The sequence below is a fragment of the Humulus lupulus genome, chromosome 2 (assembly GCF_963169125.1).
Source record: "Humulus lupulus chromosome 2, drHumLupu1.1, whole genome shotgun sequence".
Classification (NCBI taxonomy): domain Eukaryota; kingdom Viridiplantae; phylum Streptophyta; class Magnoliopsida; order Rosales; family Cannabaceae; genus Humulus; species Humulus lupulus.
The window spans coordinates 96,998,145-97,070,233 of NC_084794.1; the positions used below are offsets into that span (position 1 = coordinate 96,998,145).

The 72,089-nt window shown below is 37.2% G+C and overlaps 1 protein-coding gene across 1 annotated transcript; it reads right to left on the minus strand.

Moving 5' to 3' along the window:
• Nucleotides 1–22,004: 22,004 nt before the first annotated feature.
• On the minus strand, nucleotides 22,005–22,640 carry LOC133814552 (uncharacterized). Its single transcript, XM_062247499.1, has one exon. It carries the CDS (start codon nucleotides 22,638–22,640, stop codon nucleotides 22,005–22,007), a length of 636 nt encoding a protein of 211 aa, XP_062103483.1.
• Between the last annotated feature and the right edge of the window lie 49,449 nt (nucleotides 22,641–72,089).

Below are 72,089 nucleotides of genomic sequence, written 5' to 3' on the forward strand. Positions count from 1 at the left end.
CAAAACGTCAAAAACATTGTCAATTACAATAATATGACAAAATTTGAACTAATTATCCAAATCATGAGTCTCATGCATATTTTAATTAGTTAGCCAAAATATGAATAGACTTAACATGTAGTATTTAAAAACTCCATGACATATAGTGCCCATTCTTCACGTACTTCATTGATATATTCCTTTGTGTAAGAGTTCTTCCCGCCACACTGAAACAAAAATTCTTGCATTATGAGAATATTGAGATAATGTTAGAACATTAATAAGAAATATTATATTAACTTACATTACTAGTTATCCATTTCATTGGAGCCTCATTCATGACAAAGTTTTTTATCATCCTTATAACATAGAATCCACATTGAACTGATTTTACTGGTTTAAGAGGACACTTAACACTTCTCCACACAACTTCGTTAGTTTTTGCATTATTTGTGTGCAAACATTGAAAGACACTATGAAATATAGATACATAAATATTTAGATACAGTTAAGTTTTAAATGAATTCAAGAGTATAAAGTTAATAGGTTGGATTATTTCCTCGAAATGAGGGATTTAATTTCGTCTTGTAGGAAATTGCCAAGAGAATACAAATTGTAGCATAATTGATGATCATAATCAATTATTACAAGCCTCCAATACTCACTAAGACAAACACAAAAATTAAGTTATTGAAATAATATATAATCACAATAACTTAATGACAAAAGTACAAAACTTACCTCAGAAATTCTTTGGGCTTATCAACGAAACATTCATCTGCATCTTTCACCATCTCTATAGGGTCATCAAATATTTCATCAAACTAGTTTCCTTGATTGTGAACATTCTTAGTAGAATTAGCTTCTTCTCCATGCCAAATCCACTTGACATATGTTTGGTCTATTCTGTTAAAGTATAGATGATTCTTTATCTCCATTATGCCCAATTTTTTCAAATTTGAACATTTTGTATAGGGACAGTGAACACTCCTAGGATCTGTTGCATTTTCTAAGGCTAACTTAATAAAACCCTCAACTCCCTCTTCATAGTCTTTGGAAAGCCTATCCTTTTTTATCCAACTCTTGTCCATTCTATAGAAAAAAAATTCAACAGAGGTTTGTCAAAAATCAGACTAAAATTTCAGCAGAGTTTCTCCTATATTACTAACCTAACCATCTGTGGATATAATCAAACCAATTAAAGAAGCACATCACAAATTCAATAAAAGAAAATAACACATCATTCTAGATAAAATATGACAAAAATTTCCTATAATAGTAAAATAATCATCCATGAACAACAAATCAGATAATTCAAACAACACACAATAAGTTTCTTCTTTATATCTCCGCAACACAAACATATTTCCGAGAACCTACTTCACTAAAACACAAATCTTTAACCTTTTGTTTTCACCGCAAAACACAATATTAATATCATAAATTACTTCACTATGGATGAATATGTAAGATATTCAAACTCCTCTAATATTTGTATAATAATATGAAGAAGAAAAAGAAAAACATACATACCTCATGCAATTAACAATATTCAAAACAAATTAATTGACTTTGCCACGCTTCAAATACTTCGACCCACAAACCTAAAACATATAAGATAATTTAACAATTATAATTACGAAGTAAAGCGAACTAAACTCCTCTAAATCTCATTTTTTAGTTTGAATCCAAACCAGAAAAAATAATGAGATAATTAATTTAGACATTTTTTCCGTGTTAAACTCAAAGTTCCAAATATATAGTTCCACTTTTTTTGAGATTTAGAGAATTGGAATTTCGGTAGATCCCGCCAAGATAGAAGTTGTTAAGCAGTGGAAACCTCCAAAAAATGCTCATGAGGTTAGAAGTTTTCTTGGGTTAGCGGGATATTACCGGCGATTTGTGGAAGGAATTTCCAAAATAGTTGCACCAATGACTGCCCTCACCCACAAAAACATCAAATATGAATGGACTGACAAGTGTGAGAATAGTTTTCAGGAGCTGAAAATAAGATTGACGACTGCCCTAGTGCTGACAATCCCTAGTGGCACAGAGGGATATACTATTTATAGCGATGCCTCAGGCCGAGGGTTGGGAGCAATGCTGATGCAGCACGGAAAAGTAATTTCTTATGCTTCTCGACAACTAAAGAATTACGAGAAGAACTATCCCACTCATGACCTGGAACTTGCAGTAGTGGTTTTTGCACTAAAAGTATGGAGGTACTACCTGTACAGGATACACTACGACATCTACACTGATCACAAAAGCCTAAAGTATTTCTTCACTCATAAGGAATTGAATATGAGACAGCGTCGATGGTTGGAACTGTTTAATGACTATGACTACGACATTCTGTACCACCCGGGAAAAGCAAACAAGGTGGCAGATGCATTGAGTCGACAACCAAGTGCTTACGTGATGACAATGAAAGAGATTTCGCCGCAGTTACTAGCTGACCTTGCTACCTTGGATTTAGAGATAGTAGTTGGTCAATTGGCTAACCTCTCTATTGAGCCTACCATTATGGAAGCTATAAAAGGCGGGCAATTTGTCAATCATTGGGTTCAAGGATTGATGTACAAAGTGAGAAGCGAGGGGCGACCAGGATTCCATATCTCCAAAGATGGATTATTGGGGTTTAAGGGCAGAATATGTGTTCCGGACGATGACGAGATCAAGAAGCAGATCTTTTTCGAGGGACATAAAGCTCATTATGCCATGCATCCGGGTACCACAAAAATGTACCAAGACTTGAAGAAGTACTTTTGGTGGCCTGGGATGAAAAAGGAGACGACAGAATATGTGGCACACTACTTGACTTGTCAGCAGACAAAGGCCGAGCATCAACGGCCAGCCGAATTGTGACAACCCTTAGAAATTCCAGAATGGAAGTGGGAGATGGTCACTATGGACTTTGTCACATGTCTACCAACCACTCCCAAGGGGCACGATGCCATTTGGGTTATCGTAGATAGGCTGACTAAGTATGCTCATTTCTTGCCGATCAAGGTAACTTATGGGGCACATAAGTTAGCAGATATTTACATTGCAGAAATAATGAGACTGTATGGTGTACCCAACTCCATCGTATCAGATCGCGACGGACGTTTTACCTCGACATTCTGGAATAGAATCCAAACGAGGTTGGGTACTAAACTGAAGTTCAACACTTCTTTCCACCCGAAAACAGATGGTCAAAGAAAACGAACAATTCAAACCCTGGAAGATATGCTAAGAGCTTGCGTGCTCGACTTTCAAGGGTCATGGAATGAGAAGCTTCCACTAATAAAGTTCGCTTACAACAACAGCTATCATGGTTCCATCAAGATGGCTCCGTATGAGGCTTTGTACGGAAGGAAATTTTGATCACTTATTCATTGGCACGAGACTGGTGAAAGAAATTTTCTTAGATCGAATGAGGTTGATCAGATTGCCGAGGACATCCGAAAGATAAGGCAACGCTTGCAAACTTCGGTTGATCAACAACGCAAATATGCCGACCGACGCGGGAGAACCCTAGTGTTTGAGGTTGGAGATAATGTGCTGCTTAAGGTAGCTCCGCTACGAGGGGCTATGCAGTTCAGGAAGAAAGGAAAGCTTAGTCCAAGGTTCGTCGGACCTTTCGAAATCATAGAAAGGACCGAGGAAGTAGCTTATCGTTTAGCTCTTCCGCCTGGCTTGTTTAAGGTGCATGATGTGTTTCATGTATCCTTGTTGATAAAATACATGCACGATCCCTTGCATGTACTCAGCTATGAGCACCTGAGTATTGATCCTCAACTCGTCTATGAGGAAAAAACCGGTGATGATTCTAGACAGAAAGGAAAAAGTGTTGAGGAACAAGACGGTGCCGTTGGTAAAGGTGCAGTGGTGTAACCATGGCATTGAAGAGGCAACCTGGGAAACATAAGACAAGATGAGGGAGCTGTATCCTCAGTTTTTTTAAGTTTCAAGGACGAAACCTCTATAAATTGTAGGTATTGTAACGTCCTATGTTTTCGGGTACCTTTAAACGACTCAGGTCGAGATTTTTTCCCCGAGTTAAGAATATTATTTTAAATAATATTATATTTTATTTGGAATTTATTTCCATGAGTTATTGCTAGCCAAATTATGAATTTTGTGATTTAAAATAAAATATAAAACTTTCGGTCTTGGGCCGACACAAAAACCCTGATCGGGTAAAAATCTCAGAAAATAAAATGAAAAACTATGGAAAACATATTTTGGGCATAAAATACATTCATAAAAATTAAATTTTGGTCAAAAATAATAAACCTAAGGGAAAATGGAAATTTTAGGGCATTTTGTGTTAAATGCTTAATTTTACCGAAATGGGGAATTTTATTCCATGAATGGACCTTAGGTTAAATTTTATCGTGTGATTAATTAAATTAAATGTGAGAGACATTTAATTTAATTATTATGTATTAAGTTTTGCGTTTAAAACTTAATAGGATTGGAAAAGGTTATAGGAAGTCAAATTTGATTTTTCTTCTTAGGAATTATTTGTTAACCTTTATATAAAAAAAAAAATAAGATCACATATATAATATATGTGGTGGCCGGCCATGTGAAGAATTAAATGGGGATGACAAAATTTTAATTGAGTTTAATCTCATTTTAAATATCAGGGATAATGTCAAGTGGGTAGTAAAACACTTGAGTGTTTTAGGATATATTTTAGAGTTGTATAAACTCTTCTAACCTCCCCCCCAAAACCGACCACTCTCTTTCTCTCTTTCACTATCATATTTTTGAAAACTCTCTCAAGTTTTCTCTCCATCTTCAACCTCAAGAACACTAAGGAGGCTTGGAAGCGTTTAAGCTTTGGTCTAGGAAGGATTTTCCCTATGGTAAAGTTTCAATAAACTAGACTTTTGTAAAGTTTTAACCATAGATTTTCAATAGCTAACTATCTATGTTGTTGGGGGCGTTGGTTAAGGTTTTGAAAGGTTTTTGAAGGAGCCAAAGCTAATAGGAAGATCCAAACCTTAAGCAAGAACAACAAGAGGTAAAAAGTTTGCTTTTATGGTTGTTATTGTATGGTTTTTAGTTTTAAGCATTATTTTGTATAGTTGATGCTTAAAGTTTCTTATTGGTGATGTGATAAGGTTATGGTAGTTGTTTTATAATTTTTATGATGCTTGTGTGTTGATTTTTGAAAATAGGGACCAAAACCCCCAAGAGTTTTGTAGGAAACCCTAAAACAAAATACATGTTTTGAGCTGTGACTTCCAAGGGGTCAAGCTTCCACTGTATATTTATTTTGTAAAATTTAATTGTAATGTGATGTTTTTGAGATTGAGTACATAAAATTGAGCTTTTGAAACACTAAAAAATGTTTAAAAATGAGTGAGTTATGCTATTTCAAAGTGTAAAAAACTGTTTTTTCGTATTCTTAATTTCAGGACCAAGTTTGGACAGCCACTGTATAGGGCAAATGAACCCAGTTTTTTTCTAAAATTTGGTGAACATATTATTGGCATAACCTAGTATTTCACTATAAAATTTGGTAAGAAAATACTGAACGATTTGAAAGTTATTAAGTGTCAAAGTTTGGAAAAAATAAAGACTTGAAAATAATGTCATTTTTACCTCATTGTTGGAAAATAATTTCACCAATAAAAAATGCTCATTTTGACCTAAGATTTTATAAAGACCTAAATGGCATACCAAAAATGGAATTGGGAAATTTTGGTAACAATTGGGTAAGTAAATTTAAAGTTATGAACTAGCAAAGTATGTAGTTAAAAATGTGAAAAAAATAGACTTTTCACACTTACTGTAAAAAAAATGAGATTTTGGAACTTAAGGTAAAAAGTAAATTTTTTCTTATTGTAAGATATAAACTTGGTAAGTCTTGAAAACATATTTTGACTAAATTACCACTTTGAGTTTAGTGTGAGTTATTTTTATTCTTTTTAAAAATAAAATATTTAATTTATTAATAGTTAATACATTAAAAGAGGGTTTAAACCCTATATTTTGATAAAATAATTGAGTGAATTATTTTTCTAGTAAGTAAACTTGATTAATTTACTTCGGAAAGATTAACTAGTCAAGATGGGAAAATTTTAACGGTTTTCCTAATTAAGACAAATCAGGCAATTTTCTTAAAACGATTTTTAGAGATTAAAACCTTAAGAAAAATAAAAAGAAAATTAAGAGTTTATTTTCTTTAAAAATAATTAAGGAATTTAATTAGTATTTTCTTGATATAATACCGGCTAAAATCTTCCATATATTTAACCGACTTGTTGAAAGTACGGGTTAATAGCAATGCATTTAAAGAATAAGATTTTTAGCGGATTGTGGGAAAAATACTATTGTGATACCCGAGCCTAGGTATCGAGACCCTAGGATAGGTCTCCCCGAGACTTAGGGTTTAGTCTCAAATGTTTTTGTGTGAATTTCCTTAATGGGTTTAACACCAAATAAGGATCTTTAATCCTTACAAATGATTTTTATTAAAATGACCAAACTGCCCAAAATAATAATAATGAATTATGAGTGCCATAATTAATCCGAGTATACTGTATGGATAACTATAGTATTGGCTAGCGTAACTGGACTGAACATTGGAGGGTGAAATCCTGCTGAGTGCTAAGGACTCCAAGTAAGTCAACTTATATTGAGTGGCTGCAACATGAAACGACTATTGTCTTGTATGTTAGTATAGGGACACATGCACATATATACACTGTCGTAGAAAGTTGCTTAGAGATGTTAGTCTAGTGAGTGCTGATTTAGAAAATATGAACGGTAGATATCCGTCATATCCTAGACGACTGATCCCCGTCACACCGCTTGATTTTATTATGTCTGGTTCATTATCGCGACGAGTGTCCAAGAGGTGAGGATTGTTTGTTAAACCTAGGGGCGCCAAAATGAATGGGACCTAGGGTCCCTCATGCTTACTTGATCAATGAACGGTTAAAACATGAGCAAGTGCTCTGATAAGTTATTCCTGGATAGCAGCCGTGAATATTGTCCATTCAGTGAGAGTGCCTAGAGATACTAGGGGTTGCCAAGTTTGAGTGAGGTTGAATACCCTAGGGGCAACTGCTCACTAGCACCACTGATTAACATAGAAGTCTCTGTAAAACTGTGTAAATTCGATTACACTCTTGGATAAGTAGTGATGCCCTAGATAACACGATAGTTACCCTTGATGGGGATATTTATTGGCTAGATCTTAGTGTTGAGACCCAGTTCTCTCTTACAGATTAGCATTTATGCTGGTGGGCGTGTTATGCCCGAATTGTTGGAAATTGTTAAGTACTGGTCTCGAATTATATTGTGATATATTATATCTGCTTGCTCTGGGATTTTTCTGAGTGCAGAGATATATATTTTTTGATAAGATATAGTTGTGATATGATATATCTGCTTGTTCTGAGATTTTCTGAGTGCAGGAATTTATCTAGTTATAGGAAATAATTTGACATTGGTTATTAGGCATGACCATAAGTTTGTTAGGAAGCTTTACGTTCTTGAAATTGATTGTGTAGGGTCCAGATGGATCCGGAACCATAATTCTCTGCATGCTTTTGTTTTAAGGTTGAACTTACTAAGCGTTTTCGCTTACCTAGTTGTTTCCTGTTGTAGGTAAGAACAAAGGCAAGGCAGAGCAGTGAGCGCTGGAGTCTACCTTGCAAATGTACATGTGGACCGACCTTTTGGGAAGCCATTTTATTTTTGGAAATGTTGTGTAATTTTCCTAAACTAGGCTCACTCTACTCTTTATAAAATATGTTTGTAATTAAATGTTAAGTATGGCCATAAGACTTTTTTTAAAAAAAAAATTTATACGGGTTTTTGAGACATTTTGTTAAATGAAAACATTTACATTTCCGCATTATCGAGTCTTGAAATTCCGGATCGTTACAACTCAACTCATATTTATATTTTATATTATACAGCCTAAGAAGTGCTGACAATTTAGTGAACTTATTACAACCAGGGTAAATGGGTTTCTCAGCATCCTCTAAAATGGTTTGATATTTCACTAGATCAAAATTTGATTCAAATTGTGCATTACCTATCATTTTTGCAATGTAATCTCTCTCATCATCATCATTCACATAATCACAATTATTCTTCTTATATGGAGATTCTCTACTAAATGTGATATTTTCTCCATGCAGAAACCACATCTTATAACTTTTATCTATTCCATACTTAAATAAGTGACCCTTTATCTCAGTAATTTTCATCCTTTGAACATTACCACACTTTAATACAAGGGCAACAAGTTTTGTTAGGCTTTTGAGCATTTCTTGCACAAAACTCCAAGAAATGCTCAACTCCATCCAAACACAATAATACAAATAAATTTTTATTAATCACTTTAATAGAATTACAATATTTAGTCTAATTTAGGCTTACAAATAGTAAATAATCTTTATTAATTGTATGCAAAAGATGTAAATAATTATCTAAGACTATTTACAAGCCTCTTCCTTTATTACTAAAATGACACAAACTAACATAATGACATTGTGATGTAGTGCTCGATCAAGATTGTAGGTGCCCGACTTGCTAAAAAGTGAATGGATGCATACATATTTTAATTATGTAAATTATATATTATAATGAAGCAATTTAAACTTGAAATAAAACTCAGAAAAGAATTTCCAGCATTCCAATTACCAACATCTCAAAAAAAAAGATTAATTTCCATCAAGGATTGACCCAATTAAGTGCATAGGCAGATTGTTTCTTAAAACTATTTTTGTGGGAGAGAGAATCATTAACAATGAAGATTATTTCGAGTTTTGACAGCCTTAAACATACTCAAGACTAATAGCATACCTAAATATAGATAAATCATCACAATGTGGGGATACATTAGTCAATGCGTGACAGCGTGGGGATACTTTAGTCAACACACTAGGCAAACCATTTAATTTAAGGACACTAATGTAGTTCCAATAAAACCCATGAGAAGAAATAAAACTTATAGGTTTTGTTATATTGGCAGGGGTAGTACACATATCAAAATCAAAATAAAATCCATAATCTATCCATGGCCTAATAATTGTAACTGTTGCATATCACAAATGCATTCAGTCAACTATGACCATTACATGAGCTCATTGTATATGAGTATCAGTGTATATTTTTTTTAGTAAAACCCAATATAAAACTGAACAGTGATCCTACAGTGAAAATGTGTTGCACGAAAATAACAATATAATTGATAATCAACATGAAAAAATCAGCAGGTTTTTCAAAACTAGTAATCTTGGGGCAAATCCAAAAGCACAAAACACATGAAAAATATTAAAGTAACTTGTGAACATATCAAATTGATATGAGCAATAAAACCTGAAAAGATAGAACCACCTTCAATGTGAAATTATTATAGGACTACAAAAGTTCCAAACAAATGAGTAATGCGTGCAAATGACAGGAGAGGGTGCCTTTTCAATCTCAAATTAGACTGACAATATTTGTGAGAACCACATACAAATAGACAAACTAAAACAAATCTCTTCAATTGGAGCTAGTTCTTCTCTCAATTTTTTTCCTTGAAAATTGAAATTTTGCTCCATGTAAATAATGCTCCATGCTGAAACATTTGTGGGTGTTTACAATTCAGTCTCATCATTGTATTTTAAACCAATTGGAGATTCAATCATAGGAAGCATTTGTATAACGAAAATGGTAGCAAATCAAAGAAAAAAAGAGATACTTATTGATGCAAAATGGTTGACAATATATATGATAAAATATATTACTTCTTAGATGCAAGAACTAACTCTAGAAGTATATTATAACTCTCAGTAAGTAACTGAGCTTAAATAAAATGAAAAATCATTTTATTTAACCACTCTAACCCTATAAATGAGCTTAGATATATATATATATATATAGTTTTGTTTCTTATAATCCTTAGAATATAAAGGCATATCATATATTTGATCCATAAGCTATACTCAATACTATAGCACAAAAAATTCATACCACATATACATATATATATATATATATTTTTTCTCAACCTTCTAAATATATTCACAGTCCTTATAATATGAAATAATTTAAATATATACATATATAAAATAGTTCAATTTGACTACACTTTTAACAAACACCTTATGTGCACTAAGTAGATTCAATCAACAACTATATCTTGTATAATAATTTTAACAAGTTTAACCTACCATATAGGCCACTAGAATAACATAATTTGAGGGTGAAGACAAACTTTATCATTGAGGGGTGGGGTGGAGAGGCTGCTCTTACTATGAGAGGCAGAAAGAATTATAAGAGAGAGAGAGAGAGATATAGAGTTACCATCAAACAATGATGTTGTCGTTGTTGGGGTTTTATGCCCTAATTAAAACCCAAATTTCTTTGTAATCTCATTTTATTATCAATAAAAGAATAAAAAGCATTTTTTGACTTGGTTAATCACTTTGCTCACATATTTTATTTTCATGATTATTTATTTAACATAAACTTCTAATAAATCCCGAATATATAGCTAGTCGTATTTATAGTGACGTAATCACAGTGGAATATAAATATGATTATATATTCAAAATAAGTTAGTCCTAAGATTAGTTAGTGCACATGATTTACACTGACTTGCTAATCTATGATATGATCTACTTACACATTGCAGTGTTATGTTCTTTCCAGAACATTAGCAAAGTAGATAAGATCGGATGTATTTGTTACATCGGACTAGACCGATATTGACAGTTGATAAGATAAGTAAACATACAATTATTATCTATTCTAGTCATATCATATAGTTGACCATAGGTCAATTCAATCTCAATTCTGAGTGATTAGTATTCTAACTGATTGTATTATTTGAGTTCTTTGGCTTGTTCGTTACCAGCTTATCCTACAGACTAGCCCATACTTACATCTTGGGAACTCGGTAGTATAATTGAGTGGGAGTGTTAATCATAGATATGAACATCTATAGATTCTGATGAATAAGTGAAACGATGGTTTCCTTTCAGTTTGGTTCAAGGTGTTAAATGATAGAGATCTTATTTCAGTAATTAAATTAGTTTGCTGAAATATCATTTACAAGGAACTAAGTGTTTTAAGGATAAAATACAATGAGGGGTAAAATGATATTTTAGTCCCATATCATTGTAGACTGTCTATAGAGAATTGAGTGACAATTATGGTTGTAACAATGGATAATTAATAGCGTATCTATATTTTTTATAGAGCGTTCTATGAATTCAATAGTGCAATTCCGAGTCTATAGTGGAGTCACGAGGATTTAATAAGTTAGTAAATTTATTTGTTAGATTTATGATAACTTATTGGAGCTTGATTTCATAGGCCCATGGTTTCCATTGTACCTTGGATAAAATCATCTAGATATTCTCAATTAATTGATTTAATTATCTATTAGAATTATCAAAGTTGACCAGGTCAATTTTGGATAGTTTCACAGAGTTATGTACTTTTGAGAAGAAAAGAGAAATTATGGCAGATTTACTAATTAAGATAAATTGATATCTAAATTAATAAATAAGTTTAAATCAAGGTTGAAATTATAAATAATTAATTTAATAAATGATTTAAATAATTAAATCAATAGAAAATAATACATGCCTTGATTTTAAGTCCAACGAGCTTATAATCAAATAAGAAATTTCACGGGCCTAAAGCCCATGATAATTTCGATGAAGGGCTTCAAATTGGCTATTATTTTATTGATTTGTTAATTAAATTAAATGGCCTAATTGAGTCTATAAAATGAGTGCTTAGAGAGAAGTCAAGACAGGCGACAGATAAGTTTAATCACTGGTTTTCTGATAGTTTTAGATTCTCTCTAAACACAAGTAATTTTCTAAGCCTCTTATTATTATTGTCTCTTCTTCTCTCTGTATCTATCTCATGCGTTGAGAATTGCCCACACTAATCTAGGTGATTCTAAGGATACATTGGAAGGCTGTGAAGAAATTAGAATAACGGTTCAGTTTCTTAATAATACTCTGCGACCAAAAGGATACAAGAGTTAGAGAAACTGAAGAAATGACTCTTTCATTCCGCTGCGTATACTGTAAGTATTCCCATCATTGTTTCTCTTTGAATTCAATTTTAGAAACATGTTCTATGTTATCTCATATTAATTTGTTTAATATTAGATCTACATGAAAATAAATAAAGATCATGTATAAGTTTTCCTAACAACTGGCCTCAGAGCCTTTGATAATCTTTATTTTCATGCATGAACATGTTAAAAATTGGATTATTTGATGTGTTTAAATAATTGGATGGTTTTTCATGTGTTTTATAAAGCATATTGATTTTATGTGATTATTAGCAATTTTAGGTTATTTTGTTGTGTTTTCTATGCTATTAATTTTTATATATGCTTTATTTTGTGTAAAACATGTTAACAATTAATTAGAAAATAGTTTTGGTTTGAAAAATTGCTCAATTTTTTTTTTTGCATTTGCTGCCATGCGCGCACCAGCGCACGCACGCGCAGCCACACTCCCAGCCTAGCCAATTTTTTTTTTTAAATTAAAGAAAAAAAATTGTGGAAATAAATTATTTATAATCAAAGCAAAAAATATCAGATTTGTTTTTGTATTTAAAATTGTTTTTTTTAATAAAATATTTTTGTTAGTTGAGATTTAAATAATTAGACATTTTCTACAAAGATTCAAATTCAAAATTAAAAATAGACTAAAAACTTAATTTTAAATCTTGTAATATATTAAAATATTAGAATTATAATATCAGATATTTAAGATATTTTCATTTAAACTCTTGATTTTTTTTATTAAATCTTTATTTGAATATATAAATATCTTTTTATTCTATAGTTTTTAATATTTAAATTATTTGAAATTTGAATATTGTTAGTTAGATATTTTTATGGATATTTGAATTTGATTAACTGTTTTGAGATATTTTAGGATTGTTATAACTATTAATATTTTATTTTTTTAATGGTTAAAATGTTAGCTATAGTTGTAACAACACAAGATATTTTTTAAAAATAGTTAAGATATTGATTTTCAAATTTAAAATTGGTTAATTTTGAAAAAATTAAATTTTTCCCAGCCAATTAATAAAATATTTTTTTATAAATGGGATTTAAATTAACTTTGGTTAATTGTTGATAAATCCTATCTAGATTAAATTAATATATTTTTTTTCAAATTAACCTAAACAAAGTTGATTGTTGATAAATGAAATTTAAATTAAATATTGTTAATTGTTGATAAATTTCATTTAAATTGACTTATTTTTGTAAAAATTTAATTAATTCGAATTTTTGATAAATTCTAGATAACTAATTATGGTATTTTTGCAAATGAAATAAATTGTGGTATTTTTGCATAAATTCATAGAATCGATCATATAGTAACATGATTAGGCCCATCCAATTATAACATGTCTGTTTGCACTATATGTGGTATTTTTGCAATTGGGCTTAAGATGCATATAGTGGCCCATATGTTTGTTAGATATATGGTTTTTTCCAAATAAAATATTCATAAAATGATAGGTTTTATTTATGCCCATTAGAAAATGTAAAGTTTAAATTCTTTTCTTGTGGATGATTCTACTTGTGTAGACCCATTTGCTTTGCATGACTATAGTGTGCCTAATCAATTAATAACAATTAATAAAACAAAGGTTTAAATTCCTGTCTTTTGGACCTTGTATGGAAGATTGGGGGCCTTTGTAGGGGGAACGACATACTGGACCCAGCCCTCCTCCATACAAGCCTAATTGCTAAGACTCATTTACCTGAGTTGGATTTAATTGTATAGGTTCATTATATTAGTTAAACCTAAATATTGATTAGCAACAGATTAATTCTAAATTAATTGAATTTGTTTCAATGTGACACTTTAGAATTAATAGGAAATTATAGGACTTTGGTTTTAAAAATTTAATATGTTTAATTTTTTTTGGAAAACCATAGTCATTAATTTTCTAAAAATAAATAATAAAAATACTATTTTTTAATTTAATAATGAGCTTATTTTAAGATTTTTATTCGATCTCCACCGTTGGTTTAACATAGTCAATAGCTTAATGAGGCCTCGAGGCACTTTGATTCGTCCCCCTACGGAAGGTGTTCATTAGCTATTTTGACAAGGTTATATTTCGAAAGATAGATAATTATATGTCAAATATTACTAGACTCACCCCTACGGTGACTACTAGGACTAAATCTATGATTATCAAAACCGTGGGTCTAGCTCATAAAATAAGAGATTTTGTTTTCTTATTTTGATCGAATAGTAGATTGTTAATAGTGGTGTCCATTATTAAATGAGTTTACAACTCTATTTAACTAGTGGTATTTTTAACTCTCGCCAACCGGGACAAGGATATCATAGATTAGTTAAAAACCTAAAGAAATAGAGATATGATTGTTTTAAGTATTTTTTTCTCATATCTTACATATTTTTGGTATATGTTGTGCAATTTCTTGAAATTTGTGTGAATAGAATTTTTATTGAGCAAATGTGATTGATTTCTATTTTATTGGTAATTTGTAGTTTTAAGTTAAATAGTGACTGTGTCTACTCCCATCCTTTCTCAACTTTCAATGGAGAAACTCACCGGAGAAAACTTCCTTAAATGGAAGCAAAACATCAACATTGTGTTGATTGGTGACAACACCAAGTTCATCATGACTGAGGAATCCCCAGAAGCTCCAACTGAAGGAGCTACCAAGCCTGTAAGGGACAAGTATGAGTGTTGGCAGGCGGCTAACAACAAGGCGCGGTACTACATGTTGACTAGTATGGTCGACTCTCTCAAGACAAAGATGGAGAATGTCGAGACAGCCTACGAAATCATGGATCAGCTCCAAGACATGTTTGGTGCCAAGTCAGCGCAGACTCGTTTTGAGGCCACCAAGAAATATGCCAATGCTCGGATGGCACCTTCTCAACATGTTCGTGATCACCTGATCAAGATGACAAACTACTTTCAGGAAGTTGAACTGCATGGAGCCATAATAGATGAGGAAACTCAAGTTGGCTTGATCATCAACAGTCTCTCCAGCTTTCCTACCATTCACCACCAACTTTGTGTTGAATAAACTCAACTATGGTCTGACGCAGCTCATGAATGAGCTTCAAACTTTTGAGTCTATCATGGGTGGACCAAGTAAGGGAGGATAAAAGAAAACAACTACTACTATTGTTGCTGATCCAGCTAAGGCTGAAGCTAACCAAGCTTCATCTTCGAAAGCTGGAAATAAGAGGAAAGGTGGGCATATCAACAACCCCAAGCCTGCAAAGGCTGAAAAGATGAGTGCAAAACCAAATGCACAAATGCCTAAGGGGAAGAACAAGAAAAACAAGAAAGGTAAATATAAGTGTTTTCAATGCAAAGAGAAGGGGCATTGGAAGCAGGATTGCCCCAAGTTTCTAGTAGCTAAAAACAAAGGTAATGATTATAGTTCATTTATCTTGGAAACATGTGTTTTAGAGAATGATAAATCTGTTTGGATTATTGATTCTGGATCTACCAACCATGTTTGCAACTCTTTACAACTTCTTGAATCGTGGGAGGAAGTGGACGAAGGTGGCTTAATGCATAGAGTTGGGAACGGAGCATTCGTTACGGTCCAAGCTAGAGGAAGAGCTCGTCTGAAGTTCAAAAATAAATTTTTAATTTTAAATGATGTATTTTTTATTCCAGATTTTAGTAGAAATTTAATTTCAATTTCCATGTTGCAATTAGAACGATTTGTTATGACTTTCACAAGTTTTAATATATCTATTTCTTTCAATGGATCACAATTGTGTATTGCATATTTTGAAAACAGGCTTTATATTCTGCAACCTAACAAACCCCTCACTCTTAACAATGATTTATTCAAAGTAGCTAAACCTAAGACCAATAAACGTCAAAAGACCGATAACGATAATATGACGTATTTGTGGCACTTGAGACTAGGTCACATTGGCAATGATAGGATTCAAAGACTTACAAAGGACAGACCTTTGAGGGAACTCACCTTAGGTGAATTACCTATCTGTGAATCTTGTCTAGAAGGCAAACTGACCAAGCGTCCATTCTCTGCAAAGGGTGATAGGGCCAAAGAACCACTTGGTCTTGTGCATTCAGATGTTTGTGGACCTTTAAATGTACAAGCCAGGGGTGGTTTTGAGTATTTCGTCACTTTCATTGACGATTACTCTAGATACTCATGTCTTTACCTAATGCATAGGAAATTATAAACATTTTCAAAGTTTTAGCAATTCCTAGCAATGGCTCAGAACCAATTAGGTAAAACGTTAAAGATCTTGCGATCTGATAGGGGTGGAGAATATTTGGATATGCAGTTCCAAGATCTTTTAACTAGACTTGGGATTTTATCACAACTTACTGCCCCAGGTACTCCGCAACAAAATGGTGTAGCGGAACGCCGAAACAGAACTTTATTGGAAATGGTTAGATGCATGCTTAGTTACTCAACTCTACCAACTTCGTTCTGGGGATATGCAATTGAAACCGCGAACAACATTCTCAATGTCGTGCCGTCTAAATCAATCCCCAAAACACCTTTAGAACGCTGGAATGGTCGTGAACCTAGTTTACCCCATTATAGAATCTAAGGGTGTCATGCACACGTCCTGAGGAAAAAGGAAGGAAAGCTAGAATCGCGAACTGAAGTTTGCATGTTTGTTGGCTATCCTACAGGTACTCAAGCTGTACTTTTCTATAGTCATTCAGAAAAGAAAGTGTTTACTTCTACAAATGCTACTTTTCTGGAAAATGACTATGTCCAAAACTTCAAACCTCGTAGCAAAGTAGTTTTTAGAGGAGATGGTTAAAGAATTGACTCCAACCAATGTTCCATAATCATCAACGCAAGTTGATGATGAAATTCCCACTCTTCATGTCCAACCGACGCAAGTCGATTTAAATGAAGAGAGTACCACTGTTCCTGAGCAAACAGTCACAGAGCCTTGTCGTAGTGGGAGGGTTTCTAGGAACCCATTTCGCTATGGTTTGGATGGTGAAACCAATATGGTTGTTGGTGACACTAGTGATGATGATCCATTGTCTTTCAAACAGGCAATGCCAAGCCTTGTAAAGGAACTATGGCTCGAAGCCATGAAACAAGAAATGGAGTCCAAGTACTCAAATTCCGTCTGGGATCTTGTGCAAGCACCTAGTGACTTTATGGTCATTGGGTTCAAGTGGATCTACAAGAAGAAATGAGGTGTTGATGGAAATATCGGGGCTTATAAAGCTCGATTAGTGGCAAAGGGTTATACCCAAAGAGAAGGCATGGACTATGAGGAAACTTTTAGTCCGGTAGCCATGCTCAAATCCATTCGCATCCTCCTATCCATTGTAGCTGCTCTCGACTATGAGATCTAGAAAATGGACGTCAAGACAACTTTTCTTAATGGAAAGCTTGACGAAGTCATTTATATGGATCAGCCAAAAGGATTTAAAGTAGCTGGACAAGAAGGAAAAGTTTGCAGGTTGAATAGGTCCATCTATGGACTTAAGCAAGCTTCTCATTCTTAGAATCTTAGGTTTTATGAAAAAATCAACACCTATGGCTTTGAACAAAATGTTGATGAGCCCTGTGTTTACCAATTGAAGGCAAATCAAATAGTGGTATTCTTGGTTCTTTATGTAGATGATATCTTACTCATTGGAAACAATGTTAAGAAATGATCAGATGTGAAGAATTGGCTGAGCACTCAATTCCAGATGAAGGATTTGGGTGAAGTAAGTTATGTTCTAGGTATCTAGATCATTAGGGATAGAAAGAACAGACTCTTAACTCTTTCTCACGCAGCTTATATTGACAAAGTGCTTGAACGTTTCTCAATGATAAATTCCAAGAAAGAGTGCCTACCGTCTTGCCATGGAATTCATCTTTCAAGGAAGCAGTCTCCCCAGACTCTTGAAGAGGAAGATGCAATGAGAAAAGTTCCCTACGCATCTGCGGTTGGAAGTCTGATGTATGCTATGTTGTGTACTAGACCATATATCTGCTATGCAGTGGGAGTTGTGAGCAGGTATCAGTCAAACCCAGGTGCAGAACATTGGATAGCAGTTAAGCATATCCTGAAGTATTTAAGGCAGACTAGGGATTATATGTTAGTCTACAAGGGTAGTGTTTTGAACTCTGTAGGCTACATCGATTCAAATTTTCTGACTGGTGTCGATGACAAGAAGTCTACTTCTAGAATGGTTTTTAGTCTTAAGGGTGGAGCTGTGATTTGGAGAAGCGTAAAGCCGTCTGCAATCTCAGATTCCACCATGGAGACTGAGTACATAGCCGTGTTAGAAGCAGCTAAGGAAATAGTTTGGCTAAAGAAGTTCTATTCAAATCTTGGTGTTATTCCAGAAATGGATAAACCACTTGTGTTGTTTTGTGACAATACATGAGCAATAGCCAACTCGAAAGAACATCAAAGTCACAAGAGGAGTAAGCATATAGAAAGGAAGTATCACATTATTCGAGAATATGTGGCCAGGGGAGATGTGAAAGTTATGAAGATTGCGACTGAAGACAATCTTGCAGATTCGTTTACAAAGACACTACCAGAAGCTACATTTGATAAGCATATCAAGGAAATGGGATTAGTAGAATTAAGGCATTAGTTTCAATTAGTGCAAGTGGGAGTTTGTTGGGGCTTTAAGCACTAATTAAAACTCAAATTTCTTTGTAATCTCATTATATTATCAATAAAAGAATAGATATCATTTTTTGACTTGGTCAATCACTTTGCTCACATGTTTTATTTTCATGATTATTTATTTAATATATACTTCTATTAAATGTCAAACATATAGCTAATCGTATTTATAATGACGTAATCACAGTGGAATATAAATATGATTCTATGTTCAAAATAAGTTAGTCCTAAGATTAGTCAGTGCACAGGATTTACACTGACTTGCAAATCTACGATATGATCTACTTACACATTGCAGTGTTATGTTCTTTCCAGAACATTAGCAAAGTAGATAAGATCGGATGTATTTGTTACATCGGACTGGACCAATATTGAAAATTGATAAGATAAGTAAACATATTGTTATTATCTATTCTAGTCATATCATATAGTTGACCATAGGTCAATTCAATCTCAATTTTGAGTGGTTAGTATTCTAACTGATTGTATTATTTGAGTTCTTTGACTTATTCATTACCAGCTTACCCTACGGACTAGCCCATACTTACATCTTGGGAACTCGGTAGTATAATTGAGTGGGAGTGTTAATCATAGATATGAACATCTATAGCTTCTGATGGATATCTCATTTCAGTAATTAAATTAGTTTACTGAAATATCATTTACAAGGAACTAAGTATTTTAAGGATAAAATAGATTATTTTAGTCTCATCTCATTATAGATTTTCTATAGAGGATTGAGTGACAATTATAGTTGTAACAATGGATAATTAATAGCGTATCTATATGTTGGAAATGTGCCCTGAAAGCATATGTAGTAGACATTGTTTTTTGAAATAAATAAATAAATAAATTGAATTTGTTATGCATATATTTTATGGACTGTATTATTCTATGATAATATTATGTAAATATCAGGAAAATTCCTAAGTTCATGTATGTAATCTCAAACACGTATTAGTACGGGAGGATTGTGTTTGAGATAAATGAACTTGAATAGTTCGCAGTAAAATAAAGTTATGGAATCTTTAGATTAATTACTGCAAGTACGGTCCACTAGTATTATGAATACATGTGATCTAGATCCGGATCACTAGTGTGGTAGGACACTTTAGTGGAGGTGCTTTATATATTAGAGAATATATAGAACTGGACCAGATATGTTTATTAATACTTAGTTAAATACTGTTTCAAAGTATTAATTAAATATATCGACTGACGATCATATACAAATAGATCTTAATCTTGAAGTTACTATAAACTCCTGTTTATGTTATATGAGTTCTTTGATTCACTTGTTAGGGTCTGTCAGAATGATCAGGCTAAAAACTTTTGTTTTGGGAACTCATTAATATAGATAGCTGGGGACATAGTATACAGATATGAAATCTATACCTTCTCACAAGAGATTGAATGATGGTTCTCTTAAGGGTTGACTTTTGGGACTGAAAGGTTATTGAGCTCAAATTCATAATTTAGTTATGAATTAACCTTCACTAGTAGAGTCAATGGCACTTGAGGAAACAAGAGATAATTAAAAGGGTAAAACGGTAATTTTATTCCCGATTAATTATGAACCATTATTAGAGAGTCAAGTTGTATGCAATGATTATATCAATGGATGCTTTATGATTATAAAGTACTCAGTAAATGAAATGTCTATAATTACAATAGTGCAGTCTCATATTTATAGTGGAATAATCATAAGATTAATAAATTAAGATTATTTAATTAAAGAGTTTAATTAATAATCTCAAATTTATTGGAGCTTGGAATTATAGGTCCATAGGTTCCCATAGCGGCTCTATCAACACTGTTCAAGGTAAGAGTTGATATGAAGGGAAAATAGTTTAAAGACATATTTAAGAAGAAATTTGTTCTTCAGGCCAAATATGCAATTATATGATAATAATGATTAATTAATTAATTACAAATTAGTTGTAGTTAACAAAATTAATTAATATTTAATTATTGTATAATTTTCGAAACTATATTAAATAATTAAATTAATTTCGAAATTTAATTAAATAAATAATTAATTATAATTTTTGAAATTATGATAAATTAAATATTTTTTTTTTCAAAAATTTTGGATTTAATCAATTGGTAGAATGAATTAAATATCTTTATTTGAGTGGGAGATAATGATCTGATAAGTTCAAATTGGATTTGAATTTAAAAGATTAATATTTATTCAAATAATTAATTATATTTGATAATTAATTAAAAAGATAATTAATTTGAATTCAAATTTGAATTAATTATCAAGTTGTTAGATCTTATCTGACAAAGTAATTTGAATAAATAATTAAATAAAACTTGAAAAACCAATATCCCTAGAAATTAGGAAGCTACACGTTCACACACAGTCCATGGACTGTGTGTGGCGTGTAGGGCCAGCTTTTTTCAGGGATGGGATTTTCAATTTTATTTAATTAATTAATTAATTAATGGATAATTCAAAATTTGGTTTTTGGATTTTTTCATTAATAGAATAATTAATTAATTAAAAAGTAAATTGTAAAATGGTTACAGATTTATTTTTAAAATTTTGAATATTTTCTTTTAAGTATTACTAATCAGAAAATTATTCAGATAAGTGAGTGAGACTACTCTGAACATTCGCTCTGTGAAAAATAGAACGATAGTTTTCTCTCCCTGAAAATAAAGAACCAATTCTCAAACCTATTCTCTTGATCTCATGAGTTGAGTACATCAAGTAGAATCACAAATAAACTATCCTTCATTCTCTAAGTGCCCACACATTTCTTGAGGTGTAGAGAACGCTTTGGAAGATCTTGGTGTGAGTACGTGGGAGCGGCTTGGATAGGAAGATTGTTCTAAATACGAAAAGATAGTAATGACACTTGATAGGCTTCAAGAGGTATGAATTCTATCCTTACCTTGTTTATGATTAATGTATGTATATTAATAGATCCGCATATTTAAAGGTAGTTTAAATATGTTACAAAAAATTTTGTTGTACACTGGGCCAACCATACCACCATTCCGCTGCGTATTAGGAAACTCGTTCCTAACACTATATTTGTTATATAGCGTTCTGTGAATTCAAGAGTGCAATTCTGAGTCTATAGTGGAGTCACGAGGAATCAATAAGTTAATAAATTTATTTGTTAGATTTATGAACTTATTGGAGCTTGATTTCATAGGCCCATGGTCCTCATTGTACCTTTGATAAAATCATCTAGATAGTCTCAATTAATTTATTTAATTATCAATTAGAATTATCAAAGTTTTTTTTTTTTTTGAACAAAAGAAAAATTTTATTCAAAAACAAGCCAGACTTACAAAACCAAGAGAGCAGCTGCTACAGAACAGCAGACAGCAAACTCAACCAAACAACAAGAAAAAGCTACAAAGAACCAACTACCAGCTTTCTACAACCTTGCGTAAATATACATCCCTTTTTCTATGAGAAACAGAACCCAAACTCAAAACTCTATACTTAACAACATCTTTAATTTCCAAACTAATGCTGCTGGCCATTTTACAAACTGACTCAAAAATACATCTATTTCTGTTGCACCAAATGAAATACCATGCGGCTGAAATGACTGCATTAATTATCTGGTTCTTCAAGTTATGCTTAGCCAATAAGCACCAATGGGTAAGCTCCTCACAAGATTCAGGCCAATGGAAGAAACCCAGCCATCTACCTACTTCATCAAACACTTTCCTGGAATAAACACACTCCATGAACAGGTGGATATGGGATTCCAAGCCGGATTCACACACAGGGCAGAAAGCAGAAGAAATATTCATGAATCGGCACAAGTGGTCTCTAGTAAGCAGCTGGTTATTAAAAATCTGCCAGTAAATAAACCTGTGTTTTGGCAAAATAAGCTTGTTCCAAACTGTCTTAGCATAGCCCACAGAATGCACAGAAATAAGAGAGGAATAGAAGTGTTTACTGTGAAATTTACCTCCCTTAACAGCTAGCAACAAGCTTCCCTCATCTATACTATGTCTCAGCCTCAATAATTTCTTGATATACCAGCTCATATCTTAACTGATAGGCACATTCCAAACGTTAAACTTCTTCAAATAAATGGAACTAATCCACTTAACCCACAGGCAGTCTTGCTTGGAAGAGATTGCCCAAATAAAGTTAGCCATCAATGCCAAGTTCCATTTCTTGCCCTCATGGAAACCAATGCCACCCATCTTTTTCGGGAGACAAACCTTTTCCCACGAAGGGAGATGCATCTTACTTCTATTCCCATAAGCTCCCCAAAGAAAATCCCGACAGCTCTTATCAATGGCAGCAGTAATCTTGGAAGGAAGAATGAATATACTCATCCAAAAGTTCCTTATACCAAGCAAAACTGAGTGTATGAGTTGAGCACGACCAGCAAAAGATAAGTTTCTACTCGCCCAACAATTAAGCTTCTTATTCAACTTATCTAGAATTACCCCACAGTCAGAGGCTTTCCACTTGGTAGGCCGAAGAGGAACCCCCAAGTACTTCAGAGGAAAGGAGCCTTCTTCCATTTGCAACAACTCAAGAATCTGAGCTTTGATGGAATCCTTCACCCCTCCAAAATAGACATGGGATTTAGATTTATTCGCTGAAAGACCAGAAGAGGCACAGAAAGCAGAAAAGGCTTCATGAATCTTACTCACAGAACTGATGTTACCTTTACAAAAGATAATCAAATCATATGCAAAGCAAAGGTTAGTCAACCTAAGATGTTTACACAAAGGATGATAACCAAAGCCTTTTTTGTCAGAGTAATGAGCTAATAAACAAGTGAGGTACTCCATAATGAGCACAAACAAGAGAGGAGACATGGGGTCCCCTTGCCGAAGGCCTTTTTCCCATTTGAAAGAGCCCTGAATTCTCCCATTCAATAACAGATTGTAGTTGGTACCTTTTAAGCAAACAAGAATCCAGCCAATAAAACGAGAGGGAAAACAAAGATGTTTAAGTAACTCCTCCACAAAATACCAATCAACTATGTAGTACGCCTTACTCAGATCAATCTTCATTAAACATCTAGCTGAAATATTCTTTCTAGTGTACCCTTTGAGAAGATCTTGGAATATCATAATATTATGGGCTAGAACTCTATTTTTAATGAAAGCTCCTTGATTACTATGAACAAGAAAAGCAGCACTTCCGAGAGTCTAAAGCAAATCATCTTTGATATGCACTTGTAGAGGGTGTTACAACACGCAATAGGACGATAGTCATTAGCTGAACTCGGATCCGCAGTCTTAGGAATAAGAGAAATCACCATTTCATTCAGATCCTTCGGCAAGTAACCATCCTGAAAGAAATCCAACACAGCAGAAGTAATTTCAGCACCAATATCAGACCATAACCCCTTAAAGAATCTCGAGCCAAAGCCATCCAAACCAGGACTCTTAAAGGAGTGAATGCTAAAAAGAGCCTTCTTCACATCACTCTTGGTAAAAGGTCTCAGAAGTTTGACTTGGAGCTCCAGAGATAATCTGTTTCCCTGAAGAAAACATCTTTTATCAATCTTCAATGAAGCCAAATTTCTCCTCCCCATAAAATTCTTGAAATGTGAGAGAAAATGCTCAACAACTTTTGAGTAGTCCTCTTCTGTTTTGCCTCCTATGGTAAAAGAAGAAATTCTATTATCAACTCTTCTTTTTCGCATAAATGCATGAAAAAACCTCGAATTATCATCACTAAACTTAATCCAATTAAGTTTACTCTGCTATTTGAGAAAACAGGCATAACGGCTCTGCATAACTGAAACAGTGAGATGAGCTTGAGTAACAGAATGTTGCAGAGACAGATCTGAAGTGTTATAAGCCAAAGCCTCCTGAGCTCTACTATAATCCTCCTTGGCCTTCCTATAACTCAACACAATATCACCAACCTCCTCTCTGTTAAACCTCTTCAAAACATGCTTCACCCGATGTAATTTCTGGACTATCCTGCACAGACCTCCACCAGAAGTTACTGGCTCATTCCAACAGCAAAGAACAGCTTCTTTGTAACCTCTATATTGCATCCAGTGGTTACCAAAACGAAAAGCTACAAATCCCACCTTGTTAACTTCCTGATTACGAATCACATAGAAACTATGATTAGAAATGCAGTCCCATTTGAAGCGAGCAATAGTTTTCGGAAAAACTTCCAGCCACAAATCGTTAATGAACACTCTATCTAATTTAGAGAAAATACGGTCTCCTGCCTCCTGTTTGTTCAACCATGAATAGAGAGCTCCCTCACATTTAAGTTCCTCAACTTGGCCTAAAGCCAACCAATCTTGAGCATCAGCTATGTCCTTAGCAAGGACTTGTCTCCCACCAATCATATCTTGGTAACCAAACATAGCATTAAAGTCTCCAAAGATAATCCAAGGAACCTTTAAATGGCCAATACTAGATAATTTATCCCAGAGACGTTTCCTCTCCCCCATAGAATTGCTACCATAAACTACTGTAGCAAAGAAAAAATCCTGCTGGCCACTCACTTTGATCCGACAGTGAACAAGTTGGGGATCTTCAAGTAAAATATCAACCTTCACAAATTTAGATTGCCAAATAACTAAAATCTTACCAGAAACAATAGGACTAGAAAAGTAATCCCAATTATGAAAATTATTCTAAAAAACTTCTTTAATTTTCTCATGTTTCACCTTAGTCTCAAAGAAAGCTCCAAAACCAACCTTATTCTCCTTACAAAGACTAAGAATAGCATTTTGCTTATCTTTTTTATTCATACCCCTCACATTCCATCCTATCATATTGCAAACTTCCATCACTTAGTTGGGATAGAGTTAGTAACCAAATGACCAATCCCTGCATCTTGCAACACAGCATAACCATTGCCTGAAATAGCCTTGCCTTGAGCTAACTCAGACTTGTGAGTATTTGCCACTCCTTGTCTAGCACCTCTTCTTTTGGGGGTAATCCAGCTTCCTGCAACCTCAGAATTCCCTTTTCCAGCTTGCTGAGTAACAATTGAGTTCTCCTGAACAACACTGCTACCTTTTAAAACAGTTTGCTCTAGAGAACTATTGACCCTCTCTTCCTCTCCAATATTAGAAGCATTACACGCTCTGGGAACAGGACTATCTTGTTCAGAAGGTTGTTGAATCTCCTCCTCTGCATTGACTAAATCCTTGTCTGAACTCGCACCAGTCTCAGTAGTAGGTTTCTTCCTCCAACTCAAACCAGAATTCTTGTTACAATTAGCCAAAACATGACCTAAATTCGAGCAGGCAGCACACTTAGAGGGAAGCCATTCATACTCCACCAATTGTTCCGTTATCTGATCCCTTTCATTAATGAAAGAGATAGTGTTCGGAGGATGATCCGTAATCTCCATATCTACCAATATTCTTGCATATTTCACCATCGATCTACTTTGCGTCACTTTATCCACCATAACCGGCCTTCCAATTGTGCTCACCATAGCACTGAGACAATTGGTTCCCCAGTATTGTAAACCCAAACCATTCAGCCTAATCCAAACCGGAACCAACTTGACCATTCTCATAGAGTCCATATCTGGTGTCCAAGGACGAAGAACCACCGGTTTTTTTATCGAAATGAATAACTCCTGTTTCCAAAATAAGATCCCGCGTAGCTTCATCCCTGAAATTGACAAGGGTAAAACCTGAATGCATTCTCACTATCTTATCAACACCCAAACTACCCCAAATTCTCTTAACAAATCCTTCAAAAACTCGGAAAGGAGGGTTAGCTCCCAGAACTATGCACACAATCGCATTCTTCCAAAACGAAGCTTCAGTCTCAACCTCTTCCATATCTAATCGGGCCACAACTTGGTCACCCAATTTCATTGGTTCAGTAAAATTCAGACGAGTAGAGGGTGTGGGTACCTGGTTCGATTTAAATTTACTCCACACTTCCTTAGCTGATCTCTGGAATTCAGAACCCTCCGCATCCTCAGCCCAACTAATTGGGGAAGGAGAGGACCAGTTCGCATTTCCAACCCGCTTCACCTCAACACCACGTTCCAGCTCCAGTTCATCACATGGATCATGAAATTCATCATCAGGTAACAGATCAGATGCCTCAACTTGGATCGAAGGGAGGTCGTCCACCACGTCATCGGGAATCAACACCGGCTTCGATATACCTTTCTTCTTCCGAGCCATGGGAAGAGAGAGAGAGAGATATCACACGCCTAACCACAATTAGAGATTGCACCAACTTTGAGAATTATCAAAGTTGACAAGGTCAATTTTGGATAGTTTTACAGAGTTATGTAATTTTGAGAAGAAAAGAGAAATTATGGAAAATTTATTAATTAATATAAATTGGTATCTAAATTAATAAATAAGTTTAAATCAAGGTTCAAATTATAAATAATTAATTTGATAAAGGATTTCAATAATGATTTAATTAATTAAATCAATAGAAAATAATATAGACCTTGATTTTAAGTCCAATGGGCTTATAATCAAATGAGAAATTTCACGGGCCTAAAGCCCATGATAATTTTGACCTAGGGCTTCAAATTGGCTATTATTTTATTGATTTTTTAATTAAATTAAATGGCCTAATTGAGCCTATAAAAGGAGTGCTTAGAGAGAAGTCAAGACAGACGACAGATAAGTTTAATCACTAGTTTTCTGATAGTTTTAGATTCTTTCTAAACACAAGTTCTTTTCTAAGCCATCTTATTATTCTTTTCTCCTCTTCTCTCTGTATCTATCTCATGTGTTGAGAATTTCCCACACTAGTTTAGGTGATTCTAAGGATACATTGGAAGACTGTGAAGAAATTAGAAGAACGATTCAATTTCTTGATAATACTCTGAGACAAAAAGGATATAAGAGTTACAGAAACTGAAGGAATGACTCTTTTATTCCGCTGCGTATACTGTAAGTATTCTTATCCTTGTTTCTCTTTGAATTCAATTTTAGAAACATGTTCTAGGTTATCTCATATTAATTTGTTTAATATTAGATTTACATGAAAATAAATAAAGATCATGTATAAGTTTTCCTAACAGTCGCATCATCCCCGTTCGAAGCCTGTCGCCTAGAGATGCCTCTGTACGTACCCTTCCATTTATCCAAGCCTTCTTCATTTTTCGATCATGTGAGAGAGAAATCGAGAGAGACATCTAGCGTAGGAGAGAGGTAGGATGATAATTTAGGGTAGAGAGAACAAATTTCATCTTCTTTTGTTTTCTTATTTTAGAGAATAAAAATGTGAATTAAGAGAGAGAGAAAGGTTAAGGCACCATTACTATTTCATTTATCGCCAGAATTTCTTTTTTTCGTGACTCATTTATTAATTGTTTTAACTATTTAGAATGAGTATTTTTATTACTTTTATATTTTTGAATTAATTTATACTTTAGTTTACTTTATAAATTTGGGTTAATTTAAAATAAAGTATAATTATTATTTTTGAATTGTAAAATATAATTATATTTGACAATATATAGATAAATATTAAAATGTATAGAGATATTTGTAAAGGCCTTATTTATTATAATATTATATTAAATCCCTTTTATTTTTTTAAATACTTTTTATTAGTAATTTATTAAATAATAGTTGTATTAGTTGTAAAAGAAAAAAAGTATTATAGATGAATTTTCATATAAAAATCTTCTTTTGTTAAATATATAATAACTAATTTCATTAATTATATTTTTCGATTTTTTTATTTGAATTTCGGTGACATTTTATAATTGTCTGTATTGAGCTTTTATTAACTGTCGGTGTTACAAGTTGGGGTATAATTTATATATGTTAAAATATATAATCAAGTAAATAGCATGATAGGTCAGTTGTACAACCGACCTACCATGTCATTTAGAAAATTAATATTGAAAATAGAGATATAATTTTCTTAAGTTTTTTTTTATTATTCAAATTGTAAATATTACTACATTTTATTAAATTCTTTTCATTTTTATTGAATATAAACATAAAATAGATCTTTTTTAAACTTCTTTTATTGATATATTTATTAAACTTAAAAAAATTACAATGTAATATTTTTTTAAACGATTACAATGTAATATTACATTGTTTTAAAAATACAATATAAGGTAATTAATAAAAAATAATTAGTATAATTTTTTAAAAAAAAACATATCAAGAAAATAACATAGTAGGTCGGTTCTACAACTGACCTACCATGTCTTTTAGAAAATTAATATAGAAATATAGATCTAATTAATTTTTCTTAAGTTTTTTTTTGGAATTGTAAATAATATTATATACATTTTATTAAATTCTTTTCATTTTTATTAAATACAAACATAATATATATATATTTTAAACTTATTTTTATTCATATATTTATTAAACTTAAACAAATTACAATGTATTATTTTTTTCTTAAAATATTGATAAGGTAATAATAAATAATTATTATACTTTAAAAAATATTATAAAGTAAATAGCATGGTAGGTTGGTTCTATGTATACTGACCTACCATGCTTATCTTTGACTCACATGGAAGGTTGGTTCTGTGTACACCGACCTAGCATGTCTTCGAAAAGCATGGTAGGTTGGTTTACGGGAAAACGACCTACCATATATGCACGGTAGGTCGGTTCCTTAAAAACCGACCTATCATGCTTCTCTTTGACTAACATGATAGGTCAGTTCCCTAAGTACCGACTTATGAACATATGTTAAGTTGATTTCTGCATAACCCACCTACCATGACCGATGTCTGATGTCCAGAATGTAGTAGTGATAGTAACAACTGTAATGCACTGGTTAGCTAAGACCGTTACACTGTGTATTTAAATAGTGCTTAACTCGTTAAATGAGTCATTAGGTCATAAATGTGTATCTAAATGTGATTAATGGTCTAGGGATAAAAAATTCGGTCAAAAGGAATTGATATTTCATGAAAACATTAAACTGTACATGGGATCCCATAATAAATGTTTACAAAGTTGTTTACAGTTCCAATATGGTCATTACAATTCAAAAGTTATAATCTGCTGACCTAAGCGGCAAAAATAAGGTTTAACCATAGTTCCTCTGAGAAACCTTGGTCGTGTGGTCAAGTGGCCGCATATGTACACATTGCCACCTAAGCTCTCCAACTCATGGCTAGTCCAACTTTTCTTTTTCTTTACTTGCATCACGTAGCACCTATGAGCCAATGCCCAGCAAGAAAACTTAAACATTCTCATAAGCAGTGAATAACACATTTTCATATCATAATAAACATGCCCAACAGTAATAACCCTACTCATGCATGCATATCACTCATATAAATGACCACATCATCATATGGGACCGAATTCCCTAAGTAAATAATTAACTGATTCATATCGGGGTCTGTTGCCCAAGTATATGATTAATAAATCATAATGGGGCTCAGCACCCTGGGATCTATGACTAATAAGTCACCCTGGGGCCCATTGCCATATCCTCTTTATAACCAGCCTTGGAGCTGGCCCATCATACTTGACGCTATAGTTTTCCACGACCATTGGGTTGAATAAGTGTATAATGCGCCCCTGATTAGGTCTAATCATATCGACCAGCATTCAGCACGCTATTGTCGCCCTTGACTCATAAGTCAGTGCTTTACGACCAGCGCTCATCGCTATTGTCGTCCTTGACTGATAAGTCAATGCTTTTCTCAAGTATATAATGCTAACATGCATTCATCATATAACAAATATCCATATACAAAGAAATCCACATGCTTTAATAATTCATTCACAGGCATAATCATAATCATGCGCATTTACAGGGGCCAATGCCCAATCAAAACTATATTCAGCCAGGCCAAGCCCTAATCATGTATGTCTCACAATAGGTGCAGTTTTCTTACCTCTAGTCCGAGTATAATATAAAATAAGAACGACCCCCAAGTACGGTCCTGATCCTGAGCCCTTAGCGGTAACCTATTCATAACCAAATATAGAATCTCGTCAAAATGAGAAAAATAAAGGCTTCTGGACCAAGTCCTAGCCTCCGCAACCTCGAATTCTACTAAACTAGGTAGTAGAATTGATCCCGAGCCTTTAGGTTTAAATTCCCATCATTAAAAACCTCAAATGGCCAGAGCTTCCCAGAGTGGGCCGCGTCATGCCTCCCAGATAAAAATCTCCATTTCTAAAAAATCAAGACAGAGGTCGCGACATGCCCTTAAGGGTTGTGGCATGCCTACCAGGGAGAACCACCTTTGTGCCTTAGGTTCACATGGGCCGCGATGCCCAAGAATAGGGCAGCGACATGACCCTGCGAACCCAGAAATTCTTGTTCTCCTCTGCCCAAAACTCACCACAAATCAATACCAAACATCACACCTCAATCCCAGTAGAAAAACCTAGGCTTTAACACATTCAAAACACTACCAAGAACCCAATTCACAACCTTGAACTTTCAAGTTAAAGAACAACTAAACTCACAGCAAAATACCAACTAAAACAAAGTTTGTAATCTTTACCTCAGCTGTGAATTCAATTATAATTATCTACAACAATTAAATCCTAAAGCTCAAGCTTTGGATTCCCAAACCTAAGCCGCAATAATTCTTTGGTTTCCTCCAAAAATTCAAACTAGCAAGAAGAAGGAAGAATGATCGAGATAGAGAGAAGAGAGCTGATATAAATCCTACCTTAGGCTAGGAAATGACCACTATACCTGTAAGGCCACATCTCTCACTCAAAGTCCCTTAAGGGCAGCTTGGTCTTTTACCATTTTTCCCGTTAATTATAATTAACGTCTCACAATTATCCTCACTTCCAATATCCTCAAATAATTAGCAAATAATGCCCCATTGCCCGCTCAATCCCGGTAATGTACTAAATACCACATTACCCCTAAGCTCACCCCGAGCCCAGTATTTGACCCCGTTATGACAAAACCGCTAACTTGCCTCCTAGGATCGCCTCGTATCGAGTAACCAAAATATATCCACATAATAATGTGGTCTCACACATATATTACATATATGCACACAAATATGCCTTCAATGGGCCAAAATTACAAAAGTGCTCTCTTAATAAGAAACAGGCCCACATGCATGCAAATACAGTCATATAATATTATAACTCACACAATAACACAATTAACCAATTATTGCCCTCCTGGCCCCCTAATCAAGGTACTAAGCGACATTAGGGAATTTGGGACATTACTACAATCATATATCCTTAAAATAAAAAGGAAATATTGATATACCCTAAAGTCCAATTAAAAACCAAACTCCAAATACAATCAAATCAACCACCGTAAAACATTACACACCTTGTCCACCATTCAAAGACAAAATAGTCCAACCATGAAACATCACAAATTATACAACCACGTTAAAACTTCAAAGTTCAAATAAAAATATAAAAAGATGATACCAAACCAACAATCATCCCATGATTCCTCCATCAAAGGGCTCATAAAGTACTAGGAGTAGCAGTAGTAGCCTCAGTTCTTGTGTGTGTAATACATGATTCCTCTAATATAAAAATAAAATTAAAACATAATAGAAACTAATATTTATTAAATTATTGATGTGTTTTTACCCTTAAGTATTTTAGTATTCATACAAGCATAACACTCTCATACCAATATTATCAACAACCATTTCTTTCATTGTTATATTCTTGAATCGTCTTCTTTACTAAGTAAATTTAGTAATTTGTAAATTTAATTTATTATGGAAGACATATAATGGCCACTTGGCCTTAGCTACTATTATTCAAAATTGACCGTTATAATCTATAAATTTTGAGGGGTTATAATATATTAGTGTTTTGATCGTCTTATTTGTGTTAAGATTTACATTTCCGCCATGACAAAAATACATAAAATAAATAGATATGTAAAGAACTTCCCTTATGTTAATAAACAGATTCAAGGGAAGGAACCCATAATGACACAATAACATCAAAAAAGGCCATGTATCATAACAAGTCACAAAGACAAAAAACACTCGATAATCATAGCACAAAAAGCCTCCATTAGGCACCAAAACCATACAATAACAACACTAAATAAAAATTAAACCTCATTAATGTGACTAATTTTATCAACACCAAAATCGAGGAGGAGCACGAACGTCGACCACTATATCATAAACCATAGCAGAAGGACCTTCAACTCTTCGAATCCTCGCATAACCACACATTCCCCCAATTAGGGCCATCTGAGTTCTGTGCCCACCAGTACTCACCTTGTCACCCACCAATCCTAATGCAAACCATGGCAGGTGATGGACCCAAAACGAGTTTGTTTTAAAAATTTATAACTCGCAAGTGCATGCATCGTATATAATGTATAGTGTTCATGTAAGCACGAGGTCGAACCCAAAGGAGTTGTCTAAAATAAAAAAGAAAACTATTTTAAACCAAAATTAATTTATTCTAACCTAGCTCCAAAGATTGATGAGATTTAATGTCATGAACATAAAATAAAATATTTAAAGTAAAGCTATTTAAGAGAATAAAAATAAACCAATTATGATTTGAAAATAAGTTGTAAAAGAAAGATTATTAAGATGCTAAAATCCACAAAATGTAAGTTTAATAATACTTATAAGTACATTGATTCCCAAGTTTCATTAATAGTAGAAATTAATCACTATCACTTATTCAAATTAGATATTTTATTTAAGCACAAATTATCATGGAATTGTAGGATTTATCTTCACTTTTAAAATTATAATTTCAAAGTATTTAATGTAAATCAATCTAATGAAATAACAAATATATCAATGAATATTATTTATAAGACAAAACATAATATTTTTGTTCTAAGCATTTGATGTGCACAATTTAATGGCACGCCTTAGTCAAAGAATATTATGATTTTGCACTTACGAAGAACAAATTGTAAATATATTCTAACAATAAAAAATACAAGATATGTAAGAAAATATTTGAAGAAGAAAATCCATAAACTTTATTGCACAAAATGGGAAATCAACATACAACATAAATACTAACTAGTTACATATTGTTTCATCATCACCTTAATAATCTTAAAATGATTAGAAAATCATAACTAGAATATAAATTACAAACCAAAAAATTACAAACATATAGGAAAATTTGGAGGAGGAACCCCCAAAATTTTCCTCTAAAAGCTCATAGAAAAATGACCAAAAAGAAGAAAAACATGGCTATAAATGGAGTGGTCTTCCAAGTGTAGAAATTTTGTAGTGTAACCCCCCAAATTAAGCACATCTTAATGGTCTTGAAAGTTCCCTATTTATAGCCAAAATGAGAGTATTAAAATAATCAATAAATCAAGTTAATTCTTTGAAAATATTAATTATAACTTAATTTATATTTAACATTTAAGTTCAATAATACAACATTTTTTTTACCTCAAACTAAACAACAATAATTCAAATAATTAACTACAGCATTTTACAACAAAATAACTATAAAAACACACAAAAATATATAAAATCAAAATAAACAAAATTACTTAAAAACTTAATAAATCAATTAAAAACTCAAGAACTAAGCAACAATTAGCATATAAAATAAGTTAAAACAACTCTATTTTGTAGAGTTATCAGCAGGCATGGATACAAGATTCCTCCAAATACAATCACAACAATAATATTGAATTCTGCCATCTCTGGAAGTGTAAGAATAGATATGTCCTTCATCGTGAGGATTATACATTTCTTGAAAAAAAAATCACATAAATAACAACAACAACATTAATAATAATAATAATAATATGTAATTTTTATAATATTTTTTTACTTACAATTGGTCTTAGGCTCATTAAACTGTTTCCCGTGGAGATACCAATAATAATGGGAAACGACCCCTACTAGGAAAGCCATATTACCACCAAATATGGAATTGCATAAACATGTTGAAAACCTTCCTCTACACCTATTGAATTGTGATAGGAACTAATAACCTCTTGACATAAGTGTTCAAAATATATTTTCAATATCATCCATCGTCTGAACGGATATCGCCCAACAAGTTAGGGCTGATCATTGGATCGGTTAATTGGGTTACAGAGCATGTTTACTCGTCCAATATCATAATCAGGTTAGGAAAAGTCAACTCGTAACCTGTCCAAATAAGAAAAAATCATTTTTAACATGTCCAGTAGTTTGGGCGGGTTGGTCGGGTCAACCCGCCCAAACCAAAGTTTGAAGTTTCTTTTTTCAAATCACATTTTTGTTGTCTTTTCTTTTCCTTTCAATACTAGTAGTGTGAAATTTATCTTTTTAAGCTTAAAACAATATTTTGAATTTATAGTAAAAAAATAAAACAAAATTTAATTTATTTGAAATTTTTTCTTATTTATTAATTTCATCAACATTAAAAATATTAAACAAAGTAACAAACATATATCCTTAAAATAAAAAGGAAATATTAATATATTCTAAAGTCCAATTACAAACCAAAGTCCAAATGCAATCAAATCAACCACCGTAAAACATTACAATCCTTGTCCAAATTTCAAATACAAAGTAGTCCAACCATGAAACATCACAAATCATACAACCACGTTAAAACTTCAAAGTTCAAATACAAATATAAAAAGATAAGACAAAACCAACATTCATCTCATGATTCGTCCATCAAGGGGCTCATAATGTACTAGGAGTAGCAGTAGTAGTCTCAGTTCCTGTGTTTGTAATACATGATTCCTCTAATATAAAAATAAAATTAAAACATATAACAAACTAATATTTATTAAATTACTGGTGTGTTTTTACCCTTAAGTATTTTTGTATTCATACAAGTATACCTCTCTCATATCAATTTTATCAACAACCCTTTCTTTCATTGTTATAATCTTGAATCATCTTCTTTACTCAGTAAATTTAGTAATTTTTAAATTTAATTTATTATGGAAGACATATAATGGTTACTTGGCCTTAACAACTATTATTCTAAATTGGCCCTTATAATCTACAAATTTTGTGGTGTGATAATCAATTAGTGTTTTGATCGTCTTATTTGTGTCAATATTTACATTCCTACCATGGCAAAAACACATAAAATAAATAGATATGTAAAGAACTTCCCTTTTGTTAATAAACAGATTCAAGGGTAGGAACCAGAATGACACAATAACATCCAAAAAATGCCATGTATCATAACAAGTCACAAAGACACAAAAGAGTCGATAATCATAGCACAAAAAGCCTCCATTAGGCGCCAAAACCATACAATAACAACACTAAACAAAAAATAAACCTCATTAATGTGACTAATTTGATCAACACCAAAATCAAGGAGGTGCACGGATGCCGACCACCTGATCATAAACTACTGCAGAGGACCTTCAGCTCTTCGAATCCTCGCGTAACCATGCATTCCCCAATTCGGGCCATATGAGTTCTATGCAAACCAATACTCACCTTGTCGCCCACCAATCCCAATGAAAACCATGGCATGCATGGATACATGATTCCTCCAAATACAATCACCATAATAATAGTAAATTTTGCCATCTTTTGAAGTGTAAGAATAGGTATGTCCATCATCGTGAGGATTATATATTTCTTGAAGAAAAAAAAACACATAAAAAACAACAACAAGAATAATAATAATAATAATATTGTTATTATTATTATGTAATTTTTATAATTCTTTTACTTACATGTGGTCTTAGGCGCATGTAGCGCACCAACAATTTTTTTAGTTATTAAATTTTGTGCTTTATTTTATTTAATTGTTAAGTTTTGTGAGTTATTTTATTTATTTGTTTAAATTAATTGTTAGAATTCTTTGGTAGAATTTTGTGAATTTAATAGTTAATTGTTTATTTATTTATTTTTAATATGTGAATAATTGTATTTTTGTTGAATGCACCAAGGTGCATGGGTAGTGATACACCCTAGCTATTGAGTGTGTGCATGTGCATGGTTCACTTGTGTAGAATTTTCTACACACTTTATTGTTTCCTTATATTAGATTTATTTAATTGAAAAAAAAGAAAGGGAAAGGGAGAGTGTGAACATGTGAGCATAGTGGGAAGGTGAGTGATTTTATTCCTATTTTATTTGGCAACTAAAATGAAGATAATAGCTATAAAGGGAATGGAGGTTGTCATCTTTATTTTTGTACCAATTAAGATAAAATCAGATAAAATTAAAATAAAAGAAAATAGACATAATTAGGAAACTTACCAATTTTTCCCTTAGGCTATTTTGGCTAGGTTAGAATAAAGAGGGAAGGAAAAAGGGAAGATAGCATTATGCTCATTTGGGACCGACAGCTAGAGAGAGAAAGGGAGAGAGAGGCTACCATTTTCTAGAGAGAAGGAGGAGGAAAAACGTGAAGGAGAGAGAGCGTGGGCAAGCTAGTGAGAGAAAGAGAAGAAGAAGGAGAAAAAGAAGAAGAAGAAGAAGGGTTCAATCCTAGGGTATGTCTCTTTATGTTTATGGTTTATAAATTCCCTTTGTAACAACTCAAAATTCACTAATAAGGCCTAAGGGCCTTGATTAGTGTGTTAGGAGGGCATAATTGGTTTATATGTGATTTAAATGATTTTAATGCATGATTCTATGATAAGCATACATATGTGACTATATATTCTAATTGTGGAGAACACATTATTATGCGGATATATTTGCAGCATGAGGCTTGAGACGATCCTAGGGAGCCAGTTAGTAGAAAAGTCACAACAGGACCCAATACTTGACTCAGGGCGAGTCAAGGGGTATTAGATATTTATTTGGGTTATCCGATTATGAAAATAAATAATTGGAGATATATTTGAAGTTAGAGAGTTTAGGAGGGAATATTGGGAAAATTTACCATTTTGCCCTCGGGGACGTTTTTGGTACCCCGAGCCCTGGGATTAACTTAATTAACTAAGGATAGATAAAAATAACCAAGGAAAACAGTAGAAACACCTAAACCAACCCTTCCCTCTTCTTTCACTTCACTCAACTCTCTCTCTCTATCCCTCTCTCTCTCTCTCTCTCTCTCTCTCTCTCTCTCTCTCTCTCTCTCTCTCTCTCTCTCTCTCTCAAGGAAACCATGGAAACCAAAGGAAGATTTGGCTAGAAACTCAAGGATTTGAGCTGGAATTTTGGGGAATATCTTAGTAGCAAATTGAAGGTTCAGACAAGAATTTAGGTAAGCATTGAATTATGATTTTAGCTGTCAAAATTCCGTAGTTTTGGCTGGGTATTAAGTGCTCTTGGGTTCTTGATATTGAAGATTGAATTGAGGTTAAGGACTTAGGAATTAGCTCAGCAACAACATGGTGGACTTGTTCTTCAGTGGAGGTATGTCTCTAATTATGGTTTAGCACTTGAATTCTGGGAATTGTTGGTTGTTCTAGGTAGTTTTTGAGCTTTGGGGTTTCAAGGATTGAAATGTGATTTTGATGAGATTTTAAGCTAGTTTTCCTATGGGTTTTGTTGCTAGGAGTATATTAGAACTATTGTGATAATTAAAGTATGATATTGGGATGGTTTTGGGTTAAATTGAGTGAGGTTTGGCTGTTAGAAATGGTGGTTTTCTGGGTTTGAAGGGGTCAGACCGTAGCTCTATTCTTGGTGTGTCGTGGCCCTCTAGAATAGGAGGGAGCAGAAGAAGAAGGGTGGGCCACGGCATGGGGAGTACTGGGCCGCAGCTCGTGTCTACTGTTTGGGGAGGCTAGGCCTCTAGATGGAGGCGGGCCGCGTCACAGAGAGCATAGGGCCGCAGCTCTTAAGTGCATTTTTGGCTTTGAGGCGGTTTTAGGTGCGGGGACCTAACCTAGGGTGCTCGGGATCGATTCCACTACCGTGTTTAGTGGAATTCGATGTTCCGAAGGCGAGAACTTGGATCGAAAACCTTTATTCAATTATTTTTGATGGAATTCCTTATCTTGGTTGTGACTAGGTGTACGCTAGGGCTCGGGAAAGGGATCGTGCTCAAGGGTCATTTCTCGTAATCAAAGCGTTCAGAGTTAAAGGTAAGAAAACTGCACCCGGTTGAGAGTTATGATGGGACTAAGGGTTCCTTGTACCTATATGCATTATTGTATGATGGTATTACGCCATGTGAATATAAAACAAACGGCCTAAGAGTGTTGGAGTTAATGTTGGCGCACAGGGCGCGGCTCAGCCACTAGTAGCTGAGGACAGCTTATTATTCATTGGGCTCGGTTTAAGCAGATCGGAGTCAATGGGGTTAACAGAGGGTATGGCCTAAGGGCGTCAACTCTGATTATTATATGACTTAATTGTTAATGTTGATTTGATGAGTTTGGGTATGCCGAATGTCTGACTATGTAAATGCTATGTATGATTGAGTATACAGTTATGTTTTATAAGTTATCTGGTTATTGTCATTCATCATGTTGTGATAATATGGTTTTCTTGCTGGGCCCTGGCTCACGGGTGCTACGTGGTGTAGGAAAAGGCAAGGGTAAGCTTAATCAGCTCTGATTTGGAGAACTCTAGAGGCAGAATGTACATAGTCAGCTGCTTGGCCGCCACGGTCGAGGGATGGACAAGAACAGTGGAAACTTTAAATGTATTTTTAGCCCTTAGAGCGGCCAGTGGTTGTATATATCCAGAAATTTTGTAAACTGTCCTTTAAAATCTATTACTTTTGGGATCCCATGTATAAAATGTTATTGAAATAAAATGTAGCTTTTGTGACCAAAACCTTTTAACCCTAGTTCATTAATAGTTGGTGACACATTTTCAACTAAACGACTTGATTAGCAAGTCTTGTGCCTTTATAAACACACAGTGTAACAGTCTTGGCTACCTGGGGCATTACTACTTGGTATTAGAGTGTCCTAGGTTTAAGGGTTCCTGAAGACCAACTGGACATATACATTCACCGCTAAATACAAGCTCGACTCAGGATTTGGTAAATGTGTATACATATGTTATATGCTTAAGTGATTGGAAAGAGCTATGATTGTTGTTATTTGTTGGATTAATAGGGAGCATGATATATTGATGGGGCCTGGCCCTTGACTGATGTATGACAATATTGAGGCGTGCTTATTAGCATTGACATGCATGTAAATGAATATCTAGAATGATTACTTGTATATTGCGGATATATGGATGAAAACATGGATAAATGTTTATATTTTCATTGCTGTATGATAATGTTGAGGCATGCTTATTAGCATCGTTGGTACATGTGGATGAATTGTTATGTCTTGATTGTTTGTGTTTGGTGGATTTCCAATGGTGGATTATGGAAAGATTAGTACCCTGTCATCATAGTCTGATCGTCGAGTCATTGATTGCAGATTAACTTGGATAGCTATGCGTCCAAGGTGATCTACGCGACTAGTCGGCGCCAAGTCTGAGACTAGAGATGATGACCAGGGCCAGAACCCTTCACCAGTCCTTGAGAATTGGCAGTAGATTATGGCAGATATGCAGGCCAGACTTCAGAGCCAAGATGAACAGATCCTTCTTCTGAGGCATCAGGCTCCGTCAGGGAGTGTTAGACCCATTGTGCCACCTACAGTGGTACCAATTGTTCTGCCAGTGGAAGTGGGGAATAGGTGGGAGTCGTTATATGAGCGGTTTCAGAGGCAGCATTCTCCAATCTTTGAGGGAGGACCTGATCCACTGAAGGTAGAATAGTGGATGACTATGATTACTATTATCCTGGATTTCATGAGGGTAGAAGGTCATGACAGAGTGGCTTGTGCCACATATATGCTGAGAGAGGATGCCTACATTTGGTGGGAGGTGGCATCACAGACTAGAGACGTTACTACTTTGAGTTAGGATGGGTTCAAGGACTTGTCCAGTCAGAAGTATTATATTGTTTCCATCAGGGTAGCAAAGGTGAATGAACTTGTGGGATTAGTACAGGGCAACATGACAGTTACTGAGTATGCCTTGAAGTTCGACAGACTTGCGAAGTTTGCACTAGATCTCGTGCCTACAGATGCAGCTAGGCAAGACAGGTTTATCAGAGGGCTTAACGCTATGATAGCCCTAGATGTGAGAATTACAACAGTACCTGGGGGAACGACCTATGCTCAGGCTGTTAAGAAGGCTCTTACCGCTGAGGAAGCAGAGAATAAGATTTGGAGGGAGAGTGCTACGAGGTGAAAGGGGCGCAGAGTGGTGCCTCCATATTTAGGGTCTGGTAGGGGTGGAGGCCCCATTGATTAGAATAGGAAGACCCCTGACGCCTTGATTTCTCCTGGTCCTTATAGGAGGGGTCGGGGTACTCAGGGTGGCCGTCAGCTAGGCGATGATGTATGAAGGAGTTACCTGGAATGCACGAGGTGCAGAAGACGCCATCAAGGCAAGTGTCAGGCCAAGGCTTGCTTTGTGTGCAGGACAGTGGGACACCTCAAGAAGGATTGCCCAACAGTGAAGAAGGGGGAAGCAAGGAAGGTGGACAGCTTGACTCCAGCTCGAGTGTTCACCTTGACACAAGCAGAGGTCGAGGCTAGTCCCTCGGTGGTGACAGGTCAGCTTTCTTGCTCTGGCTCTCCTTTTATTGTATTGATTGACTCTGGTGCTACACATTCATTTGTTTCTAGTAAGGTGATTGATAGATTGTGTAGACCTAGTGAGTACCGTACTGCGGGGTTTGGGACTATATTTCCTACTAGGGAACTGGTAGTTTCTAGAAGGTGGATTAGGGCATTGCCAGTGATGGTTGATAGTAGAGAGCTTTATGTAGATTTGATTGAGCTAGATATGGAGGATTTTGACATGATCTTGGGCATGGATTGGCTAGTCAGATATGGGGCTATTATTGATTGCAGGAAAAAGATGGTGACTTTTGAGCCTGAGGGAGAGGATCCCTTTGGGTTCGTGGGTACGGTATGTGGACCCCATGTACCCATGATATCAGCATTGAGAGCCAGAGATTTATTACAGGTAGGATGTATAGGTTTTCTGGCTAGTGTGGTGGATACTAGTAGAGTTTTGCCAGCAAGGCCGGGAGAGACTAGATTCGTTTATGAATTCTTAGATGTATTTCCTGAGGATCTACTAGGACTGTCGCCGCACAGGGAGGTTCAGTTTGTTATTGAGTTAGCACCGGGGACAGAACCAGTGTTAAGGGCACCATACAGGATGGCACCGACAGAGTTGAAGGAATTGAAGATACAGTTACAGGAACTTCTAGATTTGGGGTTCATCAGGCCTAGCTACTCATCATGGGGTGCTCTGGTTTTGTTTGTAAAGAAGAAGGACGGGACTTTGAGGATGTGTATAGACTACAAAGAATTGAACAAGTTGACCACTGATCACAAGAGTTTGAAGTATTTCTTCACCCAGAAGGATCTGAACATGAGACAGAGGCATTGGTTAGAGTTGGTAAAGGACTATGATTGTGACATTCTTTACCACCCATGGAAATCCAATGTAGTGGCAGATGCATTGAGCCAGAGGGGCTCGAGGTAGTTATTTAGTTCTGTTCAGATTTCCAGAGAGTTGGCTGATGAGATGACCAGGGCAAGGATAAAGCTGGCGGTGGGCCAATTGGCCAATGTTACCTTGCAATCAACCCTATTAGAGAGGATTAAGGAGGGTCAATTGGTAGATACACAATTACAAGAGATTAGGGAGAATGTATTAGCTGGGGTAGCTAAGGACTATTCTATTTCTGAGGCTGGTATGCTACGGTATCAGGGGCGGATTTGTGTTCCAGCTGATGTAGAGATCAAACGAGAGATACTAGATGAGTCCCATACTATGTTGTACTCGCTTCATCTGGGTACCATGAAGATGTATCAAGATCTACAGACATTATATTGGTGGCCTGGGATGAAGAAGGATGTAGTGGAGTACGTGGCTAGGTGTTTGACCTGCCAGCAGGTAAAAGCTAAGCATCAGCGACTAGTGGGGTTGCTTCAGCCTTTGGGTATTCCTGAGTGGAAATGGGAGGATGTTACAATGTACTTTGTGGGAGGTTTACCTAGGACTGTGGGGCTTTATGACTCAGTGTGGGTGATAGTGGACAGATACACCAAGTCATCTCATTTTCTTCCAGTGAAGTCAACTTATACCGTGGATCAGTATGCAGAATTGTATATGAGGGAGATTGTACGTCTCCATGGGGTTCCTAAGTCTATTGTGTTAGAACGGGATCCTATCTTCACCTCCAAGTTTTGGGGTAGTTTGTAGAAAGCCATGGGGACTCAGTTGAAGTTTAGCACAGCCTTTCATCCTCAGACTGATGGACAGTTTGAGAGGATGATTCAAATGTTGAAGGATATGCTTAGGGCATGTGTGATTGACTTTGAGGGATCTTGGAGTAAGTATCTCCCATTGATTGAATTTTCATATAACAACAGTTATCAGTCAACGATTGGAATGGCTCCATATGAGATATTATATGGGAGGAGATGTAGATCACCCATTCATTGGGATGAAATAGGTGGGAGGAAGTATTTGGGGCCGGACATGGTCCAGAAGACTAATGAAGCTATTGAGAAGATCCAAGCTAGAATGCTTGCTTCACAGAGTAAGCAGAAAAGCTACGCTGATCCTAAGCGTAGGGACGTGGAGTTCCAGGTTGGGGACCATGTGTTTATGGGAGTTTCACCACTGCGTGGGGTGAGGAGGTTTGGGAAGAAGGGCAAGCTGAGCCCTCGATTTATTGGACCTTTTGAGATCCTAGAGAGGATCGAACAGGTGGCTTACACGTTGGCTTTTCCACCATCGATGTTGGGAGTTCATGACGTATTCCATGTTTCTATGCTTCAGAAATATGTCTCAGATATGACACATGTGTAGAAGTATGAGGACTTGGAGTTGTAGACCGATTTTTCTTATGAGGAGCGTCCGATTCGGATATTAGACCAAAAGGATAAGGTTCTGCGAAATAAGACAATTCCTCTAGTTAAAGTGTTATGGAGGAATAGCAGGGTTGAGGAAGCGACCTGGGAGCTTGAGTCAGCAATGCGGGATCAGTATCCCGAGTTATTCAGGTAAATTTCGAGGACGAAATTCTCAGTAGGAGGGGATAGCTGTAACGACCTAAAATTCACTATTAAGACTTAAGGGCCTTAATTAGTGTGTTGGGAGGGCATAATTGGTTTATATGTGATTTAAATTATTTTAATGCATGGTTATGTGATAAGCATGCTTATGTGACTATATGTTTTAATTGTGGAGACCACATTATTATGTGGATATATTTGCAGCATGTGGCTTGAGGCAATCCTAGGGAGCCAATTAGCGGGAAAGTCACAACGGGACCCAATACTTGACTCGGGGCGAGTCAAGGGGTATTTTAGGTATTAGATATTTATTTGGGTTATCAAGTTATGAAAATAAATAATTGGTGATATATTTGAAGTTAGAGAGTTTAGGAGGGAATATTGGGGAAATTTACCATTTTTCCCTCGGGGACGTTTTTGGTACCCCGAGCCCTGGGATTAACTAAATTAACTAAGGATAGATAAAACAAAACCAAGGAAAACAATAGAAACACCTAAATCGACCCTTCCCTCTTCTTTCAGCTCACTCAACTCTCTCTCTCTCTCAAGGAAACCATGGAAACCAAAAGAAGATTCGGCTAGAAACTCAAGGATTTGAGCTGGAATTTTGGGGAATATCTCAGTAGGCAAATTGAAGGTTCAGACAAGAATTTAGGTAAGCATTGAATTATGACTTTAGCTGTCTAAATTATGTAGTTTTGGCTGGGTATTAAGTGTTCTTGGGTTCTTGATATTGAAGATTGAATTGAGGCTAAGGACTTGGGAATTAGCTCAGCAACAACTTGGTGGACTTGTTCTTCAGTGGAGGTAAGTCTCTAATTATGGTTTAGCACTTGAATTCTGGGAATTGTTGGCTATTCTAGGTAGTTTTTGAGCTTTGGGGTTTCAAGGATTGAAATGTGATTTTGATGATCTTTTAAGCTAGTTTTCCTATGGGTTTTGTTGCTGGGAGGATATTAGAACTATTGTAATAATTAAAGTATGATATTGGGATGGTTTTGGGTTAAATTGAGTGAGGTTTGGCTGTTAGAAATGGTGATTTTTCTGGGTTCGAAGGGGTCGGGCCGCGGCTCTGTTCTTGGTGTGTCTCGGGCCTCTAGAACAGGTGGGAGTTGAAGAAGAAGGGCGAGCCGCAGCATGGGGAGTGCTGGACTGCGGCCCGTGTCTGTTGTTTGGGGAGGCTGGGCCTCTGGATGGAGGCGGGCCGCGGCACAGAGGGCATAGGGTCGCGGCTCTTAAGGGAATTTTTGGCTTTGAGGCGGCTTTAGGTGCGGGGACCTAACCTAGGGTTCTCGGGATCAATTCCACTACCTTGTTTGGTGGAATTCGATGTTCCGAAGGCGAGAACTTGGATCGAAAACCTTTATTCAATTATTGTTGATGGAATTCCTTATCTTGGTTGTGACTAGGTGTACGCTAGGGCTCGGGAAAGGGATCGTGCTCAAGGGTCATTTCTCGTAATCAAAGCGTTCGGAGTTAAAGGTAAGAAAACTGCACCCGGTTGAGAGTTATGATGGGACTAAGGGTTCCTTGTACCTATATGCATTATTGTATGATGGTATTACGCCATGTGAATATAAAACAAACGGCCTAAGAGTGTCGGAGTTAATGTTGGCGCACAGGGCGCGGCTCAGCCACTAGTAGCTGAGGACAGCTTATTATTCATTGAGCTCGGTTTAAGCATATCGGAGTCAATGGGGTTAACAGAGGGTATGGCCTAAGGGCGTCGACTCTGATTATTATATGACTTAATTGTTAATGTTGATTTGATGAGTTTGGGTATGCCGAATGTCTGACTATGTGAATGTTATGTATGATTGAGTATACGGTTATGTTTTATAAGTTATCTGGTTATTTCCATTCATCGTGCTGTGATAATATGGTTTTCTTGCTGGGCCCTGGCTCACGGGTGCTACGTGGTGCAGGTAAAGGCAAAGGTAAGCTTAATCAGCCTTGATTTGGAGAGCTCTAGAGGCGGAATGTACATAGTCAGCTGCTCGGCCGCCATGGTCGAGGGATGGACAAGAACAGGGGAAACTTTAAATGTTTGTTTAGCCCTTAGAGCGGCTAGTGGTTGTATATATCCAGAAATTTTGTAAACTGTCCTTTAAACTCTATTACTTTTGGGATCCCATGTATAAAACATTTATTTAAATGAAATGTATCTTTTGTGACCGAAACCTTTTAACCCTAGTTCATTAATAGTTAGTGACACGTTTTCAACTAAACGACTTGATTAGCAAGTCTTGTACATTTATAAACACATGGTGTAACGGTCTTGGCTACCGAGGGTGTTACACCCTTATTTTCATTCTAGTATTTGTTACTATAGTTTGTTTGTGTTGTTGGTTTTCTTCTTCTCTTCTTGTGGATTTTTGGAAAATCCTAGGCTTGAACAAGGGGTGATATAGTTTGAGTATTGGTCACTTTGGGTGTTCTTGTGTTTACAATCAAGAGAGGTAATGAACCCTTAGCCCTTTTTTTTTTTTTTTTTTGTATTCTTGGTCTATATGAGATGATGGTATAATGATTTGTTTCTTGTTGATTTTGGGTTAGAAGATTTGTTATAAGAATCATGTTAATAGTTGATGTTGTGACACCTATGTTTTCTCCCTATAATATGATGCTATGGTTTGTTTGATTTTAAAGTTTTGTGTAAAAGCATGCAAGGTTTTTAGTTTGTGATCTACTAAATATGATGATGGGTGTTTTCATTTTTTATGAAGGGATGTGATTATTTTGAGCTATGAGGGTTTCGCCCTAGGGGTGGTGTTCAAAGCATGATTGTTTTTTTTTTATGTTTTATGTCAATTAAAGATCTTAGAAACATGATAGGTTGTTTGTAAGATTTTAAATGGGTATATGTTAGTTTTGTTCTCCCTTGGAATACTTGCATGATAGAAATATGTTAAGAGTTATATTCAAGACAGGGTTAAAGATGATTATTTTTTTATGATTTGGGAGTATGTTTTAAGGTGGTTTGATGAATTATTGTATGCTAATGGTAACATTAAAATAATTAAAAGAGGTGTAGAAACATGCTAGTGATTTTTAAAACCTCTTTAAAGCAATAACTAAAAAATAATGTTTTAAAGAGGTTTAATCAACTTAGTGATTTTTAAAAGAAATAAATAATGGTAAGAAAGTATGTTGCTAAATCCTTATTTTGAAAACAATAGAAATAAGGACGTATGAATTATCATTTTTAGCGTCACTTTTTAACATCGTTCCCACGTATGCATGTCGCATGAAAATGCACTTTTACGTTAAAAAATGTGACTAATATTCAACCATATAATTTTTATTTAAAAACTATGCATGTAGCATAGGTATAATTTGCACTATTCTTTTGGTGATTTTATGTGTAATTATGCCTATTTGGAAATTATGAGTAGTTTTTACCATGTGTGCATGGCCCATGCACACATGGGGTATATGAGTTGGGCACAAGAAAGTATTATGTGATGATCAAAAAATGCTATTTTATTATGGTTATAGACTCGTTGTGAAGTTTATCAGTTTTTGCTTTGCTTGGACCTGAGGTAAGGAAATTAGATACAATTTTGTTTATTTATATTGTGAACGATAAGATTGTTTGTATGATAGAATGCTATGTACGATGATACATTTTGCGATATGAAGTATGAAATGATATTTTGTGATGATGTTGATAAATCATGAAATTTCCTTTGTGTTGATGTGGCTGGATTGTATGTGATTTGAATGTTGTATGATATGTAATGGTTGTTAGCGTGATGAACGCGATACAACAAAGGGGTTGCTAAGGATATGAAGACGTAACCCGAGTTACTAAGGATGTAAAGATGTAACTCATAGGGCGGGTGCGCCGAGGTTATTCAAGGACCAGAGATCCTATTTACCTCAAGATGTGACATGGAAAAATTAGCGTGCCATGTTCACAAAGACATGATGATGATGTTTATAATGATAATGTTTATGATGATAATGTCTTTGATGATGATGTCTATGATGATTATGTTTATGATGATAGTATTTATGATAATGATATTTATGATGATGGCGTATGATGTAAAGTTATGTATGATGCATAACGTTGTATGAATGTTAATATGTTTCTTGTGTGTTACTTGTGTGTTATTTGTACTTCCTTACTGGACTTTTAGCTCACCCCCCTTAGTTTCCCTTCCAGGTAGCAAATAGGATTTCTCTGTGGTACGCATGGTGATGTGAGGAGTTCCAACGTCAGGGTGTGTATGGTGTGGGGGCATCCTATGGACGAGAAAATGATCAGTTTAACGCCAGTTTCTAAAGAATAATGCTATGTTTATTTTTTAAACTTTTCAAAACTTATCAGTGGGACATGAACTTTAATTATTTTTTTTAAAACGTTACATGAAAACTATTATTTTCTTTTTAAACTATTGGGCCCAACTTGCATGTTTTAGCAAAGTCCCACTGGGATTTTTCATATAATAAATGACTTTCTTTTTATAAGTTTATGAGCATGTAAAAGTCTTACAAGTACTAGATTAGGGCGTTTTACAACGCATGAAATTGTTTCCCGTGGGGATACCAATAATAATGGCTCACAAAGTACTACGAGTAGTAGTCTCAATTCCTGTAGGTGGAGTTCCACCTTGTCACCACGTCTAAACATAATAAAGCTTTCGGTTTAACATTTACATCTTTAAATGCTTCTTTGAACCTCTTCAACCTAGCTGGTGAAGATCTCACATACCTAACTGCATTCCTTATGCTAGAAATGGCATAACTCTTTTCTTTTAAACCATCACAAATAGCCATGTTCAGAATATGCGCACAACATTGCAAATGAAACATCTCTCCACCCAAAACTAATGCATTTTACTTTTCAGAAAAATATTCCTTTAATTTTCTCAAAGCTACATCATTTGAAAAGGCATTGTCAATAGTGATGGAGAAAAGTTGAGTAATCCTCCAATGATTGAGGCAACTGATCAATTATTTTGCGACCATGTCACCCTTATGGCTAGGAACCTGAATGAAACTTGTTGTGCCCTAAAAATTAGCATGGATTTAACCACTCAGCTAAGGGTACATCTGGAAGATAAACATGTAGAAATATCAGGTGAGTAGAACATCTAGCTAATGATGATGCGAGCAGCTCGAGTTAGAACTTGATAGTACAACATGTAGACAATTGTCAGATCGCCTCACAGGATGATGTTCTAGTTCAAGACATGTAGTGGCCAAATCCCCTTTAGGGTGCTCTGAACTTAATTCGAACTAAGGTTCGGATACTCTTCAATCACCAACTCGATGAAGATGTTCAGCTCGTGGAAACTTGGTCGTGACGCATAGTGAAGGATCCCAAAAGACTTTGAGGCTCTTTATATGCTCATTAATGTCCATGTTGTATTATACATTTATTACCTGAGATAACGAGAGTAATTTACATAGGCAATAATATCCCTATGTAAATGGGAATTATCTTGATTGATTGTTTACCATATTTATACACACGGTTACCAAACCTATCGAGGAAATTCCATTATAAATACCATGGATAATGGACAGGAAAAGAGACTGCTCTTTGTAATACAGAAACTCTGCAGAAATTATGAGTGAGCAATAATATTGTCTCGTGGACTAGGTGGATTTTAACTATTGAACCGCATAAAATTGTGTGTGAGAAGTTGTTCACAAAGTTCATTACTGTTTACAAATAAACACTAATATCTATCTTGTTTGATTTCTCACTCTACTGTTGGCGAAAAACTGTGTCAACTGTTTGGTGCTTTTGTTGAGAGCTCATTAGTGCTTAATCCTTTACAAGTTTCATTCAACGTTCATCATGGTGGTTACTCGATCGATGCACAACAATGAAATGGAACAACCTGGTGGGCAAGAGGCACATCATACAACCGTTCCCACTGAAATGGGCCCAGACGTTCAGCAAGGTCTTGGGAAAAAAACAGGTGGGGCAAGACAATGTTGGGAGTTCAGCATCATTCCCACCAAATCCTAATCCAGGATATCTAATAGCAATCGAGATGGGAAATGCCCAACTAACGAGCCATCTCACCCGGGCTAACAGACAGATCGAGAAGGTCCTAGCTTGGTTACCCCCTCTTGCAATCGATGCTAATGTTGGAAAGAAGCAAAGTGGGTCCCATAGGAATAACCGACCCAATCCCAGTCATTCTGTCAGGACTGCCACTTCAAGATCTGTAACTTCAGAGCGAAATCAGTGGAGTTCTCAACTTGCTAATCATCACAGGAACCATCACCCACATATCAGTCGATCGGTCAGAAGTGTGACCCCCAGCTCCGTGCCTTCTGCACAGACTCTAAGGAATGTTCACAACAACCTAGCAGGGTGAGCTGGTACAAATTTACGAAGATAAAATGCCTCAAGGAATCCCCCTACGTGACGATAAGAACCACAGGCACAGAGTACTCGGAAGATCGGGGTAGAACCGAGACAGGCTAAGTAGTCCGACCTGATGAGATGAGGATAGCCTCACTGATAAGACATCTGCCATCACTGGTGAGACATCCTACACCACCGCGCCCATAGAGAGACACTCCAGTTCATGGAAATAGTAGGAGAAATCCTCCCCCATCAGTGGACACTTACGTCCCATGAGCACAGGTTGATAATCCAGGTCCTCGATCTCAATCGCGAGTCGTAAGTTTCACAAATGGAAGTTACTGGACGGGGAGCCAGCATGGAGGCAAGTCTGAAAGAAACCTGAGGACTCACCTTAGTTCGGGGCAAATTCCTTGTTCTAATCCACATCCCGACTTGTGTGATCATCTGAATTCACAAAGGAGCTATCCAGCTCGGAATGATGATATGAGTTATACTCAACATGGGGGAGGATCGTCTATCGTACGCGACAAGGGGAATGTCCCACCTAACCAAGCTCGAACTTGGAGGGAAAACAACCCATCAAACGTGTACAATAGGATGGGGACTGGCGAACAACTTCCAACTAACCTAGAGACCAAAGATCCAAGCCTCGAGCAACTGTCCTTGATGGAGGATCAAAAGAAGAAGCTCTTATATGGAAAAGGAATTGATCCGATGAGGAGCTCGAACCTTTCACCCCAAACATTATAGTAGCTCTGTATCCTATTGGTTTCAGGATGCCGATCATGCCAGCATTTGATGGAAACACAGATCCATTCGACCACCTTGAGATGTTCAATACATTGGTGATGGCCCACAATGTCGGGTTTGACCTAAGATGTATTTTTATCTCCACGACTCTAACCGAACCTGCCAGACAGTGGTTCAAAAAATACAAAAAGCATTCGATAAGCTCGTGGAAGAAGCTGTCTTCCGAGTTCAAGAGAGCATTCCGAGCTTCAAAGGAAACTTGCGTAGAGGTTGAATCATTGGCAAACATAAAACAACAACCTGGTGAGTCCTTGAAAGCACATCAGAGTAGGTTCGCCAACGTTGCAGCGTGAGCTAGAGACGTTGATGATAGCTCCAAGCTCATGGCAATGAGAACGGGAATCCTGGTAGGAGGCAATTTATGGCAGGAGCTCCAACGAAAAGGAGTTAAAAGTGTAGATGAGTTCTTGGCCCGGGCTCAGGAATGGATGAACTTGGAAGAGGAGTGATCTGTTGTCGCAGGAACCAGCCAGGCCCCTATTCAGCCCACTGGAATTGTGGCAGATGTTGCAGCTACAGCTCAACATGTTGCCCAGAATAACCAAGCGGGAAACAATAAGAGGAAAGGGAATGGTAAGGGCGACCAAAGTGGCACAAAGAAGAACAAGCCAGGGGAAAAATTCAAGCCCATTTATGCCACCTACATTGACCTGAAGGATACGTGGGAACATATTTTCCTAGTGAACTCTAATCGCCTTCTGTGGAAGAAGCCAGAGCCATTAAGGCACTAGAGGGTGAAGAGAGATCCCTCAAGGTTTTTCCGATACCACAATGACATTGGACATAACACTGATGATTGCCAACAATTGAAAGATGAGATCGAAACTCTCATTCGGACTGGACTATAAGCCCAGTACGCCCGAAATTGAATTGCTCCCAGTCAATCCGCCGGGCAGAATTCTCGTCCAACTCCAGAGACTTCGATAAGTTACCCTAGGGCTCAAATGGATTAGGAGAACCGAGTTGATCCTCCTCCAATAGTAAGATGAGATATAACTACTATTGCCGGAGGACCTCATTTGGCGGGCGCGAGTAATGGAGCCCAAAAGAGGTATATACAAGAGATGAAAACTCACAACGGTATGGAATTTATCCCAAAGCAATAGTTATCAAAACAACATCCATTGGAAAAATAACCAATAACTTTCACGGAAGAGGATGCCAGCCACGTTCAGTTTCCACATAATGACCCGCTGGTGGTAACCGTTTAACTCGCTAATCGAAGGGTGCGAAGTAGATTGGTGGATAATGGGAGCTCAATAAATGTGCTTTTCAGGATCACCCTGGAAAAGATGGGATTATCTGTAATCGATCTTAAGGTGACCTCAGTGACACTGTACGGATTATCAAGTGAAGGAATAGCGACCATAGGGACAATTGGACTAGTGGTCATGCTAGGGGATGATACGCGAACTATTACTAAAATACTTGAGTTCAATGTAATAGATTGTTCGACTGCATATAACGCGATTTTGGGATGACCTACACTGATGGTTTTTTAAGCCATTACCTCGATCTGACACCTGGCAATGAAGTTCCCCTCAACTTCAGCTATATGCACATTTAGAGGAGACCAGCTCACTACCCGAGAATGATACAACACTGCCATGAAGGGAAAATCACAACCGGGCAGCAAGCAATGGTCATAGCCGAAGAAGGAGAGGAGTCCCAGGTAATGGAAGTTACCCATGGGACGGAAGAACCTCAAAAAGGAGATAACGAGATTGCCCAACAAGATGGCATTGATTCGCGAATAGGCGAAGATAGATCTGAGCTCAAAGTTGTGGAGGAGCTCGAGGAAGTTAGTATCATCCCGGAAACACCTTCAAGAGTTGTAAAAGTTGGAAAAAACCCTGGAGCTGAAAGGTAGAAGGAGTTGGTCGAATTCTTATGGAAGAACCTGGACGTCTTTGCCTGGTCGCATGAAGAAATGGTGGGAATCAGTCTGAGTATAATAATGCATACTTTGAACTTAGACAAGAATGTGCCTGAAATGTCCCAAAAATGAAGGCTTTTGGGTAGAGTGCGGCCAGAAGCATTAGAAGAAGAAGTAGCTTGCCTACTTAAATGCAGATTTATCAGGGAAGCAAAATACCCAATCCGGGTTGCTACCTTGTTCTGGTCTCGAAGCCAAACGAGAAGTGGAGAACTTGCATGGACTTCTCCGATCTCAACAAGGCTTGTCCTAAGGATTGTTTCCCATTGCCTAGAATTGATAAGTTGGTAGACGCCACAGTCGGTCACGAGCTCATGTATTTCTTGGACGCATATTCTGGATATAAACAGATCACGATGAACCCTGCAGAACAAGAGCATACCAGCTTCATGACTGAGCATAACGTATACTGCTACAAAGTTATGCCATTCGGGTTAAAGAATGTCGGTGCAACATACCAGAGATTAGTCAAAAAAATGTTCGTTAACCAGATCAGAAAAAATAGGGAGGTGTATGTCGATGATATGCTCGTTAAATCAAAGACTGCTAGTAACCATGTGTCCGACTTGGAAGTACAATGTTTAACTGGAAAGGTGGCAGCCCTAAATCGCTTCATTTCAAAATCCATTAACAAGTGTCTCCCATTTTACAACTTGCTCAGAGGAAACAAGAATTTCGAGTGGACCGAAGAATACAAACATGCATTTCACGACCTGAAAGCTCACTTGGCTAAACCCCCCATATTATCGAAACTGGTATCTAGAGAATGTTTTTTCTGTATCTGGCTGTGATGGAAAATGCAGTCAGCGCTGTGTTAGTTCGAGAGAAAAATTGGGCGCAGATTCCAATGTATTATATAACTAAAAGACTTCTCAAAGTTGAGTCCTGATATCCATTAATAGAAAAGCTTGCGTTCTGTCTTATTTTGGCTTCAAGGAAGCTCAGACCATACTTTCAGTCCCACACCATCCATGTCTTAACCAACCAACCATTAAGGTAGGTTTTGCGAAAGCTTGAAATGTCGGGACGTTTACTAAAGTGGGCCATCGAATTCAGCCAGTTTGATATATTATATATGCCACACACAACAATCAAGAGTCAAGCCCTTGCTGACTTCGTGGTCGAGTGCACAAGTTTTCAGGACGAGCCGATGAGAGAACCGGTGTAGAGTTGTGTAAAATCTTCATTGATGGATCCTCTAACAAAAATGGATCAAGAGCTGGGATAATTTTAATATCACCTAAACAACATTGATTCCATGCAGCTCTCAGGTTCAGATTCAAAGCATCCAACAACGAGGTCGAGTATAAGGCGTTATTGGCAGGACTAAGGGTGGCAAAAGAGCTAAAGGCAAAGGTGATCCAATGTTATAGTGATTCCCAGCTCGTGGCAAATCAGATATTGAGGGAGTATCAAGCTCGCGGTATCAAGATGGCAGCTTACTTAGCTAAGGTTAAGGGCGAGTTTTCTGAATTTGAGTTCAGCTCCGTGGAACAAGTACCCCACAAACAGAATTCCAATGTTGATGCTTTGGCTCAACTAGCTACCACCAAAGAGGCGGATACACTTAATGTAGTTCCGGTGGAGTTCTTGGAAAAACTGAGCATAGTAGCAGAATTGGTTGAAGTCGAAATGATTGACATAAAATCAACCTAGATGACCCCCATAGTGGAGTACCTCGCAACCGGTAAGTTACCTGATGATCAAAAGGGTGCAAGAAAGTTGTTATATCAAGCCCCACAGTATGTTATGGTTGAAGGGAAAATGTATCGACGAGGGCATTCACTACCCCTTCTACGGTGTGTTCTGCCTGAGGAAGCGCAGACTATCTTGCAAGAAATACATGAAGGCTTCTATGGAGACCATGTTGGGGGGCAAAACCTGGCTCTAAAGGTATTAAGACAGGGCTATTTTTGGCCCACGATGACAAAGGACTCGATCTCGTAAGTGCATAAATGTGACAAATGACAACGTTTCGCCATAATTGCCCAAGAAGCTCTCGTTGAGTTAACCATGATTTCATCCCCTTGGTCGTTTGCAATACGGGAAATCGACTTGATTGGTTCTTTGCCAATAGGAAAATGAGGAGTTCGTTATGCTGTTGTCACCATCGATTACTTCACGAAGTGGGTGGAGGCCGAGCCTCTGGAAACCTTCACCTCGAAGAGAGTCCTGGATTTTCTCGTAAAAAATATCATATGTCGATTTGGGCTCCCAAAGAAGATCGTGCCTGGCAACAAAACTCAAATCGATAGTGATCTCTTCACAAAATTTTGTGAAAACTATGGCATAACCAAGAGTTTTTCGTCGGTAGCATACCCACAGGATAATGGGCAGGTCGAGGATGTAAACAAGACCCTAAAGGGGAGCCTAAAGAAGCGGTTAGTGGAAGCCAAGGGACTATGGCCCGAGCAACTCCCACAAGTACTCAAGGCCTAGAGAACCTCACATCGAACCTCCACGGGACATACCCATTTTTCTCTGACCTTTGGAAGTGAGGATATGCTCCCAATTGAGGCGTTGGTGATGACCCATACACAGAAAGCCTTTGATCAAGATCAGAACCACAAGCTACTCAGTGCATCCCTTGATCTGATCGAGGAAAAATGAGAAGCGTCACTATAATAGCTCACCCATTATTAGCAAAAAATCACTCATTACTTCAACTCGAATGTAAAAGGACGCAGACTCAAACTAGGTGATTTGGTTCTCTAGAGGGTGTTTTTTGGAAAATAAAGATCCCAAGGATGGTGTGTTAGGACCGAACTGGGAAGAACCATACCAGATCGTGGAGATCCTACGCGAATGGACCTTTAAGCTAGCCCTGTTAAATGGAGAAATAGTTTCGCGGACCTGTAATGCCCTGCTCCTAAAAAAAGACTATCAATAATTTAGTTGTTTATAATGTTTCTCGTATTATTTATTGTTCATGTAAGGCTTGTCTATAAAAGCCACTTCATTTTTAATAACAATTGGATTATTACGTGATCAATTTGGTCATTTTCTTATCACATGCTCACTTTGTAAAAGAAACCTAGAACATTTACAAGTTCTGGTTCCTTGGGGGGCACATAATCGAAGAGAGCTTTTAAAAGAGTTCAGCATATTTTGATAAAGTTTAAAACTTACAGTTTGGAAAAATTGATTATTCAACTTCTTTTTAAAGTTTGGATTTTCAAAATAATTCCGAATACGAATAAGTTGAGAAATTTCTAAAACAAAACCCTTGGATATAACCAAGTCCGGGGCCTGATTCTTAACAGGTACGATGCTATTACGCAGACCAAAACTCCTGTATACGACCATGTCCGAGGCCTGATTCCTTACAGGTATAACTAAATTAGGCGTGAAAAATCTTAGATACAACTAAGATATCGACTAACGTTAGTTAGTCGAGCCATCAAAAACTTATCTCGATCTAAAGACAACCCCTAAAGATTTCAACTGTACAAGAATTCAAGATTCACAAACATGAGAAAACAATAGATTAAGGGGAGCACGAATAGATCACAACTTAAAAATCAGATGTTCAAAATCATATAGTTATCTCGAGGAGGAAAAAACTCAATCTGAGCCTGAAGGTGATTGTTTCAATCCCTAAGGACATAATTAAAAATAAAGGAAAGGCCTCATTGAGATCGGTCGACTTTCTCAGAAGATGTCACCTCCTCCTCGTCCCCGTCAGTAACATCAGAAGCCTCGACAGTCTCAGAGGGTTCCTGGGAGAATCGAATTTGGAATTTTGCAAGATAAGGTTCCCAAAACCCTAGCTGCATGAAGGTGAAATTCCCATCCTAGTTGAAAGCCCAGCACTAGCAGAGCATCTCCTCCATATAGTTCGACGACTCTGCAATTTCCAACCTCACCCTCTCGGCCTCCTCCATGGATTTTGCGTCAACCTCGCCAAGCTTCTTTTTTAGCCTATCATTCTTGGCCTACAGCTGGTCCAATTGTCGCCTCACTTCCACGACCTAGTCTTTAGCTATCTACTCGCTCTCATGGGAAGTAGCCAGAGAAGCCCTTGCAGATCGCTCGCTCTCTTGGGAGGTAGCCAGGACAGCCTTGGAAAATCAATCACCCTCTTGGGGGGCAGTCAAAATGGCTTGGAGCTCATCACTCCTAGCTTGGACTCGAGCAATACTGCAGAGTTGAGCCAGGACAGACTGCAAAGGGAAAAGGCAGTTTGAGGCTAGTAAAAAAAATAAGAAAAGAAAAAGAAATGCTAGAGGAATGAAAGGGGCTCACAGTGAGGTTCATTCCCATAGAAGACTCATGAACATCTTCAGAAGTACGCTCCTCCATGGCCCTCAGATCCTTGACATTGGCTCTATACGCATGGCCCACCATATGGCTTGCCATCTTATATACAATCCCCCAAAATGCTTCGAGGATCCTTGCTTGCTCGAGTGGCTTTACCGGGATCTGAATAGTTGGGACTTAAGCGGAGGGAGCTTCACCTTGGGTCACTTAAGGAACCAGGGAAGGTGCATGTCGAAGAAGAGGATGAGGACTATTGTTATCGGAGCTAGCGGATGAATCTGCTGTTACTACTCCCGAGTGGAGATGGTACATTTGTCTTTGAATGGAGACTTAGTTGAAGGTCCAGTCTTGAAGGCATATTTTTTTGGCACTCGGACCTTTTTACCACAGTCCTAACTCCGGACCCGCTAGCCCTGAAGGCACCCCTTAAACCCAAGGCATCTGGAAAATCCATCTCTTCACCTAAAAAGGAACGAGTAGAAGGTTCGGATACAAGGGATAGTTAATCAAAATAATGCAAAGAAAATAACTGAGCAAGAACCCTACCCTCTGCGCTAGGGGAGGAATCTACTACGATCAGCTCAGGGTTATGAACCAGATTGGGTATAACCTCTAACTCCTGGACTACCAGAGGTGGGGGAGAGTCTAGGATTATTACATCTTAGGTTCTAAGGGGTTCAGGCTCTTCTTCCAAGCTAGATTCATCTACGGATTGCCTAAAACCAGGGGAGAATACACCCTGACGTAAGGAAGGCCGTGTTCTACGATTTGTACCATATTCCTAAAAAATGGTGGACCTAAAGTGGAGGGTGTTGTCTACCACAATGGTGCATCTAGGGTAGCTATTGTCATAGTGTACCACCAGATGATCCACACACTGGAGGAGTGTTGTGTTCAGGTCCGAGTTAGAAGGATTTCGACTAACCAGCTGATAGGGGTTGAAACAAATCAGCCTAAAACTGGCAGTATCCCAATCTAGTTCTCTATATGGGTTACCTTGGCCGGAAGTACTGGCTGCTGCCCCGGACTCAACTTGCTCTGGGTCAGGATTCTACCCATCCTCAGGAACTCTCCTCTTGTGCACCAATGGTGCCACATCCTCTTCCACCTCGATGTCTTCAATGGTGGGCAGGACTTCTTTAGGAGGGGGAAGCTCGGGAAGTACAGGAGGTGGACCTCGGATCCTGATAGCCAGTGTCTGATCTTTGCGTATTAGGTTACAGGCCACCATGGTAGCATCATTCACTACTTGTCAGAATTCCTTCTCCTTCGAAAGAATGTGGGACAGCGTCTCGTATTGACCTCCAAGGGTCTCAGATCACCATGTCCTCTTGAATATAGATGCACAAAGAACAGAATCAGTTAGGAGGATTAAATTCAATAAAAAAATGATAAGGGAGATCAAGTATGGAGCTCAAAAAGTTAGGAGACTTGCGAGGACGGTTGAAATATCGATGATTGCAGTTCTTGAACCCATTTGACATAAAGAATTGGTCTTTGCAGTCATTTGGATGGCTGGGGAGGACAATAACAGAGGCAGAGTTTGGGAAGCGAGTGAGGTAGTAAAAGTCGTCACCTCGCCCCTTTTAATTAGGATTGGCCTTGAGGCAAAAGAAGTACATAATATCAATCGGAGTGGAGACCTCCCACTCGTGCCTCAAAAATAGATATTTTAACCCCACCAAAATTTGATACCAGTTTGGGAGTAGCTAGAACGGAGCCAGTTTGACGTAGTTCAAGAAATCTACAAAGTACTGGTCCAAGGGGAGGAAAGCACCTGCCTTCAGGTGTTCATCACTCCAAGCCCCAAAGTCATCTTGAAGTGGGGCGCAACTCTACTCTCCTTCCAACGGAGGTCAGGCAACAAGGTCGTCAATTCCCTTCTCGATCCCATGGCTCAACAGTATCTTGTTCACCTTCCCCTGTGTTGTTATTCGGGACATGATGTGCTCGACCTCATAAAAGGTGTTAGGGTCAACAACAATCTCCCTTTCCACCACTTGGTCAAAGTGAGGAATAGGAGATTCAAATGCAATCTGCTTATCCTTATTCTTGCTCTAAGTAGAGGAGCTTGCGATGTTTTTCTTTTGTAGGGCCATGATCTAGCTTGCCTGACGAAAAATCGACCTATTAGTGGCGGCCTAAAATAATGACTAGCTACGAAGATAAAGGTACGATGATCCAAGGGTTTGAGTGTGGTTTATTTTTTGTGATTAAAAAATTACACGAGCTAAGTATGTCCTAGTATCAACGCGAAGTCCTAGGCTACGCGCTATAGAATCGTGAATTTCCCTGATACTTCGAGATTTGCGTGTCAAACCCGTCAGACCTACTACTTTCCTTTTGTAAGCAGTTTAATGCAAAACTGCTTAAGGAATCGGGACCCTTAAGCTATCAAGAGCCAAACCTAAAATCCTCTCAACTTCTATATACAAACAGGTATCCTAATCGATTCATCAGCAAAACTTTCCTTACAAACCCCAGAAATTTTTCCTAGTTTTCAAGCACCTTATTTCTAAACAGGTCTAATATCGTTCTTTTAGCCTAAACTGATCCTTATTTGAACGTAGACATAGCTAGAATACGAAATGATACTGAAAAAATATATTTTTCGAAGCAAAAAGAACTCATTGAAAAAAATGGGTGAAGGATTCAAACCAGAGGAGGAAATACTTACAGTTTATACGTTTGCTCGATGAGAATATTGATGCTTCCACAGGCATGAGCTTGAGATTTTCTGAGAAACGAAAAGGTGATAAGGTTTCTGGAAAAAGTTTGAGAGAAAAAGAGAATTTTTGTTTCTGAAAGGAAATTTTTGAATGCAAAGGTGGTGAGATTCAGGTCTGATCTCCCTATTTATACATAAGCTTTGGAAATTAATCTGGGCCATCCGATCGGGTCAGCTCGAGATCCAAAGGCCAAGATTAAATGACCCGTGCGGCGGCAAAAAGTTGACAAGACAGTTGTCACAACCCTCAAAACGCGAACAGACGCCAATTACAAACAGCCACGTATTCAACACTCAAGTAGTGGGCAGGCATGATTTCACATAACATAAGCCTAAAATCCCCTACTGTGTGTGTCAGAAAATGATGACGTCAAGCATGAGCAGGAGCTTGGGGGCAAATGTTGTATCCTAAAAATTAGCATGGATTTAACCACTCAGCTAGGGGTATAGCTGGCAGATAAACACGTAGAAATATCAGGCGAGTAGAACATCTAGCTAATGATGATGCGAGCAGCTCGAGTTAGGACTTGGCAGTATAGCATGCGAATAATTGTCAGATCTCCTCACAGGATGATGATCCAGTTCGAGACATGTAGTGGCCAGATGCCCTTTAGGGTGCTCTGAACTTAATTCGAACTAAGGTTCGGATACTCTTTGATCACCAGCTCGATGTATATGTTCAACTCGTGGAAACTTGGTTATGACACATAGTGAAGGATCCCGAAAGACTTGGAGGCTCTTTATATGCTCATTAATGTCCAGGTTATATTATACATTTATTGCCTAAGATAACGAGAGTAATTTACATAGGCAATCATATCCCTATGTAAATGGGAATTATCTTGATTGATTGTTTAACATATTTATACACACGGTTACCCAAACCTGTCGAGGAAATTTCATTATAAATACCAGGGATAATGGACAGGAAAAGGAACTGCTCTTTGTAATACATAAACTCTGCAAAAATTGTGAGTGGGCAATAATATTGTCTCGTGTACTAGGTGGATTTTAACAATTAAACCATGTAAAATTATGTGTGAGAAGTTGTTCACAAAGTTCATTACGGTTTACAAATAAGCACTAATATCTTTCTTGTTTGACTTTTTAATCTATATTTTGTGTCAAATTTGACACAACTTTTAATATGTGTCAAATTCATACTTTTTTTAACATCGTTATAATCATACTTTTTGTAATGTGTTAAATATAACATTGCACCAAATTTTGATACTTTATTAGAGATGCTTTTATATATGAATATATTGATTGAGTTTTATTTTAGTACTTCAGACTAATATCAATTTTTAAAAATATATATTATTGTTGTAGATATTTTATAACAGTGAAAGTTATGTGTTATGAACATATTTTGAATAATAGTGTTTACTTCGGCTATATAACTATATAATTATTTTTATTTGATAGTAGATGATCACTAGTATAAATATATATGTAGATGATCACTAGTCAATTGCAAGAGAAAGCCCAAATTAATGACCGTATTGGAATTTTGTATGATTGATCTTTGATTAATTATTATAAGCTAACTAATAAATTGAAGAATTAATAATAGAGAGAGAACATACTAATCATGACCTTGAATAATCATGTGCATAATAATATTCTTGACATAATTACACTCTCAATGCACTTTCAATTCAATCTAGCTTATATATCAAACAAATTATACATAATTAAGAAGATAATATATATGGCTACACTATTTTTATGGTTAGTAAATTATCATATAAATATATTGGGAATTCTCTGGTGCACTCTAAAAAAGGGCACACTAGTGTATTTCTTGTGTTTTTAGTTCGGTAAGATTTTCGGCGAATTTGACCGGATACAATATAGACCTTTAGATTTTGACCCAACAATAAAAAAAAATCATTACAAATTGTGATTTATTTTGACTACAACTATAGAAAAATCCTTTATATTTGTATTATTGTTTAATTAATATATATATATTATAAGAATACGATGACGTTAATAATTATACAACAAAAAGTCCTCTCTTTAACTTAGTGTACTATATATAAATATATATATATTTATATATATAAGGGAAATTCTGTTGTGTATCATATTTTCATGTGTTGTAATTAAAATTTTAATTAAAAAAAAACAACATAATTGTAATTATCATAGTATAAATTCATATGATGCAAATTAAAATGAATATAATATAATGTCTTGGAGATGCATGGTAATTACTAATAGGATAAATTATCTATAATTATAAAATTAATTAGGATATTCCTAAACCCTAAATCATAGGAAAAAATATAATGTATATGTACTCTTTAATGTTACAGGGAACATACCAGTTTAGTACATTGTTGTTTATCATGGAACCGACTTATTAATATTGTACTGTTTAATCAATATCATTTTAATTTATTGTGTATGCTAAATCAATTCAAAATTGAACCACTTATTTTGGCAAAAAAATATTTTCGATATATTATAACCAAAATAACACAATATATTTAATTAAAACTCTTTTTAAATTTAAAATACACTTTATACTTTCTTTTAATAAAAAAATATTTTTAATTAAACTATGGAATATTGAATATAAATATATTTTGTTTTTTGTTTTGTTATGATATGAACTTTTATGCAAGGTTTTAGATTCAATTTCTGTTTGAGGAATGTTAATTCTATAAGAAAATAACATCATTTGTATTAAACATAAATTTTGAGATTAAATAAACAGCTTCAAAATGTAGGTTCGTAATGAACGTAAGTTCGGGATCAATATGTATTAGCATTAAATTTGTAAAAATTGTTATGAATTTCGAGAGTCAGGTCATCAATGCTCAAGCATGAGTTGCAGGCTCGAAGGCAACCCTAAAATAACACAAGTTATAGATGACTAGCTATTTCCTATCATCATCAACCATGAATCTATATAACCTTTTCATATCGCCTTTAATTAAGTATCTGTTGACTCTCGATTTGGCCAATGACACGGAATCAGAATAACGACAAAGAAATAAGAATGCAATCAAGAATGAAATCAAATGGTAAAAAAATGACACAAGTGATTTATAGTGGTTCGGCCCCAACTGTGTGGTAATAACCTACGTCCACTTAGTGATATTATTGATGTTGAATCCTAATGCCATGATCAAAGAACTAGGGTTCTTGAGTTTCGCAAGCCTTAGGAAAATTACAACCTTTCGGTGGATAATTGCCCTATGCTCTTTCTATGAATCTTCAGAAAAAAGGTTCAAAAGTCTCTTCCTTGAGCCCTCTCCTTCATATTTATAGGCTCAAGGGGGGTACATGGGCCAATGGGCCTTAATTATCCTTAATGTCAGCATATCAAGGCAATAAAGAGAAAATAATAAGTGTAGTTATTTCAAGATTAAGCGTCTTTAAAGGAAATAAACTGAAGCATGCGGCCAGACTGGTCGTATCTAAAAACGAGATCTGATGAAGCAATAAAGAGCTGGTCGATATGCGAACAACACCTCTTCACTTTGACGCTGCCATGTGCCAGCCACGTGTAATAAATTCTTGCCACATCATCATGAGCTATTTTTGGGCAAACATTTTCCCCCCAATTTTATTTTACTGCGACCAGCATAAAGTAAACTTAAGAGTGACTCTTCGCGTACCCCACCAAATCTGTCAGAGTCGCCCATGCCTTCTCGAAAAAGGCAACCAATCATGTCTTTTCAGTCTCTCAAAAGTTGTCTGACGGCTGTTGCATTTCCCCATGCTTCGAAGGATTAATCTCATTATTACCTCTTTCACAGTGTTGTGTTCAATATAAATATTCCCCTAGGATCATTTTTCACTTTTTACTTTTCACTTTCTCCTCATGAACATTGAAGAACAAAGCGTAGAACACTCAGAAACCCAGACGACCTTGACGATCCACGGAGTTCGGCCCAGCTAACCGACTTAGTGTCTCAGAAACTTGCTTCAGTCTTTGCTCAAGTAATTTTATCAACCTTTTCAGTCGTTGAAATGCCTATCCATTTTATATCTGCATCGTATCCTGAGTTCTTGAATGTTCTTGAAAGAAATTGTTTTGGGGTAAATAGGCATATTGATATGTGCTAAGTTTGATAGGAAAATAACACTTGCTAGGGTTAGGAGTTAGTTTGGTAGTTAGGATTATAACTTTAGGGTGTGAAATCGAAGTAAAAATTCGATTTCTAAGATTGTAGTAAAAACCGGGTTTTTCCCGCCCTTTCAGAGTCGAAAAGTTTTTCGCAAAAAACTTTTCACTTCTACTTTTTAATCCCTTTTCAAAAATGTTCGCTAGAAATATAGTGTTTTTATGTTTTTTTTTTTAGAATGATGGTTGTCGTATAAAAGTTAGCTTTTATACACGAGCAACGTTATTCCAACCTCTAAACACAAGTTTTTAGGCCGTAGATTCTCACCTCCCCTTTTCTGTTTGCAGACTTTCATGCAAGATCCGTGGGGAGATGAGAGGCCAATTGATGACGATTTGCTGGCTCAACTGCTCGAGGACGAGGAGCAACCATCGTTGCCAATCCTAGAGATCCCTTTTTCTCGTATCACCCCAAACAATCCATCAACCCCACCTCAAAACATGGGTCGAGTAAAGTCCAAAGCCCAGAAAAAGAAACCATCCACTCCTCCTTCAAATCAGCCTGCTCCTCGGGCTGAAATTCCTTCGACCAGTGGTCGAGAAGAAAATACCCCTTATCCAGGAATCCAACGCCAAGCCCAACTTTGAAATGTCATTCGACCAGACGTCGAATGGTACGTTGCTCCTCCTAGCCAAGTCTCGGTTAGGATGATAGCCAACTATATCAGGAAGTACGGGCTTCCCAAGATAACCTTAGTCTGACCCACCAGAGACCAACGGGCAAACCTGCCTGGAGGCGCCTTCAGCGCCTGGTCGAGGTATCATATTGAGGCAGGGGCAACCTCGCCTCTTCATTCTTTCTTCCAAGGAGTGGCTAACTATTTTGGGGTCACTCCTTTCCAAATTACCCCAAATGGGTATAGGATGCTCTCCGCACTCTATATCCTTTATAGTCATAAGAAGTGGCCTGTTCCTACGCCACACGAGGTCAACTACCTGTTCGACCTCAAATCCAACCCCAACCGAGAAAATACGGGGTTCTTTCATCTTTGTCACCAAGAAACGTCCTGCACTTTCCTGAGCGATACCACCTTCAAATCCAATGTGGGAAAGTACCATCTAGAGTACTTTTTGACTCCTGACATGGTTGCCAACAACTTAGCCTTCACCCAAGGAGGTAACCCCTTCGTTCTCATGGTCATTTATCTTCTTTTATTTTATCTGCGTTTTCTTTAGAAATTTAGCTTTCTTCAGGTCCATGGTTGCGACCAGCTCCTACTCTTGAAATGGAGCTTTGAGCAGCGCTACTGGCTAGCATGTCGCGTAGAGAAGAGCGTCAAATAGCTGGTTGCTGAGGCAAACCTGAGACTGGTCAGGCTTCTGGCACCTCACCAGGATGTGAGGGAATCCACGGCAGGAAGTGCCACCGGCAAGGAAATTCCCGAGTAGCACCCAGATGTGTCGCAACCTCAAAGGAGGAGACCAACTGGTGTGACAATTAGGGAACCCTCTAGCACCCCGCAAGCAGCTACGCCCCATACCCCTTCGGGAAAGGGAAAAAAGAAAGCTACTGAACCCCTTGCACCTATCGACGAGTCTTCGGATGAGAACGGTACTGATCTCTCGCTCTTAGATAGCTTGCCAATTCCCTGTCACTTATTTGACGGGGACGGCAACTTTAAGTACACTCCCAATTTAGATTCAGACTTCTTCCTGCCAGAGAGTGAGTTTAACAGTAGTAGAGTATATAATGTAGCGACCAGTAACGATAGCTCGGGTATTTTACTTGCAATTTTCTTTGTTTCCTTTTCTGACATAGCACACTCATTTACTTATACTGTCTAATTGTTCGTGTACTTGCCTTCTTGCAGACATGCTGTCCAAAGACATGTTTAGTTTCTACAGTGTGCCTGATGCTCCTGCGAGCAAGAAAAATGTGAGCAGGAGGCATCGCGGGGAGTGCAGCAAAGATCCTCCGGCCAAGAAGGCCCGCACTGAGGACTCTCCAGTGACTGGTCCTTCGAAAAACATAACACCACCTCCTTCTCCCGTCGAGCAGCAAACTCCGCCTACACCGGTCAGGTCGACCCCTTCCCCACCGGCTCCAGTTGACCAGACTCAGCCAACTGCCCCTACTCCAACAGGGGACGACATATCGAGCCACTCTCTAAGATCAGCCAAGGACAGGATGACAAGGATTCTGAGAAATGAGTGCAGCTGTGAAGCCATGGTTTGGACTGAGTCGATGGAGGTCGATCAGATTCTGAACTACGCCATAAACGAGCTTGCCAGTCTAAGTTGTTTCTTTCTGTTGAGACTCAATCTTTTTATCTATTATAGTCATTTTAATCTTTGGTTCTAATTAAAGGCGATGTTGACCGTAACTGTCAGCTGACTCTGTCCGGGGGTCATTACCGAGCAATCCAAGGCATTCGAGCAACGACATGCTGAGGAGATTAAGGTTGTTGAAGCGAAATACAAAGAGTAGCTTGAGGCGGCTCAAAAGGCAAACGTGGCGTTGCTCGAGGAGAAAAATAGACTGGTCGAGGAGATGGAGCAAAAGTAGGCTGCTCTGAACAAAGCTCTTGAGGCAAAGGAGAAGTATAAAGAGTCCCACGTTATCAATTTTCGCAAGGCCAAAAGACTCGAGGCAGACCTGATCGGGAGCAGGCATGAGGCTGAAAAGTTGGAGGCTCGCATCAATGAGCTCGAGAAAACCAACACCAGCAATCTTGAGAGGTACAAGGGCGCCACGTCCAAGTGCTTCTATGATTTCTGGAAGCACAACCAAGGGGCCAATTTCAGCTATCTCTCCGAGCGCATGAGGCAAACAGAAATAGCCCGGTGTGTTGCTCGCTTGGAAGAAGAAAAGAGAGAAAAAACCCCAGCCTCGCCCAAAATCTCTTTGGCCACTGGTGTTGAGGGTGCGGAGGATGAAGCCGAAGCTACTGTCGACCATGAACATCCACAAGACTCTCCTGCTTCTTACCTTATTTCTCTTTTAATTTTAATTTTTCAATATACGACCTACGGGTCGAAATGTAAAGACAGTTGCTATCTTTAATTGCTGCGTGAGCAGCTTTTTTCCTTTTAACAAACAATTACGTCTGAACAGTAACTGCCCGCGGTGCAAAAGAATTCCTTTTTGATATTATAATACTTGCATTTTTTATAACATCTGTTCACATGACCGAACTTAGCATAGTACTTTGGTTTGATTTAACAAAATACAAAATTTTGAAAAATACTCTAAGTACCGTGGCATGCTTTCACTTATTTTGCTCGTGTGTTTATATACCTGTCGATATGCTTTGCTTACTAGATGCCTTATATGCCCCCCAAGTGATTGAGGAACTTTAGGTCCTCGGTCACTTGCCTTGACTAGGACTTGTTCGAACATTATTGCTCGCAGCAAAGAATTTAAAATGAAAATATAGCAAAACAACACACGTAATGAGAAAATACTTGTAATAAATACAATAGTTGGCAAGATTGACTAGCTGCGCACAGTCCCTTTTATTTCTCATAGTAAATGGAAAAAACGTGTCTGTACGAGTGATCACCAAAATGATCTTACACTTATAAGCGATCAGTCACATAAAATGACCAACCCTTTCTCATAACTTGTAAAAAGTAAAATTAATACAAGCCAATTCTTTAAGAAGAATCGTTTATTGATGGTACTTGCGCATGTGTTCTCCATTCCAATAGCGAGGAATGAGATCTCCATTTAAGCGAGCAAGTTTGTAAGTGCCTGGATGGAGGACTTCTTCAATTTGGTACGGTCCTTCCCAATTAAGTCTGAGTACTCCAGCAGCCTGGTCGCGGGTATTAAGGAAAACCCTTCAAAGTACTAGATCTCTGACATTGAATTTCCTTTCGTGTACTTTAGAATTGAAATACCGGGCGACCTTTTGCTGGTAAGCTGCTACTCGGAGTTGGGCTTGCTCTCGCTTTTCATCGATCAAGTCAAGAGATTCCATCAACAGTTGGTCATTAGAGCCTTGATCGTATGTTATTTTTCGATGCGATGGCGGATCTAACTCAACTGGAAACATAGCCTCATATCCATAAGCTAAGGAAAATGGAGTATGGCCTGTTGCTGTTCGATGGGAAGTTCTGTACGACCAAAGGACTTCAGGCAATTGCTCTGGCCATGCCCCCTTCGCCTCCTCAAGCCTTTTCTTCAAAGTATCCTTTAGCATTTTATTGACTACTTTGACTTGTCCGTTTGGTTGAGGGTGAGCAACTGAATAAAATCTCTTGATAATTCCATGTCGCTCGCAAAAATCTGTGAACTATTCACTATCAAACTGGGTGCCGTTGTCTGAGACAATCTTTCTTGGCAATCCATAGCGACACACGATGCTCTTGACTACAAAATCCAACACTTTCTTGGTCGTTATGGTCGCAAGTGGTTCGGCTTTGGCCCATTTAGTAAAGTAATCGACAGCTACTACGACGTATTTAACACCGCCTTTTCCTGTGGGCAGAGATCCAATTAGATCTATACCCCAGACTACGAATGGCCACGGACTTTGCATCTGTTTTAGCTCATTAGGGGCTACTCGTGGAATTTTTTAGAACCTCTGGTATTTGTCACATCTCTGCACAAATTCCATCGAGTCTTCATTCATCGTTTGCCAGAAATATCCTTGCCTTAGGATCTTTTTTGATAAACTCTGCCCCCCAGCATGGTCCCCAAAAAGGCCTTCGTGGACCTCTCTCATTAATTCTTTGGCTTTCTCTTTCGAAACACACCTGAGGAGTGGCATTAAGTATCCCCTTCGGTATAAAATTCCATCGACCATACCTAGCAGCCTGTCGCTGAAGGGTCCTGGCTTTGTTTCTATCCGTTGGCAACACACCCTTCATCAAATATTCTATGTAAGGTGCCATCCATGTATCCGCTGCCTGCATTACCAAAGAGGCCTCTTCTGCTCGGATGCTTGGTGCAGATAGTCGTTCAACTGGCACTATGTTTAGGGTGTCAGCATCCTTGGCACTTGCTAACTTGGCCAAAGCATCAGCGTTTGAATTTTGGTCGTGAGGTACTTGCTGGAGGGTGTACTTATCAAACTGTGCCAATAGATCCTTTGCTTTATTTAAGTAAGCAACCATTTTTAAGCCCCGGGCCTGATATTCTCCAATGATTTGATTGACCACTACCTGAGAGTCACTATAGATATCAAGTGACTTTATGTGCATGCTTCTGGCTAACCGTAATCATGCGAGCAGTGCTTCATATTCGGCTTTGTTGTTAGAGGCAGTGAAGTCAAATCTGATTGCCCAGTGAAATCGATGCCCTTCTAGCGTTATTAAAATCACTCCTGCTCCTACGTGGTGCTCATTAGAAGAACCATCTGTAAACAACTTCCAAGAAGGAGTTTGGCTTTTAGACTTAGGTTCTTCAGGCCCTTCTGGCTGCTCACTGTCTGGAAGCCCAGTGAATTCTGCGATGAAATCGGCCAAAGCCTGTCCTTTTATCGATGCTCGTGGCAAGTAGGAGATATCAAACTACCCAAGTTCGACCGCCCATTTCAATAATCGGCCTGAGGCTTCTAGTTTCTGCAGAACTTGCCGTAGAGGTTGGTTGGTCAAAACTGTGATTGGGTGAGCTTGGAAGTATGGCCACAATTTTCTAGAGGCTAAGATTAAGCAATAGGCTAATTTTTGAATAGGTGGATACCGCAGCTCCGCCCCTATTAGCCTCTTGCTTAATAAACAGCATTTTGCACGCCTTCCTCTTCTCTTACTAAGACAGCACTAGTAGCGTATTCTGTGATCGCCAAGTAGATGAACAAAGTTTCTTTATCGACCGGCTTTGATAGAATCGGTGGTTGATACATGTGGGTTTTTAAGGCTTGAAAAGCCTGTTCGCACTCCTCCGTCCATTCAAATTTCTCGTTGCCCCTGAGTAGGTTAAAAAATGGGACGCATTTGTATGTTGATTTGGAAATAAATCTACTGAGAGCAACAATTCTCCCGGTCAGACTTTGAACATCTTTGATTTTTGTTGGCGATTTCATATTGACCAGGGCTTCGATCTTCTCGGTATTTGCTTCAATTCCTCGCGAGTTTACTATAAATCCCAAGAATTTCCCTAGTCCAACTCCGAAGGAGCACTTGAGGGGATTCAACTTCATCTGATATTTGTTCAAGACATTGAAGCACTCTTACGAATCCCCTATGTGTCCTTCTGCCTTCTTCGACTTAACCAGGATGTAGTCGACATAAACCTCCATGTTTGTTCCGATCAACTCCTGGAACATGTGATTGACTAGTCGCACCAGCGTTTTTCAAACCAAAGGGCATTACCTTGTAACAGTAGAGCCCTGTATCAGTTCGAAAGCTAGTGTGATCCTCGTCAGGGGGATGCATACTGATCTGATTGTATCCAGAATATGCATCCATAAATGAGAGAATCCCGTGCCCTGCAGTGGAATCGACCAGCTGGTCGATTATAGGGAGCGGGAAACAATCTTTAGGGCAGGCTTTATTAAGGTCTGTGAAATCCATGCATGTTCGCCACTTGCCATTCGTCTTGGGAACAAGCACGGGATTAGAGACCCATGATGGATAAATGCCACCCTGATGAATCATTCTCCTTTAGCTTCTCGACTTCTTCATTTAGAGCTTTAGATCTATCTTTGTTGAGCAGCCTCCTTTTCTGCTGTACTGGTGGAAAACTCTTGTCTATGTTCAGGACATGGGTAATAACTGTAGGGTCTATTCCAACCATGTCTTTATGCGACCAGGCAAAGAAAATCTGGTTTTTTCTCAGAAATTCCACCAGTGATTGCTTCGTTTTTGTCTCTAAGTTCTTACCGACTTTAACAACCTTGGTCGGATCTTCCTCATCGAGTTGGACCTCCTTGAGGTCCTCGATTGGTCCTATCTCTTCATCAAAATTCCCAAAGCGAGGATCTAAATCTCTGTCCTCACTTTGGGCAATGCCCTATTTGGTGACATCTTCACCTGATTGGGCTTGTACATCCATAGCCATTTGTAACTCTTTTCCGGAAACTTCCCTCGATACACCTTTCTTCGCCTTAGATTGGGCTTGTACATCCATAGCCATACTCCCTCGTTTCCTGCTGATTTCCCAACACGCATCCTATCCCTGTGTCGGTTGGGAATTTCATGGCAAGGTGCCATATCAAGGTAATGGCTCGCAGGTCGACCAGAATTGGCCTCCCAATTACAACATTATATGCAGAAGGACAATCAACTACTATGAAAGTAGTGAGTGATGTCCTGTTTGCATGTGTAGTTCTTGCCGTAATTAGGAGCCTAATCGACCTAGTTGGGGCGAGCCCTTCGCCAGAAAATCTATAAATGGTTTGGTTGCATGACTCCAGGTCCTTGACAGACAATTTCATTCTTTCCAGTGAAGACTTGTATAAGATGTTGGCTGAGCTTCCTGTGTCAACCAACACCCTCTTAACCATCATGTTGGCGATTTGAACGTCAATGACCAGCGGATCAGAGTGTAGGAATCGTACGCGCTGGGCATCCTCATCAGAGAAGGTAATCAATTCCTCCTCTGTTCGAGCCTTTTTTGATGCTCCATCCTCCACACTCATCATCTCGATGTCCTGGTCATGGCGTAGAGTCTGAGCGTATCGCTCCCTTGCCTTCCCACTGTCCCCCGCAAGGTGTGGGCCACCAGAGATGGTGAGTAACGTACCTGCCACATGAGCTAGCTATAAAGGTGGCGAGCATTGGCGTTCAGGCACCTGCTCATTGCCACCTTGAGCCTCTCACTGAGACCCTCTGCGGCTCGCACATATCTCCTTAGATGTCCCTTCCTGATTAGGAACTCAATTTCGTCATTCAACTGGTTGCACTCATTGGTGTCATGTCTGTAGTCGTTGTGAAAATGACAGAATTTTGTTGTATCTCTTTTGGAGATATCCTTCCTTATTGGTGTGGGTTGCTTATAAGGAACATTAGTGTTGGTCGCCTGGTTGACCTCTGCTCGACTTTCGACAAGGGTCGTATAGTTGGCGAATCTCGGCTTATATCTATTTCCTTTGGGGCGTTTATTCTCAGACATTGACGGCTCATTGCCCACCCTCTTTCCACCATTTCTACCATTTCCGTTCCCGTTCCCGTTCCCATTGCCCTTGCCCTTGCCACTACCATTGGGTTTATTCGACCCATTGGCGGCCTTGGCGGGTTCTTCCTTTGGTCCCTTATCTTTTGTAGGCGATTTCCCCTCGTTGGAAATCGCATCTTCGATCTTGATGTATCGATCAGCTCGATCTAAAAAATCCTGGGTACTCTCTACCTCGTTCTTCCTTAGGCTGTTCCAGAGGGGAGAATGGCGCCTGACCCCGGCAGTTAGGGCCATCATCTTTCCCTCGACGCCCACTATTTTAGCTCCAGCTTTTGCCCGCATAAAACGCTAGACATACTCTTTTAAGGGCTCCCCCTCCTTTTGGCGTATCTTGACCAGTTGATTGGCCTCAGTGGGGTGT

Excerpts from the sequence above, each read along its gene's own strand:
- LOC133814552 (XM_062247499.1), bottom strand. The coding sequence starts at position 22,640 with ATGAGCTGGTATATCAAGAAATTATTGAGGCTGAGACATAGTATAGAT.